At 41.7% G+C, this 62,826-nt stretch overlaps 2 protein-coding genes and 5 long non-coding RNA genes across 7 annotated transcripts in view; 3 read left to right on the top strand and 4 right to left on the bottom strand.

The window, feature by feature from the left end:
- Positions 1 to 6,543: 6,543 nt before the first annotated feature.
- Positions 6,544 to 7,160, bottom strand: LOC115541623 (uncharacterized). The gene is made up of 3 exons (XR_003976393.1): positions 6,990 to 7,160; positions 6,746 to 6,799; positions 6,544 to 6,657 (listed from the first exon to the last, which is right to left on the bottom strand). It is a non-coding gene; the product is annotated as an uncharacterized LOC115541623 (long non-coding RNA).
- A 3,321-nt stretch (positions 7,161 to 10,481) lies between these two features.
- On the bottom strand, positions 10,482 to 11,098 carry LOC115541622 (uncharacterized). Its single transcript, XR_003976391.1, has 3 exons — positions 10,928 to 11,098; positions 10,684 to 10,737; positions 10,482 to 10,595 (listed from the first exon to the last, which is right to left on the bottom strand). It is a non-coding gene; the product is annotated as an uncharacterized LOC115541622 (long non-coding RNA).
- Positions 11,099 to 16,308: 5,210 nt separating this feature from the next.
- LOC115541620 (uncharacterized) lies at positions 16,309 to 17,629 on the bottom strand. The gene is made up of 3 exons (XR_003976389.1): positions 16,755 to 17,629; positions 16,511 to 16,564; positions 16,309 to 16,422 (listed from the first exon to the last, which is right to left on the bottom strand). It is a non-coding gene; the product is annotated as an uncharacterized LOC115541620 (long non-coding RNA).
- A 1,015-nt stretch (positions 17,630 to 18,644) lies between these two features.
- LOC115541379 (uncharacterized) lies at positions 18,645 to 21,251 on the top strand. Its single transcript, XM_030353063.1, has 10 exons — positions 18,645 to 19,180; positions 19,274 to 19,367; positions 19,506 to 19,573; positions 19,678 to 19,905; positions 19,988 to 20,059; positions 20,191 to 20,325; positions 20,491 to 20,553; positions 20,700 to 20,873; positions 21,034 to 21,108; positions 21,246 to 21,251. The coding sequence occupies exons 1-10, from the start codon at positions 18,965 to 18,967 to the stop codon at positions 21,249 to 21,251; spliced, it is 1,131 nt and encodes a 376-aa protein (XP_030208923.1). The 5' UTR covers positions 18,645 to 18,964.
- Positions 21,252 to 21,322: 71 nt separating this feature from the next.
- Positions 21,323 to 22,159, top strand: LOC115541619 (uncharacterized). Its single transcript, XR_003976388.1, has 3 exons — positions 21,323 to 21,468; positions 21,813 to 21,878; positions 22,071 to 22,159. It is a non-coding gene; the product is annotated as an uncharacterized LOC115541619 (long non-coding RNA).
- Positions 22,160 to 33,739: 11,580 nt separating this feature from the next.
- Positions 33,740 to 34,356, bottom strand: LOC115541621 (uncharacterized). The gene is made up of 3 exons (XR_003976390.1): positions 34,186 to 34,356; positions 33,942 to 33,995; positions 33,740 to 33,853 (listed from the first exon to the last, which is right to left on the bottom strand). It is a non-coding gene; the product is annotated as an uncharacterized LOC115541621 (long non-coding RNA).
- An 18,252-nt stretch (positions 34,357 to 52,608) lies between these two features.
- The window catches only part of wbp1 (WW domain binding protein 1), a 17,310-nt gene continuing 7,092 nt past the window's right edge, over positions 52,609 to 62,826 (top strand). Inside the window, exons 1-3 of the mRNA XM_030353439.1 lie at positions 52,609 to 52,899; positions 53,603 to 53,705; positions 54,856 to 55,023. Of these exons, the coding sequence (XP_030209299.1) occupies positions 52,837 to 52,899; positions 53,603 to 53,705; positions 54,856 to 55,023 (334 nt within the window). The 5' untranslated portion in view covers positions 52,609 to 52,836. The remainder of the gene's footprint in view (positions 52,900 to 53,602; positions 53,706 to 54,855; positions 55,024 to 62,826) is intronic.

Raw genomic sequence — 62,826 nt, 5'->3', positions numbered from 1 at the left:
GTTTCTCAGTTTCGAACACATGCTTCGCGTTGTGCCGGCGAAATGCACACTTCTTGGACCCCTGCATAACTGCTTGCAGTTCTAGTTATACTTACCTCCCTAAAAGTGTGCCCACAGCCCAAACCGTAAATGGTGCCGACACGCCAATTGCATGACTAGATCCAGATCCGTGGGGACTACGCAGACGACAAAATCCAGACATGCCGGCCACTAGGTGGCGCTATACCAAGGAATACGCGTTTGGGGCTATAACTCCCACACCGAACCTCCCACAGTCAAAAACTTGTACGCACATATGCACTGGAGTCTGCTGCATCTTTTGGCATAGGCCACGCCCATTTGCGTCAATAATTTTTTTTCGCAAAATCGCAAAAACCGCAAAACTGTTTTTTCCCTACTCCTCCCACATTTCTTAACCAATCGACACCAAACTTTGCACACGGCATCTTCAGACGCACACGCAAAGAATGCTTGAACACTTTTTTGATCCGACCCTCGACGACGAAACGGTAGCGTTTTGAACATTGGTTTATTAGCTACGTTTTACGCCGAAACGCAAAAATTCAAAAAATACCAAAATTAGACATCGGATCAAGCCCAAATTTTAGACGCATGTCGGTGTTACCCTTAATGTCGTTCAATAAAAAAAACGGAATTTTTCGCCATTAGGGGGCGCAATAAACGAGGAAATTGTATATCTTCTAATTGGCCAGAGGAATGTTCTTCAAACTATAAGGGAACCATCAAGGGGCAAACCCGAGTCTATATAGCAAATATGGCCAAGAATTATTAATGTGGGCGGGAGTTATTTGGCAAAGGAAAATTGTCTTTGGAAAATGTCGCCACAGGGCGGCGCCAAAAAACGACGACATTGTCTATCTCCTATTTGGCCAATGGAATGTTCTGAAAACGAGTTTTAGGCTATAACTCCCACACCGAAGCTCCCACAGTCAAAACCTTTATATCCACAGGTTCAGGGTAGCGTTTTGAATACTTGCTTCGCGTTCTGCCGGCGAAACGCACATTTCTTGTCGCGTTGTGCCGGCGAAATGCACACTTCTTGGACCCCTGCATAACTGCTTGCAGTTCTAGTTATTATTCTTACCTCCCTAAAAGTGAGACCACAGCCCAAACCGTAAATGGTGCCGACACGCGAATTGCATGACTAGATCCAGATCTCTTCGGACTACGCAGACGACAAAATCCAGACACGCCGAACACTAGGTGGCGCTATACCAAGGGAAAACGCGTTTGGGGCTATAACTCCCACACCGAATCTCCCACATTGAAAAACTTGTACGCACATATTCACTGGAGTCTGCTGCATCTTTTGACATAGGCCACGCCCATTTGCGTCTAAAATTTTTTTTCGCAAAATCGCGAAAACCGCAAAACTGTTTTTTCCCAACTCCGCCCACATTTCTTGACCAATCGACACCAAACTTTGCACACGACATCTTCAGACGCACACGCAAAGGAATCGTGAGACAGTTTTTTGATCCGACCTTCGACAACGAAACGTTAGTGTTTTGAGTATTGGTTTATGAGCTAAATTAGACGTGGAAAATCAAAAATCCAAAGAAATCCAAAATTAGACATCGGAACGAGTCCAAATTTTACACACATGTTGGTGCTAACCTTAATGTCGTTCGATAAAAATTCCGGAATTTTTCGCCATTAGGGGGCACAATAAACGAGGAAGTTGTATATCTTTTAATTGGCCCAAGGAATGTTCTTCAAACCCGAGGGAAACCATCAAGGGGCAATCCCGAGTCTATATAGAAAATATGGCCAAGAAATATTAATGTGGGCGGGAGTTATTTGAAAAAGGAAAATTGTCTTTGGAAAATTTCGCCACAGGGCGGCGCCAAAAAACGACGACATTGTCTATCTCCTATTTGGCCAATGGAATGTTCTGAAAACGCGTTTCAGGCTATAACTCCCACACCGAAGCTCCCACAGTCAAAACCTTTAGATCCACATGTTGTTCACGGTAGCGTTTTGAATACTTGCTTCGCGTTGTGCCGGCGAAACGCACATTCCTTGTCGCGTTGTGCCGGCGAAATGCACACTTCTTGGACCCCTGCATAACTGCTTGCAGTTCTAGTTATTATTATTATTATACTACCTCCCCGTGAAAATGGAACCACAGCCCAAACCGTAAATGGTGCACACGCGCCAATTGCATGACTAGAACCAGGTACGGCACCGCTACTCAGATAACCAAATTCAGACACGCCGGCCACTAGGTGGCGCTATACCAAGGAAAGATGCGTTTGGGGCTATAACTCCCACACCGAACCTCCCACAGTCAAAATCTTGTAACCACATATTCACTGGAGTCTGCTGCATCTTTTGGCATAGGCCACGCCCATTTGCGTCCATAATTTTTTTTCGCAAAATCGCGAAAACCGCAAAACTGTTTTTTCCCTACTCCTCCCACATTTCTTGACCAATCGACACCAAACTTTGCACACGGCATCTTCAGACGCACACGCAAAGAAAGCTCGAACACTTTTTTGATCCGACCCTCGACGACGAAACGGTAGCGTTTTGAACATTGGTTTATTAGCTACGTTTTACGCCGAAACGCAAAAATTCTAAAAATACCAAAATTAGACATCGGATCAAGCCCAAATTTTAGACACATGTCGGTGTTACCCTTAATGGCGTTCAATAAAAAAAACGGAATTTTTCGCCATTAGAGGGCGCAATAAACGAGGAAATTGTATATCTTCTAATTGGCAAAAGGAATGTTCTTCAAACTCAAGGGAAACCATCAAGGGGCAAACCCGAGTCTATATAGAAAATATGGCCAAGAATTATTAATGTGGGCGGGAGTTTTTGGCAAAGGAAAATTGTCTTGGGAAAATTTCGCCGCAAGGCGGCGCCAAAAAACCACGACATTGTCTATCTCCTATTTGGCCAATGTTCTGAAAACGCGTTTTAGGCTATAACTCCCACACCGAAGCTCCCACAGTCAAAACCTTTATATCCACATGTTGTTCACGGTAGCGTTTTGAATACTTGCTTCGCGTTGTGCCGGCGAAACGCACATTTCTTGTCGCGTTGTGCCGGCGAAATGCACACTTCTTGGACCCCTGCATAACTGCTTGCAGTTCTAGTTATACTTCCTTCGTTAGAAGTGGTACTACAGCCCAAACCGTAAATGGTGCACACAAGCCAATTACATGACTAGATCCAGGTCCGTGAGGTGACGGCAGACGACAAAATCCAGACATGCCGGCCACTAGGTGGCGCTATACCAAGGAATACGCGTTTGGGGCTATAACTCCCACACCGAACCTCCCAGAGTCAAAAACTTGTACCCACATATTCACTGGAGTCTGCTGCATCTTTTGACATAGGCCACGCCCATTTGCGTCTACAATTTTTTTTCGCAAAATCGCGAAAACCGCAAAACTGTTTTTTCGCTACTCCTCCCACATTTCTTGACCAATCGACACCAAACTTTGCACACGGCATCTTCAGACGCACACGCAAAGAAATGATAGACAGTTTTTTGATCCGACCTTCGACGACGAAACGGTAGAGTTTTGAATATTTGTTTATTAGCTAAATTAGACGTGGAAAATTAAAAATCCAAAAAAATCCAAAATTAGACATCGAATCGAGTCCAAATTCTACACACATGTTGGTGCTAACCTTAATGACGTTCGATAAAAAATTCGAAAAAATTCGCCATTAGGGGGCGCAATAAACGAGGAAATTGTATATCTTCTAATTGGCCAAAGGAATGTTCTTCAAACTCAAGGGAAACCATCAAGGGGCACACCCGAGTCTATATAGAAAATATGGCCAAGAATTATTAATATGGGCGGGAGTTATTTGGCAAAGGAAAATTGTCTTTGGAAAATTTCGCCACAGGGCGGCGCCAAAAAACGACGACATTGTCTATCTCCTATTTGGCCAATGGAATGTTCTGGAAACGCGTTTTAGGCTATAACTCCCACACCGAAGCTCCCACAGTCAAAACCTTTATATCCACATGTTGTTCACGGTAGCGTTTTGAATACTTGCTTCGCGTTGTGCCGGCGAAATGCACATTTCTTGTCGCGTTGTGCCGGCGAAATGCACACTTCTTGGACCCCTGCATAACTGCTTGCAGTTCTAGTTAGGGGTCCAAGCCAACAGGTTGGATCCCTATTGTTTTTGTAAGGATTATTAGGGGTCCAAGCCAACAGGTTGGATCCCTATTGTTTTTGTAAGGATTTTTATTTTTAGGGGTCCAAGCCAACAGGTTGGATCCCTATTGTTTTTGTAAGGATTATTATTATTATACTATACGCCTTAGAAGTGGTACCACAGCCCAAACCGTAAATGGTGCCGACACGCCAATTGCATGACTAGATCCAGGTCCGGCACCGCTACTCAGATAACCAAATCCAGACACGCCGGCCACTAGGTGGCGCTATACCAAGGACAGACGCGTTTGGGGCTATAACTCCCACACCGAACCTCCCAGAGTCCAAAAACTTGTACACACAGATGCACTGGAGTCTGCTGCATCTTTTGGCCTAGGCCACGCCCATTTGCGTCTAGGAATATTTTTCGCTATATCGCGAAAACCGCAAAAATGTTTTTTCGCTACTCCTCCCACATTTCTCGACCAATTGACACAAAACTTTGCACACGACATCGTCAGACCTACACGAAAAGAATTCCTGCATTACTTTTTTGATCCGTCCTTCGATAACGAAACGGTAGCGTTTTGAATATTGGTTTATTAGCTAAATTAGACGTGGAATATCAAAAATCCAAAGAAATCAAAAATTAGACATCGGATCCAGTCCACATTTTACACACATGTTGGTGCTAACCTTAATGTCGTTCGATAAAAATTTCGGAAAATTTCGCCATTAGGGGGCGCAATAAACGAGGAAATTGTATATCTTCTACAAAATTTCGCCGCGAAAACGCTACACTGACTACTCGCTACTCCTACCACAGTCAAATCCTTTGTATCCACAGGTTCAGGGTAGCGTTTTGAACACATGCTTCGCTTTGTGCCGGCGAAACGCACATTTCTTGTCGCGTTGTGCCGGCGAAATGCACACTTCTTGGACCCCTGCATAACTGCTTGCAGTTCTAGTTAGGGGTCCAAGCCAACAGGTTGGATCCCTATTGTTTTTGTAAGGATTATTATTATTATTATTATTATTATTCCAGCACTAAAAGTGTGCCCACACCCCAAACCGTAAATGGTGCGGACACGCGAATTGCATGACTAGATCCAGGTCCGTGAACACTACGCAGACGACAAAATCCAGACACGCCGGCCACTAGGTGGCGCTATACCAAGGAATACGCGTTTGGGGCTATAACTCCCACACCGAACCTCCCACAGTCAAAAACTTGTACGCACATATTCACTGGAGTCTGCTGCATCTTTTGGCATAGGCCACGCCCATTTGCGTCTAGAATTTTTTTTCGCAAAATCGCGAAAACCGCAAAACTGTTTTTTACCTACTCCTCCCACATTTCTCGACCAATCAACACCAAACTTTGCACACGACATCTTCAGACGCACACGAAAAGAAAACCTCAAACACTTTTTGATCCGACCTTCGATTACGAAACGGTAGCATTTTGAATATTTGTTTATTAGCTACGTTTTACGTTGAAAATCAAAAATCCAGAAAAATACCACAATTAGACATCGGATCAAGTCCAAATTTTACACACATGTCGGTGCTACCCTTAATGGCGTTCAATAAAAATATCGGAATATTTTGCCATTAGGGGGCGCAATAAACGAGGAAATTGTATATCTTCTAATAGGCCCGAGGAATGTTCTTCAAACTATAAGGGAACCATCAAGGGGCTAACCCGAGTCTATATAAAAAATATGGCCAAGAATTATTAATGTGGGCGGGAGTTATTTGGCAAAGGAAAATTGTCTTTGGAAAATTTAGCCACAAGGGGGCGCAAATACACGATTTTGCACCATTCCAATACTTTCAGGGCACTAGTCATCATATCTTCCACTCCATGAAACACATGTTAATGCTCAGTAGTACACATATTCTTTAATGTATTTGCATTGTACTAATATGCATTCATTTTCAATGGGTATCAATGTGTCTGAAACAGGTGCATCCCAATTTTTTCAACATTAACATTAGTCATTAGATGGCCTTTAGAAAAATGTTTTGGGGGGGGAAGTGGCTGTGTGTGTCACTAATTCACAGATGGGATAAATGCAGTGACCAAATTCCATTCCTTGTATGTGTGAGCATACTTGGCAAAAAAAGCTGATTGTAATTCAATAGGCCCCTGTGGCACGGCCTATGCTTTTGTCCTTAATGGCATTTTTTCCCCCTTGCATTACTTTAAGTAGTTTTCAAACCAGTACTTTTATACTTTTACTTAAGTAAAAAGCTTGAGTTGATATTTCATTTATTTTTAAACGTTAGTATCTATAATTCTACTTGAGTAATGATTGTGAATACTTTTGACACCTCTGGATGTCAATTTGTGTAAATTAAGTGTAATAAATATGCATTCATTTTTATTACAATATGAAATGTTTTTCATTTTTTATTCACGCTTAACACATCACTCTTAACACATCACTCTATTTACACTCCATTTACATTGTCCTCTGTTTCCGTTTTCAGGGGCTTGGTAGTAGATCTGCAAAATGTAAAGAGCAAAGTCATTAATTAGTATTTTGGATTGATCTCTAACCAAATTAAATCACATAGCCATAATATAATTATACGGTCGTGCTGTCCAGGTTGTAATAATACGGTCGTGCTGTCCAGGTTGTCCAGTTCTAGATAGGAATTAAGACAAACGTTATTAATTAGTAATTTGGAATGATCTCTAACCAAATTAAATCACATAGCCATAATATAATTATGGCCGTTTATCAATATTAAGTATTTGGATTGATCTCTAACCAAATAAAATCACATAGCCATAATATAATTATGGCCGTTTATCAATATTAAGTATTGTCATACCTTGGGAGGCGTTCGTGCAGCGGAGGTCATCAAGTTCTAGATAGGAATGAGAGTCATGTTAATATTCCATTTGTAATCGTCATTTGGATTGGGATGCACATTTTGTAAGCTAGGTTAATAAATGAGTTGGTAAATATAGTCTAATGGGTACAATCATAAGACTTGAAATCTCCAACCAAATTAGGGGTCCAAGCCAACAGGTTGGATCCCTATTGTTTTTGTAAGGATTATTATTATTATACTATACGCCTTAGAAGTGGTACCACAGCCCAAACCGTAAATGGTGCCGACACGCCAATTGCATGACTAGATCCAGGTCCGGCACCGCTACTCAGATAACCAAATCCAGACACGCCGGCCACTAGGTGGCGCTATACCAAGGACAGACGCGTTTGGGGCTATAACTCCCACACCGAACCTCCCAGAGTCCAAAAACTTGTACACACAGATGCACTGGAGTCTGCTGCATCTTTTGGCCTAGGCCACGCCCATTTGCGTCTAGGAATATTTTTCGCTATATCGCGAAAACCGCAAAAATGTTTTTTCGCTACTCCTCCCACATTTCTCGACCAATTGACACAAAACTTTGCACACGACATCGTCAGACCTACACGAAAAGAATTCCTGCATTACTTTTTTGATCCGTCCTTCGATAACGAAACGGTAGCGTTTTGAATATTGGTTTATTAGCTAAATTAGACGTGGAATATCAAAAATCCAAAGAAATCAAAAATTAGACATCGGATCCAGTCCACATTTTACACACATGTTGGTGCTAACCTTAATGTCGTTCGATAAAAATTTCGGAAAATTTCGCCATTAGGGGGCGCAATAAACGAGGAAATTGTATATCTTCTACAAAATTTCGCCGCGAAAACGCTACACTGACTACTCGCTACTCCTACCACAGTCAAATCCTTTGTATCCACAGGTTCAGGGTAGCGTTTTGAACACATGCTTCGCTTTGTGCCGGCGAAACGCACATTTCTTGTCGCGTTGTGCCGGCGAAATGCACACTTCTTGGACCCCTGCATAACTGCTTGCAGTTCTAGTTATTATACTTCCCGCGCTAAAAGTGGGCCCACAGCCCAAACCGTAAATGGTGCGGACATGCCAATAGCATGACTAGATTCAGGTCCGGCACCGCTACTCAGATAACAAAATCCAGACACGCCGGTCACTAGGTGGCGCTATACCAAGGAATACGCGTTTGGGGCTATAACTCCCACACCGAACCTCCCACATTCAAAAACTTGTACCCACATATTCACTGGAGTCTGCTGCATCTTTTGGCATAGGCCACGCCCATTTGCGTCTAAATTTTTTTTTCGCAAAATCGCGAAAACCGCAAAACAGTTTTATCGCTACTCCTCCCACATTTCTCGACCAATTGACACAAAACTTTGCAAACGGCATCTTCAGACCTACACGAAAATAATTCCTGCATTACTTTTTTGATCCGACCTTCGATGACGAAAGGGTAGCGTTTTGAATATTGGTATATTAGCTAAATTAGACGTGGAAAATCCAAAATCCAAAAAAATCCAGAATTAGACATCGGATCGAGTCCAAATTTTTCACACATGTCGGTGCTACCCTTAATGGCGTTCAATAAAAATATCGGAAAATTACGCCCTAAGGGGGCGCAATAAACGAGGAAATTGTATATCTTGTAATTGGCCTGAGGAATGTTCTTCAAACTATAAGCGAACCATCAAGGGGCAAACCCGAGTCTATATAGAAAATATGGCCAAGAATTATTAATGTGGGCGGGAGTTATTTGGCAAAGGAAAATTGTCTTTGGAAAATTTCGCCACAGGGTGGCGCCAAAAAACGACGACATTGTCTATCTCCTATTTGGCCAATGTTCGGAAAACGCGTTTTAGGCTATAACTCCCACACCGAAGCTCCCACAGTCAAAGCCTTTATATCCACATGTTGTTCACGGTAGCGTTTTCAATACTTGCTTCGCGTTGTGCCGGCGAAACGCACATTTCTTGTCGCGTTGTGCCGGCGAAATGCACACTTCTTGGACCCCTGCATAACTGCTTGCAGTTCTAGTTAGGGGTCCAAGCCAACAGGTTGGATCCCTATTGTTTTTGTAAGGATTATTATTATTATTATTATTATTATTCCAGCACTAAAAGTGTGCCCACACCCCAAACCGTAAATGGTGCGGACACGCGAATTGCATGACTAGATCCAGGTCCGTGAACACTACGCAGACGACAAAATCCAGACACGCCGGCCACTAGGTGGCGCTATACCAAGGAATACGCGTTTGGGGCTATAACTCCCACACCGAACCTCCCACAGTCAAAAACTTGTACGCACATATTCACTGGAGTCTGCTGCATCTTTTGGCATAGGCCACGCCCATTTGCGTCTAGAATTTTTTTTTCGCAAAATCGCGAAAACCGCAAAACTGTTTTTTCCCTACTCCTCCCACATTTCTCGACCAATCAACACCAAACTTTGCACACGACATCTTCAGACGCACACGAAAAGAAAAACTCAAACACTTTTTGATCCGACCTTCGATTACGAAACGGTAGCATTTTGAATATTTGTTTATTAGCTACGTTTTACGTTGAAAATCAAAAATCCAGAAAAATACCACAATTAGACATCGGATCAAGTCCAAATTTTACACACATGTCGGTGCTACCCTTAATGGCGTTCAATAAAAATATCGGAATATTTTGCCATTAGGGGGCGCAATAAACGAGGAAATTGTATATCTTCTAATAGGCCCGAGGAATGTTCTTCAAACTATAAGGGAACCATCAAGGGGCTAACCCGAGTCTATATAAAAAATATGGCCAAGAATTATTAATGTGGGCGGGAGTTATTTGGCAAAGGAAAATTGTCTTTGGAAAATTTAGCCACAAGGGGGCGCAAATACACGATTTTGCACCATTCCAATACTTTCAGGGCACTAGTCATCATATCTTCCACTCCATGAAACACATGTTAATGCTCAGTAGTACACATATTCTTTAATGTATTTGCATTGTACTAATATGCATTCATTTTCAATGGGTATCAATGTGTCTGAAACAGGTGCATCCCAATTTTTTCAACATTAACATTAGTCATTAGATGGCCTTTAGAAAAATGTTTTGGGGGGGGAAGTGGCTGTGTGTGTCACTAATTCACAGATGGGATAAATGCAGTGACCAAATTCCATTCCTTGTATGTGTGAGCATACTTGGCAAAAAAAGCTGATTGTAATTCAATAGGCCCCTGTGGCACGGCCTATGCTTTTGTCCTTAATGGCATTTTTTCCCCCTTGCATTACTTTAAGTAGTTTTCAAACCAGTACTTTTATACTTTTACTTAAGTAAAAAGCTTGAGTTGATATTTCATTTATTTTTAAACGTTAGTATCTATAATTCTACTTGAGTAATGATTGTGAATACTTTTGACACCTCTGGATGTCAATTTGTGTAAATTAAGTGTAATAAATATGCATTCATTTTTATTACAATATGAAATGTTTTTCATTTTTTATTCACGCTTAACACATCACTCTTAACACATCACTCTATTTACACTCCATTTACATTGTCCTCTGTTTCCGTTTTCAGGGGCTTGGTAGTAGATCTGCAAAATGTAAAGAGCAAAGTCATTAATTAGTATTTTGGATTGATCTCTAACCAAATTAAATCACATAGCCATAATATAATTATACGGTCGTGCTGTCCAGGTTGTAATAATACGGTCGTGCTGTCCAGGTTGTCCAGTTCTAGATAGGAATTAAGACAAACGTTATTAATTAGTAATTTGGAATGATCTCTAACCAAATTAAATCACATAGCCATAATATAATTATGGCCGTTTATCAATATTAAGTATTTGGATTGATCTCTAACCAAATAAAATCACATAGCCATAATATAATTATGGCCGTTTATCAATATTAAGTATTGTCATACCTTGGGAGGCGTTCGTGCAGCGGAGGTCATCAAGTTCTAGATAGGAATGAGAGTCATGTTAATATTCCATTTGTAATCGTCATTTGGATTGGGATGCACATTTTGTAAGCTAGGTTAATAAATGAGTTGGTAAATATAGTCTAATGGGTACAATCATAAGACTTGAAATCTCCAACCAAATTAGGGGTCCAAGCCAACAGGTTGGATCCCTATTGTTTTTGTAAGGATTATTATTAGGGGTCCAAGCCAACAGGTTGGATCCCTATTGTTTTTGTAAGGATTATTCCTATTATTATTATTATTCTTACCCCCCTAAAAGTGGGCCCACACCCCAAACCGTAAATGGTGCCGACACGCAAATGGCATGACTAGGTCCAGATCTGTTCGGACTAAGCAGACGACAAAATCCAGACCTGCCGGCCACTAGGTGGCGCTATAACAAAAAAATCGCGTTTGGGGCTATAACTCCCACACCGAACCTCCCACATTCAAAACCTTGAACACACAGATTCACTGGAGTCTGATGCATCTTTTGGCATAGGCCACGCCCATTTGCGTCCATAATTTTTTTTCGCAATATCGCGAAAACCGCAAAACTGTTTTTTCCCTACTCCGCCCACATTTCTTGACCAATCGACACCAAACTTTGCACACGACATCGTCAGACGCACACGAAAAGAAAAACTATATACTTTTTTGATCCGACCTTCGACTACGAAACGGTAGCGTTTTGAATATTGCTTTATTAGCTACGTTTTACGTCGATACGCAAAAATTCAGAAAATACCAAAATTAGACATCGGATCAAGTCCAAATTTTAGACACATGTCGGTGCTACCCTTAATGGCGTTCGATAAAAAAATCGGAAAATTTTGCCATTAGGGGGCGCAATAAACGAGGAAATTGTATATCTTCTAATTGGCAAAAGGAATGTTCTTCAAACTATGAGGGAACCATCAAGGGGCAAACCCGAGTCTATATAAAAATTATGGTCAAGAATTATTGATGTGGGCGGGAGTTATTTGGAAAAGGAAAATTCTCTTTTGAAAATTTCGCCACAGGGCGGCGCCAAAAAACGACGACATTGTCTATCTCCTATTTGGCCAATGTTCTGAAAACGCGTTTTAGGCTATAACTCCCACACCGAAGCTCCCACAGTCAAAACCTTTATATCCACATGTTGTTCACGGTAGCGTTTTGAATACTTGCTTCGCATTGTGCCGGCGAAACGCACATTTCTCGTCGCGTTGTGCCGGCGAAATGCACACTTCTTGGACCCCTGCATAACTGCTTGCAGTTCTAGTTATTCTTATACTTCCTACCAAGAAAGTGGTACTACAGCCCAAACCGTAAATGGTGCACACACGCCAATTACATGACTAGATCCAGGTACGTGAAGACTATGCAGTCGACCAAATCCAGACATGCCGGCCACTAGGTGGCGCTATACCAGGGAATACGCGTTTGGGGCTATAACTCCCACACCGAACGTACCAGAGTCCAAAAACTTGTACACACAGATGCACTGGAGTCTGCTGCATCTTTTGGCATAGGCCACGCCCATTTGCGTCTAGAATTTTTTTTCGCAAAATCGCGAAAACCGCAAAACAGTTTTTTCGCTACTCCTCCAGCATTTCTTGACCAATCAACACCAAACTTGGCTCACGGCATCTTCAGACGCACACGCAAAGAAACCCTCTGACAGTTTTTTGATCCGACTTTCGACGACGAAACGGTAGCGTTTTGAATATTGGTTTATTAGCTAAATTTGACGTGGAAAATCAAAAATCAAAAAAAACCAAAATTAGACATCGGATCGAGTCCACATTTTACACACATGTCGGGGCTAGCCTTAATGTCGTTCGATAAAAAATTCGGAAAATTTCGCCATTAGGGGGCGCAATAAACGAGGAAATTGTATATCTTCTAAAAAATTTCGCCGCGAAAACGCTACACTGACTTCTCGCTACTCCTACCACAGTCAAATCCTTTGTATCCACAGGTTCAGGGTAGCGTTTTGAACACATGCTTCGCGTTGTGCCGGCGAAACGCACATTTCTTGTCGCGTTGTGCCGGCGAAATGCACACTTCTTGGACCCCTGCATAACTGCTTGCAGTTCTAGTTATTATACTATACGCCTTAGAAGTGGTACCACAGCCCAAACCGTAAATGGTGCCGACACGCCAATTGCATGACTAGATCCAGGTCCGGCACCGCTACTCAGATAACCAAATCCAGACACGCCGGCCACTAGGTGGCGCTATACCAAGGACAGACGCGTTTGGGGCTATAACTCCCACACCGAACCTCCCAGAGTCCAAAAACTTGTACACACAGATGCACTGGAGTCTGCTGCATCTTTTGGCCTAGGCCACGCCCATTTGCGTCTAGGAATATTTTTCGCTATATCGCGAAAACCGCAAAAATGTTTTTTCGCTACTCCTCCCACATTTCTCGACCAATTGACACAAAACTTTGCACACGACATCGTCAGACCTACACGAAAAGAATTCCTGCATTACTTTTTTGATCCGTCCTTCGATAACGAAACGGTAGCGTTTTGAATATTGGTTTATTAGCTAAATTAGACGTGGAATATCAAAAATCCAAAGAAATCAAAAATTAGACATCGGATCCAGTCCACATTTTACACACATGTTGGTGCTAACCTTAATGTCGTTCGATAAAAATTTCGGAAAATTTCGCCATTAGGGGGCGCAATAAACGAGGAAATTGTATATCTTCTACAAAATTTCGCCGCGAAAACGCTACACTGACTACTCGCTACTCCTACCACAGTCAAATCCTTTGTATCCACAGGTTCAGGGTAGCGTTTTGAACACATGCTTCGCTTTGTGCCGGCGAAACGCACATTTCTTGTCGCGTTGTGCCGGCGAAATGCACACTTCTTGGACCCCTGCATAACTGCTTGCAGTTCTAGTTATTATACTTCCCGCGCTAAAAGTGGGCCCACAGCCCAAACCGTAAATGGTGCGGACATGCCAATAGCATGACTAGATTCAGGTCCGGCACCGCTACTCAGATAACAAAATCCAGACACGCCGGTCACTAGGTGGCGCTATACCAAGGAATACGCGTTTGGGGCTATAACTCCCACACCGAACCTCCCACATTCAAAAACTTGTACCCACATATTCACTGGAGTCTGCTGCATCTTTTGGCATAGGCCACGCCCATTTGCGTCTAAATTTTTTTTTCGCAAAATCGCGAAAACCGCAAAACAGTTTTATCGCTACTCCTCCCACATTTCTCGACCAATTGACACAAAACTTTGCAAACGGCATCTTCAGACCTACACGAAAATAATTCCTGCATTACTTTTTTGATCCGACCTTCGATGACGAAAGGGTAGCGTTTTGAATATTGGTATATTAGCTAAATTAGACGTGGAAAATCCAAAATCCAAAAAAATCCAGAATTAGACATCGGATCGAGTCCAAATTTTTCACACATGTCGGTGCTACCCTTAATGGCGTTCAATAAAAATATCGGAAAATTACGCCCTAAGGGGGCGCAATAAACGAGGAAATTGTATATCTTGTAATTGGCCTGAGGAATGTTCTTCAAACTATAAGCGAACCATCAAGGGGCAAACCCGAGTCTATATAGAAAATATGGCCAAGAATTATTAATGTGGGCGGGAGTTATTTGGCAAAGGAAAATTGTCTTTGGAAAATTTCGCCACAGGGTGGCGCCAAAAAACGACGACATTGTCTATCTCCTATTTGGCCAATGTTCGGAAAACGCGTTTTAGGCTATAACTCCCACACCGAAGCTCCCACAGTCAAAGCCTTTATATCCACATGTTGTTCACGGTAGCGTTTTCAATACTTGCTTCGCGTTGTGCCGGCGAAACGCACATTTCTTGTCGCGTTGTGCCGGCGAAATGCACACTTCTTGGACCCCTGCATAACTGCTTGCAGTTCTAGTTAGGGGTCCAAGCCAACAGGTTGGATCCCTATTGTTTTTGTAAGGATTATTATTATTATTATTATTATTATTCCAGCACTAAAAGTGTGCCCACACCCCAAACCGTAAATGGTGCGGACACGCGAATTGCATGACTAGATCCAGGTCCGTGAACACTACGCAGACGACAAAATCCAGACACGCCGGCCACTAGGTGGCGCTATACCAAGGAATACGCGTTTGGGGCTATAACTCCCACACCGAACCTCCCACAGTCAAAAACTTGTACGCACATATTCACTGGAGTCTGCTGCATCTTTTGGCATAGGCCACGCCCATTTGCGTCTAGAATTTTTTTTCGCAAAATCGCGAAAACCGCAAAACTGTTTTTTACCTACTCCTCCCACATTTCTCGACCAATCAACACCAAACTTTGCACACGACATCTTCAGACGCACACGAAAAGAAAACCTCAAACACTTTTTGATCCGACCTTCGATTACGAAACGGTAGCATTTTGAATATTTGTTTATTAGCTACGTTTTACGTTGAAAATCAAAAATCCAGAAAAATACCACAATTAGACATCGGATCAAGTCCAAATTTTACACACATGTCGGTGCTACCCTTAATGGCGTTCAATAAAAATATCGGAATATTTTGCCATTAGGGGGCGCAATAAACGAGGAAATTGTATATCTTCTAATAGGCCCGAGGAATGTTCTTCAAACTATAAGGGAACCATCAAGGGGCTAACCCGAGTCTATATAAAAAATATGGCCAAGAATTATTAATGTGGGCGGGAGTTATTTGGCAAAGGAAAATTGTCTTTGGAAAATTTAGCCACAAGGGGGCGCAAATACACGATTTTGCACCATTCCAATACTTTCAGGGCACTAGTCATCATATCTTCCACTCCATGAAACACATGTTAATGCTCAGTAGTACACATATTCTTTAATGTATTTGCATTGTACTAATATGCATTCATTTTCAATGGGTATCAATGTGTCTGAAACAGGTGCATCCCAATTTTTTCAACATTAACATTAGTCATTAGATGGCCTTTAGAAAAATGTTTTGGGGGGGGAAGTGGCTGTGTGTGTCACTAATTCACAGATGGGATAAATGCAGTGACCAAATTCCATTCCTTGTATGTGTGAGCATACTTGGCAAAAAAAGCTGATTGTAATTCAATAGGCCCCTGTGGCACGGCCTATGCTTTTGTCCTTAATGGCATTTTTTCCCCCTTGCATTACTTTAAGTAGTTTTCAAACCAGTACTTTTATACTTTTACTTAAGTAAAAAGCTTGAGTTGATATTTCATTTATTTTTAAACGTTAGTATCTATAATTCTACTTGAGTAATGATTGTGAATACTTTTGACACCTCTGGATGTCAATTTGTGTAAATTAAGTGTAATAAATATGCATTCATTTTTATTACAATATGAAATGTTTTTCATTTTTTATTCACGCTTAACACATCACTCTTAACACATCACTCTATTTACACTCCATTTACATTGTCCTCTGTTTCCGTTTTCAGGGGCTTGGTAGTAGATCTGCAAAATGTAAAGAGCAAAGTCATTAATTAGTATTTTGGATTGATCTCTAACCAAATTAAATCACATAGCCATAATATAATTATACGGTCGTGCTGTCCAGGTTGTAATAATACGGTCGTGCTGTCCAGGTTGTCCAGTTCTAGATAGGAATTAAGACAAACGTTATTAATTAGTAATTTGGAATGATCTCTAACCAAATTAAATCACATAGCCATAATATAATTATGGCCGTTTATCAATATTAAGTATTTGGATTGATCTCTAACCAAATAAAATCACATAGCCATAATATAATTATGGCCGTTTATCAATATTAAGTATTGTCATACCTTGGGAGGCGTTCGTGCAGCGGAGGTCATCAAGTTCTAGATAGGAATGAGAGTCATGTTAATATTCCATTTGTAATCGTCATTTGGATTGGGATGCACATTTTGTAAGCTAGGTTAATAAATGAGTTGGTAAATATAGTCTAATGGGTACAATCATAAGACTTGAAATCTCCAACCAAATTAAAACACATAAGCATAATATAAAGAGAAACTCATCTACAACATCTGTAGAGGTGTGGGCGTGTCATACTCCCATGGTGCTTCGCGAGTTGCAATGACTATCGTCAGCGACGCACGGCTCGTCGTCTCACTCTGATCGGATTTTCTCTGCTTGAGACATCTTTGTTCAGATAGACCCTTTTGCTCTCCTTTCCACGGATTAATATTGTGAGCGGATTCTTTCGAGTACGTTCTGTCTTTCAACTTTGCGGTTCAACCAAAGAAGTTCGTTGTCAAGGTAAGTCCTTATGCAATGGATAATTATGTTTATTGTATTACGTTGGCATGGTTGCTTTGGCGGTTTGCTTTTGATGCAGTAATGGCAAGCAAAGGATTTGCGACAAAACATTAAAGCCCGTGGATCCTGTATATATATTATTTGGATGCCATACGGCGGCGTCTAGGCCGCCATTTTGCCACAGAAAAGCTTTGTGGTGGGATCTGTTGTAGCGGACTTAAGTCAGTGACGCTGTATGTATAATACAAAACACACTGAAGGCATGATATTTTGTCGCAAATCCTTTGCTATATAGTGTTCATTATTTAACTCTCGAAACGACAAAACGTGGGATCATCTGAAATGGATATTTATGTTTATTGCCATACGGCGGCGTCTAGGCCGCCATTTTGCGATCTGCACAAACGCTAATACTCCTTTCTCGCTGAAATCTTGACGGATTTACAAACAGTTTGGTTTCTTACAAACGCAGCTTTTCTCTTCGGCAGTGATGTTGATAGGTTTTTAATGTAGGGTTAGGGTTGTAGTTGTTTTGGTAGCGGCTAAATTTGCATGTCACGATACTACAGTGGATCACGTCTGCGCCGAGTAGATGCGCAGAGGGTTGAAACGGCGCTTGTCCGGTTTGGTTTCTTACAAACGCAGCTTTTCTCTTCGGCAGTGATGTTGATAGGTTTTCAATGTAGGGTTAGGGTTGTAGTTGTTTGGGTAGCGGCTAAATTAGCATGTCGCGATACTACAGGGGATCACGTCTGCGCCGAGTAGATGCGCAGAGGGTTGAAACGGCGGCGTCTAGGCCGCCAGCCATATTACCACAGAAAAGCTTTCTGGTGGACTCTGTCCATACAATGCAATGTGTTTTAAATGCTGAAATGTCGTGTTACATTCACTTTTTACACGCACACATCCGCCCAACAGTCTAAACTCTACCTCTGTCCACCATATGCAATGTGTTTTAAATGCTGTGCTTTAGCCCATATATTGATTTCACATGAACACCTTGTGCGTGTGTGTATTTATTGCACCCATCTGTTCTGTTTAATGTTCATTTCATATGAAAACACATGGTTATAATTACATAAATACATCTCTGTACAGGGTGGGGTTTTCATGCAGCCTTTCTTGATGTATATTTGTAAAGGGAAATCTTGTACCTATTTTGAAGCATTCTATTTTTCTTATTGTGAAATCATTAGATGCCTCGTGCCTCGCGCGCTTCGGCTGCAGCCAAGGTGAGGATGAGGACGATTCTTCCGATGGCAACGACTCTGGCTAGAGGCTTCCTCCCTGGTATGTAGTCGTAAAGATACAATAATGTTTTCAACTCATTTATATTCCTCAGAATTCTATTGCATGAATGTGTGATGTTTGACTTTTAGATCAACAGCTCGAGACAAGTTATTCATTTTAGTTTTGCGTGATGTTTGACTTTTAGATCAACAGCTCGAGACAAGTTATTCATTTTAGTTTTGCGTTGAATTTGTCTCTCTATTAGTGCGTGGCACTGGAGCTCGTCACCGTGTCAAGCCTTGGCCTGTCTCTGCCCTCACTGGGAAGTTCCATCGATTGGATCTCCCTCCTGAGTCTCCAGTTAAGCAGGTAAACTTGTCAAAGACCTTTCAGAAAATTATGTATAATTTAGCTGTGGAATATGTTTGGAGTGGAATGACAACTTTTTATTTGTCCTTATTTATAGTTTGTGCTGTTTGTGGGCGACTCGCATCTGCGTGCGTTGGTTGACCGTTACGTAAGGATGCCAGACGGTTGCCTTTCGTTTGGGTTCCTGTCTACGCCTGGGGCGTCTGCCGCTGAGCTCCGCACTGAGTTGCTGAACGCAGACATCCCCAGAACTCCCGACATCGTTTGCTTGCTGGCTCCAAGCAACAACCTCACGGCGACGCCCGGCATCGAAGCGGCTGGAGTTGCCTTCGATGGACTTCTGAGAGCTGCCCGCAGTCGATGGCCTAAGGTAGTTTTTGTGTTACAAAATAAAGTGTATTTTCAAGGCAGACTATTTAACAGAATTGTATAGTGTGTAATCCAAAACTTTTGTGCGGATCAGGTGTTTGTGCTCGATTTCCCTCCCCGGCTGGCGAGTGAATTGGCACCGCAACAATTCCTTCGAGAGGAGTTTCGTCGCGTTGCAGCAAAGAACGGTATGTAAAAATGATTAAGAGATAATGTCAGTATAGAATATCTTTGTAGGAAAGCTTTTAGTGTATCAACACCACCTCTTGGTACCACGTGTAAAATATGTGTATAGTGTATGGTTTAATATTTGTTTTCTTCTGCAGGTGTAGAGTACTGCGTCACAGCTGACCGCTTTCCGCTGGACTCGCGTGCCTTGTGGAGTCGTGATGGGGTAAGTCGTGTTATAACTTGGCACGTGAGAAATTCATGTAATGTCATTTTTATATGGCAAAAGCAGTTTATTTCAATAATAACCCGTGCTTCTCATTATAATAGATCCACCTGAGTGACGATCTGGGGATGCCGCTTCTCGCGAAGCTTCTGTGGCACTTCTCCTTTCGGCAGCTACAGTCACCTCTGCCTGTTACACCTCCGCCTGTGTCTCCTCCCAAGTCACCCCCGACTGTGAGACCCTTTGCTACCACCGTGGTTGTGAAGGGAGAGGTTTCACGTCCACGTCCCCTTGACCCCTTCAAGGAAACTGTCGTCGGACGTCGCGGAAAGGTAAAAGTTATACAATTTTGAAGAGCTTTAGTTTTAGTTAGGCCACATTTATTGAATACTAATTCCCCCTATGTGTTTATAGCGCAGCCAACCTGAGTCCTGGGATGCGCCTGAGGACTGGGATCAGTCTTCCGTGCGGATCCTTCCTCATGAGGTTTGTACATTGGTATGATAGCTGATAGGAAATTAAACCGTAATGATGCGTACATTTGTTGTTTCATTTAAATGCTATTCCTATAAGACAAGGCAAATGGTCAATGGCTCAATTCTGCTTTTTATTTCTAGGTTTGTGTGCCTCCTCTGGTCCTGAGGGAGTGCTTTGTCGTGCTAAACCCTATCCGGTTTAGCACTGACAAGTTGGCTGCAATGGATCGCATTGTTCCATCCAACCTTGACGTCCCCATGGGGAATCGCTCAAAGGTAATTTGTGTGATTTTAATAACTGTTGGTGAGTGCATACATATTAATAGCACCTGTAATCCTATATGACAAGCTTTACATTGTATGGTACAGATAGTTGCATTGATAATAAAAGTGTTATATTTCATTAACTGTTATCATTTCCGTTCTCTTCCATTATGATAGAAACGGAAGGTGGCACATGGAACCACGGCTGTGGTCTCCAAAGGAAAGAAGGCCCGCCTTGAGGTTGGTAATTTCTCAGTGAAATATGTACTTGTTTTTTGGTTGAAACACAGGAACAACTATTTTCTGATTTCGCCTTTAACACAAGAGATAGCCCAACATTCTCTGTGTAGGTATTGTTTTGCCAATGATTTACAATTATTTTCCAGGCACTTCAAACTCCAGCAAGGATTGCCAAACCTTCGAAGCTGGTACCTCCCCCTCGACCTGTTCCAGAAGCTGCTGTACCAGCTACTCTGGAGGGCGTACCTCCTCCTCGACCTGTTCCAGAAGCTGCTGTGCCAGCCACTCTGGAGGGCAGCGTCTTTGTGCATTCGAGCAAGGTAATTTGCATACAACATGTAATGATTAAACACATTCAGTGAATAGAGTGCGGTTCTCTATTCTTTTGATATTTTCTCTAAGTTCCCTTTAAGAAAGTGTAATTTTGGGTTTCCATTTCTCAATTGTAATGTACATATAATTCTTACTATGTCTTTGCAGTTTGCTCAACCGGAGGGGGATGACAAGACTCTGTGTGTTGATGAGTGGCCGTTTCTTCAAACAGAGTTTTTTGAGGTAAAGGTTTGGGGGAAAAAGAGAGCATCTTGTAATCATTTAATATTTGGGTTTTGTTGTTAAATTTGTATGTAGCCCCACAAAATACAGGCGTGCACAACACTATGTTTGTTACTGTTTTAAATAAACTACATTAGCAGTAAGTTCTTTGAACTGCCCACTTTTCAATTTTCATACAATTGTATCTCATGATAATTTTGCTCCCTTACCTCATTGTAGAAGGTGAACCAGCCAACTGCTCGGGTTGTCTCTGGACAGAGAAAACAAGAGGAGCCAACACCTTGGGGACCAAAAGTTGTGATGGCCCAGGCTGATAAACCAACAGCCAATGAGACCAGCTTCTTGGGATGTTCAACCAAGGTAATGACAACAATATAAAAAATGATTTGCAAATAAGCAATCAATCTGTTCCAGGATCAGTATCTACAAACATTTACATTTTTACTTCATAATTACAATCAACATAGTTTAACTGTTTTTAATATGTTCTTGGTAATATCTACACACTATGAATTGGAAATGTCAAGGTTTGCTGATGAACTTGTTGTGCTCATTTTAATTATTTAAACTGAACTGAAATAAAAGTTCTTTGTCCTTAATTCTGTTCACCACAATACACCTAATGTCCCCTTTTCTATGTCTTATGAGTTTGCATGTAGGGGTAAACCAATTTTTTTTAACATTCGTAATGTTTGTGATTGCAGATGACACACATTGAGGACCATGAGCCGTTTGAACCAGCACCTGAGGTCACTGCGAGCAGTCAGCAGGTATGTAATTACTAGTGGAAAGATTGTATACCAACGGGAAAAGCCACCCATTTTGTTTTGATGTGTTTATTCTTTTAAAACATTGATATGGTGTAAGTGTGCAGTTCTGACTAATTTGCCTATACTATGTACATTTTCAAATTACTTACTGGGAACCAACATGCTTTTAAAAACACTGAATTGTCATTTCAGCAGAGCCCGCCTGAGGACAATGGCCAGCTTGAAGATCCTCATGTAACACTTGGCAATCAGAAGGTACTTATTTTTAACATGTTATTCCCTGTTCCTTGTGAGTTTTCCTGCCAATTATTAGATCTTGGAAATTAGTTAAAGGAATGTTAATTTCATGTACAATTCCGTTTTCCCATTATACACAGCCATGAACTACAGCTGATTGATTCCTAGCCTTTTTTATGAATTCCTTGTTAATTTCGATATAAACTATTGGTTACACTCCTTTTTGATTGAACTACTGTTGTGTTTTTAGGCACCCTGTGTTTTTGCACCTGCCAGAGCTGCTACATCAAGTCATGTGACTTATGACAACCCTGGGTGTCTTCAAGGATCGTTTGACCAGAGCAGCCACATATTCGGGGAAAATGCAGGTAAGCAGTGTGCTACAAATGGCATAGCGGCGATTATGACCCACACCACCCATAGCGTTCTCAAATGGAAAAAAAAGAACATTCATCATATTCTAAAACAAGGTAATGGCTTGTACACATCTATGCTAGAAAATAAGGAAATCAGTGCAGCCAAAACCAGTGGGCATATTTTCATTTCCGAGTTACCCAGACACTGCAAATTAAACAATAAATTATTTAGTTTGGAATATTTTGATACACTCACTGGAAGTCTTGATCAAAAGCATGATTATGACGCTTCTTTGCAAAACATAGCCATGCCTTTAGATGAGGCTATTCAGAAGACACTGCTGCAGACAGACACATGCTTGCTCAACATCCAAGGAAGTGTCTGTGCCGTTTTCAAGGTCGAAACTGCTTTTGCAGTTTTCGATCCTCATTCTCGTAGTACTTGGGGTTCGGTTGCACCGGATGGAACCAGCATAGTAGCGCACTATGCTACTGTGTATGAGTTATATGACCATATTGAGAACCTTGTCAATTCCTTATATCAAAATCATCCACATGCTTTTGATATCCCAAACAAGGTGTTTGAAGTCACTGGTGTGAAAGCTGTTGAGGTAAACTCACCATTTACTGCTTTAACTGCACAGCCTGAAGCCAGCACTTCGGCACATGACGGTACTTTGGACACTGACAGTGACTCTGATCTCTGTGTCCTTTCTGTAACAGATAGAAATTCCCTTGCAGTAAACACGTCTTTTTCCCTTGAAACTGTGCAGCCTGTGGCAAACACTTCTACATGTGACACAACTGTAAACATTGACAGTGATCCTCCAATTCACACAGAGGGTGCATCAGATGTCTGTTTAATTTCTGTAACAGATAGCCCCAATATAATATTTACTGGATTGACATTAAGGGAAAAAAACAGGATCTGCATCAAACTGAATATCGTACCAAGCCTCGATCCAAATATTCTTGTACAGAACTTCGATATGGCACAGCCTGAGCCATGCCAAACAACATCCATTGAAGGTGACGGTAATTGTTTCTTTCGTTCTCTTTCGTCTGTATTGAGTGGTTGCGAGTCACATCACAAGGCCTTTCGAAAGGCTGTAGTGAATCACATCTCAAATAATCCACTTAATTACATTACTTGTCTAAGACGGCAATTTGATTCTGTGGAGCAATATCTCCAGGACTCAAAAATGAATTATGTTGGATCTTGGGCAACAGAGTTGGAAATACAAGCTTCTGCAGATTTTCTCTGTGTTGATATTTACACATACACTCAACAAAAATGGATTACGTTTACAGCGAACATTGAGCCAATTTCAAGAAAAGCTATATATCTGAATCATTGCAACGAATGCCATTATGAACCAATTGCATGTGTTAAAGGAAAAACCTCTCATACATGCTTTAGTTTAACTTGCTTCTGTGAAATATCGCACAAAATGTCCAATGCAGACCTTGTTTCACCACGCAAAAAATGGAGTGATAAAGTACAAAAAAAACGAAAAGCACAACAAAGATATAATTGTGATGAACAGTATCAAGCAAAATTAAAAAACCGCAGTATTGAAAAATATGCCACTAATGAAACGTTCAAAGGACAAGTAAAAAAAAGCAGTATTGAAAAATATGCTAATAATGAAACGTACAAAGAACAAGTAAAAAACCGTAGTATTGAAAAATATGCTAATAATGAAACGTACAAAGAACAAGTAAAAAACCGCAGTATTGAAAAATATGCTAATAATGAAACGTACAAAGAACAAGTACAAAACCGCAGTATTGAAAAATATGCTAATAATGAAACGTACAAAGAACAAGTAAAAAACCGCAGTATTGAAAAATATGCTAATAATGAAACGTTCAAACAAGAAGTAATAAACAGCAGTATCGAAAAATATGCTAATAATCCTGCCCATCGTAACCAGGTGAAACAAAGAACTGTAATCAAATACAGAGAAGATCCGGCTTGTAAGCCCTCTTTAATTGAAAGAAACTGTCAAAAGAGACTTAATCTAACCCTCTTAAAACACAATATAGACTTTGTAATTGAGCTCTTTCAAGAAGAGGTCAAACATGGTCCAGAGCATGTTTGTTGTTCATGTCACAGATTATTGTTCCGAAAGCAAGTTAGATTATGTGACATAACTTCATATGAATCCAAGGCTTCAACTGTGTCGGCAATTGCAAAACAATGCATTACCACAAAATATCTCCATCAATGCGATAACGCATGTTTATCGCCGTGCACACTAAAACAGACAGTTGCTGGGAAATTGTGGATATGTTTCAGTTGTAACTCCAAGATACTCAGTGGTAAGGTTCCCCAGGAGAGCGCTGTGAACAATATGGCATTGGATCCAATTCCTGACGAATTAGGCACACTGAACTCATTAGAACAACACCTGTGCGCATTGAATATTCCCTTTATGCGACTTGTGGCATTGCCACGAGGTTCTCAGAATTCTGTCCATGGGCCGGTGACTTGCGTTCCATCAAACAGCGATGTAGTCACTTCGGTTCTCCCAAGGCTAGAAAATCAAGATTTAATGATCCGAATAAAACTGAAAAGAAAACTTACTTATAAGGGGCATTATCAGTATCAATATGTGCACACTCAAAAAATCCAAAATGCGATAGCATGTTTAAAGGACATGAATAAATGGTATAAGGACATAGACTTTAACGCAGAATGGGAAAATCCCTTGCCAGAAGATGCATGCTCTGTTTTGAAAGAATGCAACCCAGTTAATGACACTCCATCTGCACCTGAAAGCAGTGACATTACAACTCAATCAGACCAGGTGTCAGATGATGAAGAAGCTGACCACATATATGAAACTCAAACACACGGGTTACTCTTGGACACATGTTTGCAACCAATAGATATCGCACAAGAAATATTTGATCAGCATTTCGAAAGTGTTTTATCAATAGCTCCAGCTGAAGGCAACAGTCCTGTTAGGCTGCTGACAGATAAGGGCAATGAAGCAAAATGTTTCCCAACTCTTTTCCCCAAAGGGACAGGTACATTCCATGATGCACGGCCCCACAGGCTCACTCTCAGTAGATACATCAACACACGAATCCTAAATGCTGATGGGAGGTTTAGCAGCAACTTGGACTACATTTTCTATGCTCAATATTTATCTGAGGTCTATCAGGTTGTTTCCAAGGTGTCCATAGCACTGAGAAAAGGTTACCATGCAGGGGAATCATTGGCTATAACTTCCGCCATGCTTTCAAACAAAGACTATGTACAAAATGTCTTAAAAACCGATCTCGGTTACAAGTTCCTTCAACCGATCCGAGGGACTCCAGTTTTTTGGCAAGGTGTACAGAAAAATCTATTTGCTATGGTTCGTCAGCTTGGTGTCCCTACTTGGTTCTGTTCATTTTCATGTGCTGATTTACGCTGGACTGAACTCATCGATGTTTTCATGAGACTACAGAAAATACAGGGAAATGTCAACGACCTGGACTGGTCACAGAGGTGCAATTTACTCAAAACTAATCCGGTTACCGCGGCAAGAATGTTCCAACACAGGTTTCAGACTTTCCTAAATGACGTCATCAAGTCACCAGCTAACCCCATTGGTAAAGTTATCGAGACATTTTTTAGAGTTGAATTCCAGCAACGCGGCTCACCCCATACACATTGTCTGTTCTGGGTAGAAAATGCACCGAAAATAGGCAAAAACACAGATCAAGAAGTCACACAATTTATTGATAAATACATCAGTTGTGAACTCCCGCCAGCAACCGACGCATTGCATGAAGTTGTTTCCAGCGTTCAAAAACACAGCTCCAAGCACTCAAAGAGTTGTAGGAAAAAAGGCACAACATGCAGATTTAACTTTCCACGTCCTCCAAGCAACCACACCTTTCTTTGTAGAAGTAAAACAGACGAGAACCAGGAGGTAACAGACGCTGATCCGATAGACGTCTCTATATTAGAAATGCGAAAAGAAAAAGAGGTGGCTAAAAGTGTCATGACAAGGGTCAAACATGCTCTTTCAAGTCCAGAACTAACCTTTGACACTGTGGATCAGCTATTTGCTTCCATTAACATCACCCAGGAAATGTTTGAAAATGCCTACCGATTGACAACCAATAAAAACGCGGTTGTACACAAACGCAACCCATCAGATGTTTACGTTAATCAATACAACAAAGACCTTTTGCGTTGCTGGGATGCCAACATGGACATACAATATGTCTGCGATGCTTTTGCTTGTGTAGTATACATAATATCCTACATCTCAAAAGCAGAACAAGACATGGGCTTATTGTTACAACATACTCAAAATGAAATGAAAAAACATGGAAATTTAGATGCAAAACAAACACTCAATAAGTTGGGAAGTGTCTTTCTCCACAATCGCGAGGTCTCAGCTCAAGAAAGTGTTTATCGAGTTACAAACATGCATCTCAACGAAAGCTCAAGACTGGTCACATTTATCCCTACTGGTGAAAATACTGTCAGAATGAGTTTTCCTCTCAGTGTCATTCAAAGCAAAGCAGAACAGGGTGACACATCAACAGACTCAATATGGATGACGAGCATAACGGACCGCTACAAAAACCGCCCCCAGGGCGCAATTTTCCATGATATTTGTATAGCCACATTTGTTTCAAAATACAGAGTTCTGTACGGGAAAGAGCAGCACAGCAAGGGCTCTGTTAAACTGGAAAAAAACACTGGCTTCGTTAAGATGAGAACTAGGGGATCTGATGCTGTTGTTAGATACGCTCGTTTCTCACAAACCAAATATCCAGAAAAGCACTACCAAAGTTTGCTACAATTGTTTTTGCCTCATTATTCAACAGATGAGATAAAACCTCCACCGTACAACAGTTATGAGCAGTTTTACAGGACCGGTTCAATCACTAACAGCAGCAATACAACGCAAAGTGTTAAGGAAGTTGTAGATTTGAACAGATCCCTGTTTGAAGTAGATGCAGATGAGCTCGACAGATGCCAAGAGGTTGCAGGGCACCACGGGGCTCACGACGAGGCATGGGCAGACCTTTGTCCTGAATCTGAGTTGGAGCGATTAGAATGTCAGGAGGAGATGACTAACAACAACGACACAAATCAAAATGAAAGAGAAGCCATACCGGACTTACAGTCAGACACAATCGCGACACTGTCTAAAGAATTTCCCACACACTCGATACAAAGAGCTGAAGGTCTGTCCATTATGCGCACGTTAAACGAACAACAAACTCAAATTTTTTACAAAATCCGCGCATGGTGCCTTGACAAAGTCAATGGCAAAAACCCTGACCCGTTTCGCGTATTCATTTCAGGGGGAGCAGGCACGGGAAAGTCCCACCTGATTAAAGCTGTGTACTACGAGTCATGCAGACTCTTTGCAAGAATGTCCATTAATCCAGACGACACTCATGTTTTGCTAGCTGCTCCTACAGGAGTAGCAGCATATAATATCAACGGAAGCACAATACACAGCACCTTTGCTATTACTACATCTGCCAAACTGCCATATCAACCTCTAGGAGATGAAAGAATCAATTCGTTAAGAGCCACCATGAAAGACTTACAAATACTCATTTTGGACGAGGTGAGTATGGTTGATCATAAAATCCTGACGTATGTCCATGGCAGACTACGACAAATAAAGCAACAAGGAGATTATGCATTGTTTGGGAATGTATCAATCATGGCAGTTGGTGACTTCTTCCAGCTCGGCCCTGTAATGGGAACACATCTTTACCGCGAGCAATTGGTGACCGATGTGTGGAACAATCATTTCACTCACATTGAGTTGACTAAGATAATGCGACAAAAAAACAAAGAGTTTGCTGAAACCTTGAATCGTCTTAGGAAACACAGAAAAGGTGACGATCTTTATGAGCGAGATGAAATCTTACTAAGACAACGCGAGACAGACGAGGGGGAACTGACACAGGACCTTCACATTTTCTCAACAAATACTGCAGTGGCAGTCCATAACATCACCATGTTAAACAAGACATGTACGGATATAGTGCAAATTCAAGCTCAAGATACTCAGAGAGACCCTAACACAGGAAATGTAACGAAAAAACGTAGTCCACAAACTTTTGATAAACAGACATGCTTAAGCAGAACGTTAATCGTTGGTCCATCAGCTCGCGTTATGCTCATCAAAAATATAGATCTGTCCGACGGATTGGTCAATGGTGTATTCGGTACCGTTTGCAAAATAACATTTCAAGGAAACATTCAGTTTCCCAAAACCATTTTGGTTAACTTTGACAATGACAAAATCGGCAGGAAACTGAGGAGTAGGTCTCTATGCTTGGAGCCACAATTTCAACAAGCAACACCCATAGATGCTGTGGAAGACAAAGCAATGACTGGTGGATCTAGACGCCAATTCCCGTTACGCCTAGCATGGGCCTGTACCATACACAAAGTTCAAGGATTAACTTTAGAAAGAGCTGTAGTGTCCCTCAAAGATATATTTGCAGCTGGCCAAGCATATGTAGCATTAAGCCGAGTAACGTGTGAGGAAAACCTTAGCATTCAACACTACACAGCCAAAGCCTTCTATTCAAAACGAGACATCGACATTGCCCTGCAAAAAATGGAACCATTCATTGCAACTCCCCCAGCAGAAATTACTTCAACCCTCAAAATATGCCTACACAACATTCAAGGTCTATGTCAACACATGGAAGACCTTAAACATGACCAGAGAATCTTGAGTGCTGACATCATTTGCGTGACAGAAACATGGCTGGAACAAAGCACATCAGTCAGTTCCATTGAAATGCCTGGTTGGACTTTTAATCACAAACTCCGGTCCCAATCCTACCATAACATGACCCAATTCCAAGACTTGGTAAACAAACGGCACGGTGGTGTGGGCTACTATCACAAAGACCACATCACTTGTAACATTATACACATGCCATGCAGTGACTTGGAAGCCATCATGTTTAATGTTCAGCCTTTGAATTACAATTACATGGTGCTGTACAAACCGCCATCATATCAACTCGCCTTATTCAAACACAATCTCGCTTTGGCAATGCAACACTTTAACCAACTTTCAGGAGGAAAGGTAATTATGGGTGACTTCAACGACAATGCCCTCGTTTCTAAATCTACAGAAAATTTCATGCGACAGCAAGGTTACACCCAGATTGTCTCTTTGCCAACCACAGAAAACGACACAACAATTGATCACGTATACATTCGTGACATTAATCCCACTGATATCAAAGTGCGAATTCTGTCCACGTACTACTCCGATCATGAGTGCCTCTGTTTAGATTTCCTTCTGTAACTGGTTAGCTCGTTTGGCTCGCAGGTTTTAGCACTACCCAATAATTTAAATGTTTTGTCTGTCTTTTCTATTTTTTCAAATAAATAATAAATATTAAATATATATTTTTAATTTTCTATTTTTTCTAATAAATAATGAATTTTCTCCCCATTTTTTTTAATGGATTTGCCCCACTAAACAAAGCCATAGATATGGGGGTTTTTTTTAGCACTACCCAATGTTTTAAATGTTTTGTCTTTGTCTTTTCTATTTTTTCAAATAAATATTAAATATTAAATATTCTATTTTTTTTTTTCTTTTTTTTTTTTTTCTAATAAATAATGCATTTTCTCCCCATTTTTTGGTTATGGATTTGCCCCTCGAAACAAAGCCATAGTTAAGGTTTTCTTTCTTTAGCACTACCCAATGTTTTAAATGTTATGTCTTCGTCTCTTCTATTTTTTCTAATAAATAATAAATATTATCCATTTTTTACTTTGGGATTTTTACTTTAAATTTTCTCCCCATTTTTTTTTAATTTTTTTTTTTATTTGCCCCTCTAATAAAAGCCATAGATATTTTGTCCCTCTTCAGCATTTTTTCCCTATTCATCTACAACTTACAATTTACAATAAGGGTACATTGATAAACTATTTGTTAATGCTTAGTTAATAACTCATAGCTAACTAACCATTTCTAAATGCTTGCGTAATGCTTGATAAACATTAACTAAGTCAAACTAACTGTTATCCTTAGTTAATGCTAATCTAAGCATCAGCCAAGTGAAACTAACTAATGCTTAGTTAATACTTATCTTAGCATTAACTAAGCATTACAGTTAGTTTTACTTAGTTAATGCTAAGATAAGTATTAACTAAGTACAACTAACTGTTATGCTTAGTTAATGCAATAGTAAGTATAGTTAACTAAGTCTACTTAATGCCTAACCAATCATTACTCAACATTAAATAGTGTTAAATGCGCATTAACAAACCATTGATAACATTACGTAAGTATTAATCCACAGATATATGATGTACCCTCATTGTAGTATGTTAGCCATGGATTTAGGTTACCTTTTTATTCAATCTTTAAAATACCATTTGGATTGTTTGATTTTTTCAAAAAAATGTGCCTCTCAAAACCCAACCCCTCGTCCACGTCGTGAGAGGCGGAAACAGTGTGTCTGTATTCCAGGTCCATCCAAGACACTGTCTGAATGGACCTGGAAACATGCTGGCCAACGGGGCTCTGGTAAAGCAAACCAATCGAAACGGTAGCGGACAAGACGATTGGAGCTATAACTCCCACACCGAACCTCCCACAGTCGAAACCTTTGTATCCACAGGTTGTTCACGGTAGCGTTTTGAATACTTGCTTCGCGTTGTGCCGGCGAAACGCACATTTCTTGTCGCGTTGTGCCGGCAAAATGCACATATCTTGGACCCCTGCATAACTGCTTGCAGTTCTAGTTATTAGGGGTCCAAGCCAACAGGTTGGATCCCTATTGTTTTTGTAAGGATTATTCCTATTATTATTATTCTTACCCCCCTAAAAGTGGGCCCACACCCCAAACCGTAAATTGTGCCGACACGCAAATTGCATGACTAGGTCCAGATCTGTTCGGACTAAGCAGACGACAAAATCCAGACCTGCCGGCCACTAGGTGGCGCTATAACAAGAAAATCGCGTTTGGGGCTATAACTCCCACACCGAACCTCCCACATTCAAAACCTTGAACACACAGATTCACTGGAGTCTGATGCATCTTTTGGCATAGGCCACGCCCATTTGCGTCTATAATTTTTTTTCGCAAAATCGCGAAAACCGCAAAACTGTTTTTTCCCTACTCCGCCCACATTTCTTGACCAATCGACACCAAACTTTGCACACGACATCGTCAGACGCACACGAAAAGAAAAACTATATACTTTTTTGATCCGACCTTCGACTACGAAACGGTAGCGTTTTGAATATTGCTTTATTAGCTACGTTTTACGTCGATACGCAAAAATTCAGAAAATACCAAAATTAGACATCGGATCAAGTCCAAATTTTAGACACATGTCGGTGCTACCCTTAATGGCGTTCGATAAAAAATTCGGAAATTTTCGCCATAAGGGGGCGGAATAAACGAGGAATTTGTATATCTTCTAATTGGCCAAAGGAATGTTCTTCAAACTCAAGGGAAACCATCAAGGGGCAATCCCGAGCCTATATAGAAAATATGGCCAAGAATTATTAATGTGGGCGGGAGTTATTTGGCAAAGGATAATTCTCTTTGGAAAATTTCGCAACAAGGCGGCGCCAAAAAACGACGACAATGTCTATCTCCTATTTGGCCATGGAATGTTCTGAAAACGCGTTTTAGGCTAGAACTCCCACACCGAAGCTCCCACAGTCAAAACCTTTATATCCACATGTTGTTCACGGTAGCGTTTTGAATACTTGCTTCGCGTTGTGCCGGCGAAATGCACATTTCTTGTCGCGTTGTGCCGGCGAAATGCACACTTCTTGGACCCCTGCATAACTGCTTGCAGTTCTAGTTATTATTAGGGGTCCAAGCCAACAGGTTGGATCCCTATTGTTTTTGTAAGGATTATTATTATTATTATTATTATTATTCCAGCACTAAAAGTGTGCCCACACCCCAAACCGTAAATGGTGCGGACACGCGAATTGCATGACTAGATCCAGGTCCGTGAACACTACGCAGACGACAAAATCCAGACACGCCGGCCACTAGGTGGCGCTATACCAAGGAATACGCGTTTGGGGCTATAACTCCCACACCGAACCTCCCACAGTCAAAAACTTGTACGCACATATTCACTGGAGTCTGCTGCATCTTTTGGCATAGGCCACGCCCATTTGCGTCTAGAATTTTTTTTCGCAAAATCGCGAAAACCGCAAAACTGTTTTTTACCTACTCCTCCCACATTTCTCGACCAATCAACACCAAACTTTGCACACGACATCTTCAGACGCACACGAAAAGAAAACCTCAAACACTTTTTGATCCGACCTTCGATTACGAAACGGTAGCATTTTGAATATTTGTTTATTAGCTACGTTTTACGTTGAAAATCAAAAATCCAGAAAAATACCACAATTAGACATCGGATCAAGTCCAAATTTTACACACATGTCGGTGCTACCCTTAATGGCGTTCAATAAAAATATCGGAATATTTTGCCATTAGGGGGCGCAATAAACGAGGAAATTGTATATCTTCTAATAGGCCCGAGGAATGTTCTTCAAACTATAAGGGAACCATCAAGGGGCTAACCCGAGTCTATATAAAAAATATGGCCAAGAATTATTAATGTGGGCGGGAGTTATTTGGCAAAGGAAAATTGTCTTTGGAAAATTTAGCCACAAGGGGGCGCAAATACACGATTTTGCACCATTCCAATACTTTCAGGGCACTAGTCATCATATCTTCCACTCCATGAAACACATGTTAATGCTCAGTAGTACACATATTCTTTAATGTATTTGCATTGTACTAATATGCATTCATTTTCAATGGGTATCAATGTGTCTGAAACAGGTGCATCCCAATTTTTTCAACATTAACATTAGTCATTAGATGGCCTTTAGAAAAATGTTTTGGGGGGGGAAGTGGCTGTGTGTGTCACTAATTCACAGATGGGATAAATGCAGTGACCAAATTCCATTCCTTGTATGTGTGAGCATACTTGGCAAAAAAAGCTGATTGTAATTCAATAGGCCCCTGTGGCACGGCCTATGCTTTTGTCCTTAATGGCATTTTTTCCCCCTTGCATTACTTTAAGTAGTTTTCAAACCAGTACTTTTATACTTTTACTTAAGTAAAAAGCTTGAGTTGATATTTCATTTATTTTTAAACGTTAGTATCTATAATTCTACTTGAGTAATGATTGTGAATACTTTTGACACCTCTGGATGTCAATTTGTGTAAATTAAGTGTAATAAATATGCATTCATTTTTATTACAATATGAAATGTTTTTCATTTTTTATTCACGCTTAACACATCACTCTTAACACATCACTCTATTTACACTCCATTTACATTGTCCTCTGTTTCCGTTTTCAGGGGCTTGGTAGTAGATCTGCAAAATGTAAAGAGCAAAGTCATTAATTAGTATTTTGGATTGATCTCTAACCAAATTAAATCACATAGCCATAATATAATTATACGGTCGTGCTGTCCAGGTTGTAATAATACGGTCGTGCTGTCCAGGTTGTCCAGTTCTAGATAGGAATTAAGACAAACGTTATTAATTAGTAATTTGGAATGATCTCTAACCAAATTAAATCACATAGCCATAATATAATTATGGCCGTTTATCAATATTAAGTATTTGGATTGATCTCTAACCAAATAAAATCACATAGCCATAATATAATTATGGCCGTTTATCAATATTAAGTATTGTCATACCTTGGGAGGCGTTCGTGCAGCGGAGGTCATCAAGTTCTAGATAGGAATGAGAGTCATGTTAATATTCCATTTGTAATCGTCATTTGGATTGGGATGCACATTTTGTAAGCTAGGTTAATAAATGAGTTGGTAAATATAGTCTAATGGGTACAATCATAAGACTTGAAATCTCCAACCAAATTAGGGGTCCAAGCCAACAGGTTGGATCCCTATTGTTTTTGTAAGGATTATTATTATTATACTATACGCCTTAGAAGTGGTACCACAGCCCAAACCGTAAATGGTGCCGACACGCCAATTGCATGACTAGATCCAGGTCCGGCACCGCTACTCAGATAACCAAATCCAGACACGCCGGCCACTAGGTGGCGCTATACCAAGGACAGACGCGTTTGGGGCTATAACTCCCACACCGAACCTCCCAGAGTCCAAAAACTTGTACACACAGATGCACTGGAGTCTGCTGCATCTTTTGGCCTAGGCCACGCCCATTTGCGTCTAGGAATATTTTTCGCTATATCGCGAAAACCGCAAAAATGTTTTTTCGCTACTCCTCCCACATTTCTCGACCAATTGACACAAAACTTTGCACACGACATCGTCAGACCTACACGAAAAGAATTCCTGCATTACTTTTTTGATCCGTCCTTCGATAACGAAACGGTAGCGTTTTGAATATTGGTTTATTAGCTAAATTAGACGTGGAATATCAAAAATCCAAAGAAATCAAAAATTAGACATCGGATCCAGTCCACATTTTACACACATGTTGGTGCTAACCTTAATGTCGTTCGATAAAAATTTCGGAAAATTTCGCCATTAGGGGGCGCAATAAACGAGGAAATTGTATATCTTCTACAAAATTTCGCCGCGAAAACGCTACACTGACTACTCGCTACTCCTACCACAGTCAAATCCTTTGTATCCACAGGTTCAGGGTAGCGTTTTGAACACATGCTTCGCTTTGTGCCGGCGAAACGCACATTTCTTGTCGCGTTGTGCCGGCGAAATGCACACTTCTTGGACCCCTGCATAACTGCTTGCAGTTCTAGTTATTATTATTCTTCCCATCTAGAAGTGGGCCCACAGCCCAAACCGTAAATGGTGCCGACACGCCAACTGCATGACTAGATCCAGGTCCGTGAACACTACGCAGACGACAAAATCCAGACCTGCCGGCCACTAGGTGGCGCTATACCAAGGAATACGCGTTTGGGGCTATAACTCCCACACCGAACCTCCCACAGTCAAAAAATTGTTCCCACATATTCACTGGAGTCTGCTGCATCTTTTGGCATAGGCCACGCCCATTTGCGTCTATAATTTTTTTTCGCAAAATCGCGAAAACCGCTAAACTGTTTTTTCGCTACTCCTCCCACATTCCTTGACCAATCAACACCAAACTTTGCACACGACATCTTCAGACGCACACGAAAAGAAAAACTCAAACACTTTTTTGATCCGACCTTCGACGACGAAACTGTAGCGTTTTGAATATTTGTTTATAAGCTAAATTAGACGTGGAATATCAAAAATCCCAAAAATACCAAAATTAGACATCGGATCAAGTCCAAATTTTTGAGACATGTCGATGCTCCACTTAATGGCGTTCGATAAAAAATTCAGAAATTTTCGCCATAAGGGGGCGCAATAAACGAGGAAATTGTGTATCTTCTCATTTGCCAGAGGAATGTTCTTCAAACTCAAGGGAAACCATCAAGGGGCAATCCCTAGTCTATATAGACAATATGGCCAAGAAATATTAATGTGGGCGGGAGTTATTTGGAAAAGGAAAATTGTCTTTGGAAAAATTCGCCACAAGGGGGTGCAAAAAAACGACGACATTGTCTATCTCCTATTTGGCCAATGGAATGTTCTGAAAACGCGTTTCAGGCTATAACTCCCACACCGAAGCTCCCACAGTCAAAACCTTTATATCCACATGTTGTTCACGGTAGCGTTTTGAATACTTGCTTCGCGTTGTGCCGGCGAAACGCACATTTCTTGTCGCGTTGTGCCGGCGAAATGCACACTTCTTGGACCCCTGCATAACTGCTTGCAGTTCTAGTTATTATTATTCCAGCACTAAAAGTGTGCCCACACCCCAAACTGTAAATGGTGCGGACACGCGAATTGCATGACTAGATCCAGGTCTGTGATGTGTACGCAGACGACAAAATCCAGACATGCCGGCCACTAGGTGGCGCTATACCAAGGAATACGCGTTTGGGGCTATAACTCCCACACCGAACCTTCCACAGTCAAAAACTTGTACCCACATATTCACTGGAGTCTGTTGCATCTTTTGACATAGGCCACGCCCATTTGCGTCCATAATTTTTTTTCGCAAAATCGCGAAAACCGCAAAACTGTTTTTGCCCTACTTCTCCCACATTTCTTGACCAATCGACACCAAACTTTGCACACGACATCGTCAGACGAACACGAAAAGAAAAACTCAAACACTTTTTGATCCGACCTTCGACTACGAAACGGTAGCGTTTTGAATATTTGTTTATTAGCTACGTTTTACGTCGATACGCAAAAATTCAGAAAATACCAAAATTAGACATCGGATCAAGTCCAAATTTTAGACACATGTCGGTGCTACCCTTAATGGCGTTCAATAAAGAATTCGGAATATTTCGCCATTAGTGGGCGCAATAAACGAGGAAATTGTATATCTTCTAATTGGCCAAAGGAATGTTCTTCAAACTCAAGGGGAACCATCAAGGGGCAAACCCGAATCTATATAGAAAATATGGCCAAGAATTATTAATGTGGGCGGGAGTTTTTGGCAAAGGAAAATTGTCTTGGGAAAATTTCACCAACAGGGCGGCGCCAAAAAACGACGACATTGTCTATCTCCTTTTTGGCCAATGGAATGTTCTGAAAACGCGTTTTAGGCTATAACTCCGACACCGAAGCTCCCACAGTCAAAACCTTTATATCCACATGTTGTTCACGGTAACATTTTGAATACTTGCTCCGCGTTGTGCCGGCGAAATGCACATTTCTTGTCGCGTTGTGCCGGCGAAATGCACACTTCTTGGACCCCTGCATAACTGCTTGCAGTTCTAGTTATTAGGGGTCCAAGCCAACAGGTTGGATCCCTATTGTTTTTGTAAGGATTTTTCTTCCTATTATTTTTATACTTACCCCCCTAAAAGTGGTACCACAGCCCAAACCGTAAATGGTGCACACACGCCAATTACATGACCAGATCCAAATCTCTTCGGACTACGCAGACGACCAAATCCAGACATGCCGGCCACTAGGTGGCGCTATACCAAGGAATACGCGTTTGGGGCTATAACTCCCACACCGAACCTTCCACAGTCAAAAACTTGTACCCACATATTCACTGGAGTCTGCTGCATCTTTTGACATAGGCCACGCCCATTTGCGTCTATAATTTTTTTTCGCAAAATCGCGAAAACCACAAAACTGTTTTTTCCCTACTCCTCCCACATTTCTTGACCAATCGACACCAAACTTTGCACACGACATCGTCAGACGAACACGAAAAGAAAAACTCAAACACTTTTTGATCCGACCTTCGACTACGAAACGGTAGCGTTTTGAATATTTGTTTATTAGCTACGTTTTACGTCGATACGCAAAAATTCAGAAAATACCAAAATTAGACATCGGATCAAGTCCAAATTTTAGACACATATCGGTGCTACCCTTAATGGCGTTCAATAAAGAATTCGGAATATTTCGCCATTAGGGGGCGCAATAAACGAGGAAATTGTATATCTTCTAATTGGCCAAAGGAATGTTCTTCAAACTCAAGGGAAACCATCAAGGGGCAAACCCGAATCTATATAGAAAATATGGCCAAGAATTATTAATGTGGGCGGGAGTTATTTGGCAAAGGAAAATTGTCTTTGGAAAATTAAAAATTTCGCCACAGGGCGGCGCCAAAAAACAACGACATTGTCTATCTCCTATTTGGCCAATGGAATGTTCTGAAAACGCGTTTTGGGCTATAACTCCCACACCGAAGCTCCCACAGTCAAAACCTTTGTATCCACATGTTGTTCACGGTAGCGTTTTGAATACTTGCTCCGCGTTGTGCCGGCGAAATGCACATTTCTTGTCGCGTTGTGCCGGCGAAATGCACACTTCTTGGACCCCTGCATAACTGCTTGCAGTTCTAGTTAGGGGTCCAAGCCAACAGGTTGGATCCCTATTGTTTTTGTAAGGATTCTTCTTTTTATACTTCCCGCGCTAAAAGTGGGCCCACAGCCCAAACCGTAAATGGTGCACACGCGCCAATTACATGACTAGAACCAGGTCCGGCACCGCTACTCAGATAACCAAATCCAGACATGCCGGCCACTAGGTGGCGCTATACCAAGGAGAAACACGTTTGGGGCAATAGCTCCCACACCGAACCTCCCAGAGTCCAAAAACTTGTACACACAGATGCACTGGAGTCTGCTGCATCTTTTGGCCTAGGCCACGCCCATTTGCGTCAAGAAATTTTTTTCGCAAAATCGCGAAAACCGCAAAACTGTTTTTTCCCTACTCCTCCCACATTTCTTGACCAATCGACACCAAACTTTGCACACGACATCTTCAGACGCACACGCAAAGAATGCACGAAACACTTTTTTGATGCGACCTTTGACGACGAAACGGTAGCGTTTTGAATATTGGTTTATTAGCTAAATTAGACGTGGAATATCAAAAATCCAAAGAAATCCAAAATTAGACATCGGATCGAGTCCAAATTTTACACACATGTTGGTGTTAACCTTAACGTCGTTCGAGAAAAAAATCAGAAAAATTCGCCATTATGGGGCGCAATAAACGAGGAAATTGTATATCGTCTACAAAATTTCGCCGCGAAAACGCTACACTGACTTCTTGCTACTCCTACCACAGTCAAATCCTTTGTATCCACAGGTTCAGGGTAGCGTTTTGAACACTTGCTCCGCGTTGTGCCGGCGAAACGCACATTTCTTGTCGCGTTGTGCCGGCGAAATGCACACTTCTTGGACCCCTGCATAACTGCTTGCAGTTCTAGTTATTATACTTACCCCCCTAAAAGTGGTACCACAGCCCAAACCGTAAATGGTGCCCACACGCCGATTACATGACTAGATCCAGATCTCTTCGGACTACGCAGACGACAAAATCCAGACACGCCGGTCCCTAGGTGGCGCTATACCAAGGAATACGCGTTTGGGGCTATAACTCCCACATCGAACCTCCCACAGTCCAAAAACTTGTACACACAGATGCACTGGAGTCTGCTGCATCTTTTGGCATAGGCCACGCCCATTTGCGTCTAGAATTTTTTTTCGCAAAATCGCGAAAACCGCAAAACTGTTTTTTCGCTACTCCTCCCACATTTCTCGACAAATTGACACAAAACTTTGCACACGGCATCTTCAGACCTACACGAAAATAATTGCTGGATTACTTTTTTGATCCGACCTTCGACGACGAAACGGTATCGTTTTTAATATTTGTTTATTAGCTAAATTAGACGTGAAAAATCCAAAATCCAAAAAAATCCAAAATTACACATCGGATCGAGTCCAAATTTAACACACATGTTAGCGCCACCCTTAACGACGTTCGAATAAAAATTCGGAAAATTACGCCCTAAGGGGGCGCTATAAACGAGGAAATTGTATATCTTCTAATTGGCCAAAGGAATGTTCTTCAAACTCAAGGGAAACCATCAAGGGGCAAACCCGAGTCTATATAGAAAATATGGCCAAGAATTATTAATGTGGGCGGGAGTTATTTGGCAAAGGAAAATTGTCTTTGGAAAACTTCGTCACAGGGCGGCGCCAAAAAACCACCACATTGTCTATCTCCTAGTTGGCCAAGGGAATGTTCTGAAAACGCGTTTTAGGCTATAACTCCCACACCGAAGCTCCCACAGTCAAAACCTTTATATCCACATGTTGTTCACGGTAGCGTTTTGAATACTTGCTTCGCGTTGTGCCGGCAAAATGCACATTTCTTGTCGCTTTGTGCCGGCGAAATGCACACTTCTTGGACCCCTGCATAACTGCTTGCAGTTCTAGTTAGGGGTCCAAGCCAACAGGTTGGATCCCTATTGTTTTCGTAAGGATTTTTCCTATTATTAGGGGTCCAAGCCAACAGGTTGGATCCCTATTGTTTTTGTAAGGATTTTTAGGGGTCCAAGCCAACAGGTTGGATCCCTATTGTTTTTGTAAGGATTTTTATTATTATTATTATTTCCCTCTAGAAGTGGGCCCACAGCCCAAACCGTAAATGGTGCCGACACGCCAATTGCATGACTAGATCCAGGTCCGTGAACATTACGCAGACCACAAAAATACAGACACGCCGGCCACTAGGTGGCGCTATACCAAGGGAAAACGCGTTTGGGGCTATAACTCCCACACCGAACCTCCCACAGTCCAAAAACTTGTACACACATATTCACTGGAGTCTGCTGCAACTTTTGGCATAGGCCACGCCCATTTGCGTCCATAATTTTTTTTCGCAAAATCGCGAAAACCACAAAACTGTATTTTCGCTACTCCTCCCACATTTCTTGACCAATCGACACCAAACTTTGCACACGGCATCTTCAGACGCACACGCATAGAAATGATAGACACTTTTTTGATCGGACCTTCGACGACGAAACGGTAGCGTTTTTAATATTTGTTTATTAGCTAAATTAGACGTGAAAAATCCAAAATCCAAAAAAATCCAAAATTAGACATCGGATCGAGTCCAAATTCTACACACATGTTGGTGCTAACCTTAATGACGTTCGATAAAAATTTCGGGAAATTTCGCCATTAGGGGGCGCAATAAACGAGGAAATTGTATATCTTCTAATTGGCCAAAGGAATGTTCTTCAAACTCAAGGGAAACCATCAAGGGGCAAACCCGAGTCTATATAGAAAATATGGCCAAGAATTATTAATGTGGGCGGGAGTTATTTGGCAAAGGAAAATTGTCTTTGGAAAATTTCGCCACAGGGCGGCGCCAAAAAACGACGACATTGTCTATCTCCTATTTGGCCAATGTTCTGAAAACGCGTTTTAGGCTATAACTCCCACACCGAAGCTCCCACAGTCAAAACCTTTATATCCACATGTTGTTCACGGTAGCGTTTTGAATACTTGCTTCGCGTTGTGCCGGCGAAATGCACATTTCTTGTCGCGTTGTGCCGGCGAAATGCACACTTCTTGGACCCCTGCATAACTGCTTGCAGTTCTAGTTATACTTCCCCCCGTACTTGTGGGACCACAGCCCAAACCGTAAATGGTGCGGACATGCCAATAGCATGACTGGATCCAGGTCCGGCACCGCTACTCAGATAACAAAATCCAGACACGCCGGTCACTAGGTGGCGCTATACCAAGGAATACGCGTTTGGAGCTATAACTCCCACACCGAACCTCCCAGAGTCCAAAAACTTGTACACACAGATGCACTGGAGTCTGCTGCATCTTTTGGCCTAGGCCACGCCCATTTGCGTCTAGAATTTTTTTTCGCAAAATCGCGAAAACCGCCAAACAGTTTTTTCCCTACTCCTCCCACATTTCTTGACCAATCGACACCAAACTTTGCACACAAGATCTTCAGACGCACACGCATAGAATTGATAGACACTTTTTTGATCGGACCTTCGACGACGAAACGGTAACGTTTTGAATATTGGTTTATGAGCTAAATTAGACGTGGAAAATCAAAAATCCAAAGAAATCCAAAATTAGACATCGGAACGAGTCCAAATTTTACAGACATGTTGGTGCTAACCTTAATGACTTTCGATAAAAATTTCGGAAGATTTCGCCATTAGGGGGCGCAATAAACGAGGAAATTGTATATCTTCTAATTGGCCAAAGGAATGTTCTTCAAACTCAAGGGAAACCATCAAGGGGCAAACCCGAGTCTATATAGAAAATATGGCCAAGAATTATTGATATGGGCGGGAGTTATTTGGCAAAGGAAAATTGTCTTTGGAAAATTTCGCCACAGGGCGGCGCCAAAAAACGACGACATTGTCTATCTCCTATTTGGCCAATGGAATGTTCTGAAAACGCGTTTCAGGCTATAACTCCCACACCGAAGCTCCCACAGACAAAACCCTTATATCCACATGTTGTTCACGGTAGCGTTTTGAATACTTGCTTCGCGTTGTGCCGGCGAAATGCACATTTCTTATAGCGTTGTGCCGGCGAAATGCACACTTCTTGGACCCCTGCATAACTGCTTGCAGTTCTAGTTATTAGGGGTCCAAGCCAACAGGTTGGATCCCTATTGTTTTTGTAAAGATTTTTCTTTTTAGGGGTCCAAGCCAACAGGTTGGATCCCTATTGTTTTTGTAAGGATTTTTATTATTATTATTATTCCCAACTAGAAGTGGTACCACAGCCCAGACCGTGAATGGTGCCGACACGCCAATTGCATGAATAGATCCAGGTCCCTGAAGACTATGCAGACGACAAAATCCAGGCATGCCGGCCACTAGGTGGCGCTATACCAAGGAATACGCGTTTGGGGCTATAACTCCCACACCGAACCTCCCACAGTCAAAAACTTGTACGCACATATTCACTGGAGTCTGCTGCATCTTTTGGCATAGGCCACGCCCATTTGCGTCTAGAATTTTTTTTCGTAAAATCGCGAAAACCGCAAAACAGTTTTTTCCCTACTCCTCCCACATTTCTTGACCAATCGACACCAAACTTTGCACACGGCATCTTCAGACGCACACGCAAAGAATGCTGGAACACTTTTTTGATCCGACCTTCGACGACGAAACGGTAGCGTTTTGAATATTGGTTTATGAGCTAAATTAGACGTGGAAAATCAAAAATCCAAAGAAATCCAAAATTAGACATCGGAACGAGTCCAAATTTTACACACATGTTGGTGCTAACCTTAATGTCGTACGATAAAAAATTCGGAAAATGTCGCCATTAGGGGGCGCCATAAACGTTGAAATTGTATATCTTCTAATTGGCCAAAGGAATGTTCTTCAAACTATGAGGGAACCATCAAGGGGCAAACCCGAGTCTATATAAAAATTATGGTCAAGAATTATTAATGTGGGCGGGAGTTATTTGGAAAAGGAAAATTGTCTTTGCAAAATTTCGCCACAAGAGGGCGCAAAAAAACGACGGAATAATACATCTCCTAATCGCCAATGGAATGTTCTGAAAACGCGTTTTGGGCTATAACTCCCACACCGAACCTCCCACAGTCAAAACCTTTATATCCACATGTTGTTCACGGTAGCGTTTTGAATACTTGCTTCGCGTTCTGCCGGTGAAACGCACATTTCTTGTCGCGTTGTGCCGGCGAAATGCACACTTCTTGGACCCCTGCATAACTGCTTGCAGTTCTAGTTATTATTAGGGGTCCAAGCCAACAGGTTGGATCCCTATTGTTTTTGTAAGGATTATTATTAGGGGTCCAAGCCAACAGGTTGGATCCCTATTGTTTTTGTAAGGATTATTATTATTATTCCGACGTGCTAATCCTAAAAGTGTGCCCACAGCCCAAACCGTAAATGGTGCCGACACGCCAATTGCATGACTAGATCCAGGTCCCTGAGTTCTAAGGAGACGACAAAATCCAGACACGCCGAACACTAGGTGGCGCTATACCAAGGGAAAACGCGTTTGGGGCTATAACTCCCACACCGAACCTCCCACAGTCAAAAACTTGTACCCACATATTCACTGGAGTCTGCTGCATCTTTTGGCATAGGCCACGCCCATTTGCGTCTAGAATTTTTTTTCGCAAAATCGCGAAAACCACAAAACTGTTTTTTCGCTACTCCTCCCACATTTCTTGACCAATTGACACCAAACTTTGCACACGGCATCTTCAGACGCACACGCAAAGAATGCACGAAACACTTTTTTGATGCGACCTTTGACGACGAAACGGTAGCATTTTGAATATTGGTTTATGAGCTAAATTAGACGTGGAAAATCAATAATCCAAAGAAATCCAAAATTAGACATCGGAACGAGTCCAAATTTTACACACATGTTGGTGCTAACCTTTACGGCGTTCGATAAAAAATTCGGAAAATTACGCCCTCAGGGGGCGCAATAAACGAGGAAATTGTATATCTTCTAATTGGCCAAAGGAATGTTCTTCAAACTCAAGGGAAACCATCAAGGGGCAAACCCGAGCCTATATAGAAAATATGGCCAAGAATTATTAATGTGGGCGGGAGTTATTTGGCAAAGGATAATTCTCTTTGGAAAATTTCGCCACAGGGCGGCGCCAAAAAACGACGACATTGTCTATCTCCTATTTGGCCATGGAATGTTCTGAAAACGCGTTTTAGGCTATAACTCCCACACCGAAGCTCCCACAGTCAAAACCTTTATATCCACATGTTGTTCACGGTAGCGTTTTGAATACTTGCTTCGCGTTGTGCCGGCGAAACGCACATTTCTTGTCGCGTTGTGCCGGCGAAATGCACACTTCTTGGAACCCTGCATAACTGCTTGCAGTTCTAGTTCTTATACTTCCTACCAAGAAAGTGGTACTACAGCCCAAACCGTAAATGGTGCACACACGCCAATTACATGACTAGATCCAGGTACGTGAAGACTATGCAGACGACCAAATCCAGACATGCCGGCCACTAGGTGGCGCTATACCAGGGAATACGCGTTTGGGGCTATAACTCCCACACCGAACGTCCCAGAGTCCAAAAACTTGTACACACAGATGCACTGGAGTCTGCTGCATCTTTTGGCATAGGCCACGCCCATTTGCGTCTGGAATTTTTTTTCGCAAAATCGCGAAAACCGCAAAACTCTTTTTTCGCTACTCCTCCAGCATTTCTCGACCAATCAACACCAAACTTTGCTCACGGCATCTTCAGACGCACACGCAAAGAAACCCTCAGACAGTTTTTTGATCCGACTTTCGACGACGAAACGGTAGCGTTTTGAATATTGGTTTATTAGCGATATTTGACGTGGAAAATCAAAAATCCAAAAAAAACAAAATTAGACATCGGATCGAGTCCACATTTTACACACATGTCGGGGCTAGCCTTAATGTCGTTCGATAAAAAATTCGGAAAATTTCGCCATTAGGGGGCGCAATAAACGAGGAAATTGTATATCTTCTAAAAAATTTCGCTTTCTCGCTACTCCTACCACAGTCAAATCCTTTGTATCCACAGGTTCAGGGTAGCGTTTTGAACACATGCTTCGCGTTGTGCCGGCGAAACGCACATTTCTTGTTGCGTTGTGCCGGCGAAATGCACACTTCTTGGACCCCTGCATAACTGCTTGCAGTTCTAGTTATACTTCCTTCCGTAAAAGTTGGCCCACACCCCAAACCGTAAATGGTACCGACACGCGAATTGCATGACTAGATCCAGGTCTGTGATGTGTACGCAGACGACAAAATCCAGCCACGCCGGTCACTAGGTGGCGCTATACCAAGGAATACGCGTTTGCGGGTATAACTCCCACACCGAACCTCCCACAGTCAAAAACTTGTACGCACATATTCACTGGAGTCTGCTGCATCTTTTGGCATAGGCCACGCCCATTTGCGTCCATAATTTTTTTTCGCAAAATCGCGAAAAACGCAAAACTGTTTTTTCCCTACTCCTCCCACATTTCTTGACCAATCGACACCAAACTTTGCACACGGCATCTTCAGACGCACACGCAAAGATGCATTGATCACTTTTTGGATCCGACCCTCGACGACAAAACGGTAGCGTTTTGAATATTGGTTTATGAGCTAAATTAGACGTGGAAAATTAAAAATCCAAAAAAATCCAAAATTAGACATCGGATCGAGTCCAAATTGTACACACATGTTGGTGCTAACCTTAATGTCGTTCGATAAAAAATTCGGAAAATTTCGCCATTAGGGGGCGCAATAAACGAGGAAATTGTATATCTTCTGCGAGATTTCGCCGCGAAAACGCTACACTGACTTCTCGCTACTCCTACCACAGTCAAATCCTTTGTATCCACAGGTTCAGGGTAGCGTTTTGAACACATGCTTTGCGTTGTGCCGGCGAAACGCACATTTCTTGTCGCGTTGTGCCGGCGAAATGCACACTTCTTGGACCCCTGCATAACTGCTTGCAGTTCTAGTTATACTTACCCCCCTAAAAGTGGTACCACAGCCCAAACCGTAAATGGTGCCCACACGCCGATTACATGACTAGATCCAGATCTCTTCGGACTACGCAGACGACAAAATCCAGACACGCCGGTCCCTAGGTGGCGCTATACCAAGGAATACGCGTTTGGGGCTATAACTCCCACATCGAACCTCCCACAGTCCAAAAACTTGTACACACAGATGCACATCTTTTGGCATAGGCCACGCCCATTTGCGTCTAGAAATTTTTTTCGCAAAATCGCGAAAACCGCAAAACTGTTTTTTCGCTACTCCTCCCACATTTCTCGACCAATTGACACAAAACTTTGCACACGGCATCTTCAGACCTACACGAAAATAATTGCTGCATTACTTTTTTGATCCGACCTTCGACGACGAAACGGTATCGTTTTTAATATTTGTTTATTAGCTAAATTAGACGTGAAAAATCCAAAATCCAAAAAAATCCAAAATTACACATCGGATCGAGTCCAAATTTAACACACATGTTAGCGCCACCCTTAACGACGTTCGAATAAAAATTCGGAAAATTACGCCCTAAGGGGGCGCTATAAACGAGGAAATTGTATATCTTCTAATTGGCCAAAGGAATGTTCTTCAAACTCAAGGGAAACCATCAAGGGGCAAACCCGAGTCTATATAGAAAATATGGCCAAGAATTATTAATATGGGCGGGAGTTATTTGGCAAAGGAAAATTGTCTTTGGAAAATTTCGCCACAGGGCGGCGCCAAAAAACGACGACATTGTCTATCTCCTATTTGGCCAATGGAATGTTCTGAAAACGCGTTTTAGGCTATAACTCCCACACCGAAGCTCCCACAGTCAAAACCTTTATATCCACATGTTGTTCACGGTAGCGTTTTGAATACTTGCTTCGCGTTGTGCTGGCGAAATGCACATTTCTTGTCGCGTTGTGCCGGCGAAATGCACACTTCTTGGACCCCTGCATAACTGCTTGCAGTTCTAGTTTTAACTTGTCATTTCAAATCTCTTTTTTAGTATAGACACATATTATTTCCACTCGTACACAATTATATTAGCTAAGTCAAATAAACCAAAGACAGAAGCGGGAGAACGTATTTCCGTCTGGTCCATGATACTGCGCGGAATTTTCCTTAAATGTGGGCTGGCTTAAACGTTTAAGCCCGCCCACATTTAGCTCCTCCGCTCGAAAGCGGGAGAACGTATGATACTGCGCGGAATTTTCCTTAAATGTGGGCGGAGTTAAACGTTTAAGCCCGCCCACATTTAGCTCCTCCTCGATCTGCGAGCTGCAGTCAGGGGTTACTCGTTGTACGAGAGAGACAAAGGAGTGAGGCTGCTGGTTCACACTGTTGCACATTTGTTTTTTTTGCTTGGAAGATCGGAAAATAAACCTGCAGAAATCTAAATTCACGACTGGACAGTTGACTCTTTCCCCTGTACTGCGTAAGATTCGTCCCCCCTGGTGCCTCATTGGCTATTTTGATTACGTTGCTGTTTGATTGTTGTTGTTTGATTTCTTAATTTTCAAGTTATTGTTTTATTGAGGACAAATCACCACTACAATATGTATTGTATGTACAGTGTTAGAGGGTCATTTTGTGTCATTTTGGTTGGTGGTGAGCCCCAGGATTTTGTAAATGTAAAAAGTGTGCCGTGGCTCAAAAAAGGTTGAAAATCACTGGTCTAGATGTCCACCTGCCCGTCTCTTACAAACGTTTCTGTCTGAGCTGTTAATCACATAAGTCTGTAAACACAAATAAAGCATGAAGTGAAACTTACAGATTGAGAAAATAAACTCATATTTAAGGATATCCCGAATATCCAGATCAACAATCTGGATATTCTAATGAGCACCCTAAATAAAGAAAAAAAGTTTTGGTGAAACATGGCAGCACACTGCTTGAATAAGCGTTTAGGAACCAGGAAGTACCATAGTCAGTAGCAGATTAGAGGACCTCCCACTCCTCCACATCCTTCTCCAGTAGGGCCAAATATTCTGCTGCCACTGATGTCCCAAACGTTGAACTTTAAGCCAGAGGACAACATGCTCTAAAGGGCTTTTTATGGTTCCACGTTCCCGCAGCGCAAGGGGGTTAAGGACCCGTTACGTCCTCGCGTACCCTCCTTGCGTTCACCGCAAGGTCCGGACGTGCGCCTCCCAAAAATCGTAACCTTCCGTTGATGCGACGCAGCAGCAAGGGCTGTGATTGGTCCGCTTACTAAAACCCGACGCAGAACCATAAACGTTCACGACTGTGTTGAAGCGTCTGCGTGGTCATTACGTTGTGGGAACATGGAACCATAAAAAGCACTTTAGTCTTGAACCCTAACCCTGAGGGGAGACTAGCCTTGGGAGACCCTCCCCATCTCAGAGTCATATTATGTTACTCTCCACAGATCAGTCTAGCCTCAATCCCTTTTCAAAAAAATGTGACCAATCAGTGCTGAGTGGAGGAGGCCCTTTCCGTTCATCACGAATAAAGTCAGCAGAATTTTTCACAACAATATCATCCGAAATAGTTCTGAGATGAAGTCTTATTATGAAGGCTTTTCTCAGACTAGAACATGTTTTTGCTCTGCTTCAACAGTTCAAAGAGCGAGGAGAGCATGAAAATCCCTCTCATTGGCCAGATAAAAAAACAAAAACGTATTTGGAATCTGTTTCAGCTCACTGATATTCCTTGCAAAACGCTACGGGAATATCAGGATGGTCTCAAGGGGCAAAGATAAGACACAATTCTGGATAAGTAACACATGATCTCAGAGGAGGATGAATTACAGTTTTGAGGAGATGTCAGTGAAATGCTAATCTCTTGTGGTTTGTATGATGGTTAAACCGTAGTTTCTGTGCTCGGGGTATAACATAGTAGCCCACCTACCACCACATCCAATTGTATGTGTGTGGGGTAGTGTGTCTAGGGGAGTATAGTAGGTTGTGTGTGTGTGTGTGTGTGTGTGTGTGTGTGTGTGTGTGTGTGTGTGTGTGTGTGTGTGTGTGTGTGTGTGTGTGTGTGGTCCTGTGTAGGGGTGATAAGGCTTTATGCCCTCAGCCCTGAGTGGTCTTCCTTGTACTGTCCAGCCCGAGCAATAGTAGTAATAACTACACCTCCTGTTCAGGAGTATTCTTCTGCTTGCGGAGAATACCTACCAGTCCCTAGCTTATTTCGGGGGGACAGTACCCACAAAAAAACCGCACAAACACACACGCGCGCACATACACACAAACACATCTGTACTTGCAAACAAACACACGTCCACACACACACACACACACACACACACACACACACACACACACACACACACACACACACACACACACACACACACACACACACACACACATACACGCATACGCACAAACACACATATATATAAACACAGACACACACACATACACACATTTATGCACACACATGTATGCTTGCAGACATATACACAGACAAAGGTTTTTTGGACACACACACACACACCCACACCCACACCCACACACATACAAACACACACAACACACTTAATCACACACACAGGGTTAGAAAGAAACGCCCTGAAGGCAGCCAGTTGTGGTTAAAAAACAGAAACACACACACACACACACACACACACACACACACACACACACACACACACACACACACACACACACACACACACACACACAGGGTTAGAAAGAAACGCAGTAGAAGGAAAAGCAGGTTGATACGTGACACAAGCATACTCAATGTCGCCCACCAAATGTGGGCCAGAAAAGCGTCCAGAATGGATCTCTGAGGTCAGCACACCGACACATGTCGTTACAGCAACGTACCAGAGCTCTAGACACAAGCCCTATCATTTTAGCCTTAAACTAACCCATCAGGTACCAGGTAAGCCTGGGCATTGATGTCAGCAGATTGATCTGGAGAGGGAGTGTTCATTGGAGTAGTTAGGACATAACAGCACACCCATCAGAGCACAGATTTAGCAGCCAGGCATGCTGCCATGGCCTATATATATAGAGCCAATGGTGGACTTGGGTCATCCCAGCTTAGCCTTGTGCTGGGCTAATGCTACAGTGGTGTGAGAGGGAAGCTTTGGTTAATGCCACGCAGCATTACACAAGGACCAGAGAAACATTGTTGCTAGGCCGGAATGCAGAGCAATTCCATTCCATTACATTGTGTTTCATGCATTTAGAGAATGGTCAACAATATACTTGGATTATTTATTACACGGCTCTTCTTAATGCCGTGGAACGCTCCGTTCACTTGCATAGGCCCTTCACAACCCTTCAGGCGGTGAATTATATTTGATCATTAATTCACAGTTGCTAAGCATATAATGAGTGCTGTCAAGGAAAGTCGATTTTTTGCTGTCTTTCGTAACACTCCGCAAGAAGTCCGGTAATTTATCAATCCCAACATACTCGGTTGCTAAGCGATGTCAACGTCTTTGGCGTACTATTTCGCTGCTGACACTACGAATGCTGGTAACAAATAAATTGTAAAAAGACACACCGTGTGAATTTTTTATTTTTTTTGGCAAGTGAAATAAGCGGGATAATGAACGTCGCCGGTCATTATCGAAAATAAGGCTGAAACTTATTTTCCCGATAATGACCACCGTTCTACACATTATCCCTTACATAAGCTAGTTATTCAAATTAACTTAATCACTGGAGGTAATCAGAAAAATAACAAGAAGTTGGCTCCCAATGTTAAAGACACCAAAGTCAAAATTCACAGTAGGCCCGTAGCCTAAACGACGACGCTGAAGTTGGCATCCGATTCGCAGCATCCGATTCGGAAGCTGGTCCACTTTAAATCGGTCCTGATTGAAAACCACTACACCTAGACTCTTCAAATCTGGACTACATTTTCACAGTGAGGCTATACATTATATAAAACATAGTTACAGATTTGTGAAACCTTTTTTCTATTTGTGAAAATGCAATACAGGCTCATTTTAATGCTTTTTAGGGGTCCAGACTGCATTAGAACGGGTCCTGATTGAAAACCACTACACCTAGACTCTTCAAATCTGGACTAAATGATCACAGTGAGGCTATACATTATGTAAAACATAGTTTCAGATTTGTGAAACCTTTACCCTATTTGTGAAAATGCAATAAAGGCACATTTTAATGCTTTTTAGGGGTCCAGACCGCATTAGAACGGATCCTGATTAAAAACCACTACACCTAGACTCTACAAATCTGGACTAAATTATCACAGTGAGGCTATACATGATGTAAAACATATTTTCAGATATGTGAAACCTTTACCCTATTTGTGAAAATGCAATACAGGCTCATTTAGGGGTCCAGACCGCATTGCATTTTCACAAATAGGGTAAAGGTTTCAAAAATCGGAAACTATGTTTTACATAATGTATAGCCTCACTGTGATAATGTAGTCCAGATTTGAAGAGTATAGGAGTAGTGGTTTTCAATCAGGACCGATTTGAAGATTCTAAGTGGTTTTCAAGCCGAATCGGATGCTGCGAATCGGATGCCAACTTCAGCGTCATCCATAAACGTTGGTTTCATCATCAAAACAATTGATTACCAACCATTGAATTCCCCATTTCGCTGACAACAATCATAATCACTGTGTCGGAGCCCCGATCCCTTGGGTCATTCCCCTCCAAGGAACAGCTGTGAGCGCTACCATGGCAACCCTGACGTCAACGTCAACGCCTCAACCCAGACTCGACTCCGAAGTACACTTTTCATGTCGACGGAATTATGGGATTTCTTTTTTTTGTCGTTGTAAGACACACAATCACAAACTCAATGACAGCGAATGTAACCAAGGCATATTATATGCCTTGGTTACATTCGCTGTCATTGAATTTTTGATTGTGTGTAAAAAAAATAAATAGATATAGGCCTATATTATGTGCCCGGTTATTTTTAAATTAAAAATATATCCGGGCACACAATATATATATATTTTTTGTCAATAATAAAATCGATACCAGAGTGATTTCATGACAAAGTCGTCATTCATTCGTGAACTGAGGCAACCCAGTTGATCGTAGGTTGGGGAGGTTGTTCAGTCACCTAAACTGGGACCATTCAAATACGTTGGCTATTTATGTATTGTATTAAATAAATAAATGACAATTGGCCAAGCCATAGCGTATAGCCCATTACTTGTTGATCATTAATTCGATCACTAATATTTTATACACGCCTCAAGGCCTGTATCGTTTCGTTAGCAATACTCACTTGTGCTAATGCATTCTTTATTCTGATTGTGAATGACTTTAACTTTAACCTGCATTAACCTCATTGTTCCAGAGGCCAGTTGAGTACTCCAAAGCGCCCTCTAGCGGGCTACCGTTACCGACTATGCTCATCTCCGGCAGCACAAAACAATCTCTCAAAGACTTTGAGCAAAACATGTCTTGTACGTAACGGTTCGGGATCTAAAGGCGGCTTCTCGCTTCCAGCGTGACAAGAAGCATTGTCTTTGTTTTTCTTCACAAGTTGCCTTCCACTGCTGTATGATTCCCGTCGTGTCAGCGGCAGAAGAGCCAGAGAGATGTCTCAGAAAGCACTGGGATCCCTTGTAGCTCTTCTGTGTGCCGGGGCCTGTCTGGTTCAGGTAAGCCGGAGCTCGCTCTCATTGGGCGGTAGGAGCTTTTACTGTGGGCCGTGGTTCGCAGCTGGAAACAGGCCTTCTATTGTGCGTTTTGTCTCCACCTCAAAGGGTACCAGGTTCGCTTTCTAAACTTATTGGGACATAAGACCCGACAGTGGCGTCCGTAAAAATGTCATATATATATATTGTAAGACGAAATGCAATACATTGTCACACAATGTTAACTTTTGATTCACCGTGTCAGTACCTACCAGAGATGCTGTTCCTACTGATAACCGGCAATGTGTCGTTATGACTTGTTGGTTATTTAGCCGAACAAGGCCAACCTTATGATGGAAACATTACTTTTTTTGTAGATTTTTTAACTCAATTGGGTTTGTATTTACCGTGTAATCTTTCAGTTATAACACAATTTTTCACATTTTGGCCTCGTGCATAGTCAAGCAATAAACTCCACCATACATGTTCCTGTCCTATCGTTTGGAATCTGTTGTGTTCTATTCTATTGTAATGTATACAATGTGTAAGCAAAAAACGAATTCAAACCAAGGCTTGCATTGGATCAGCGATGCAAGATGTGATCAGCAAGTAATTTATTTGTTTGTATTCTGATGATATTAACTATTACAACTGTGTGTGTGTGTGTGTGTGTGTGTGTGTGTGTGTGTGTGTGTGTGTGTGTGTGTGTGTGTGTGTGTGTTTGTAGGGAAAGGAGTTCTGTTTTGGTGTAAACAATGAGCAATACCGCTGCGAGATGGGCTACTGTTGCGGTGAAACCAAGTGTTGCACCTACTACTACGAGCTGTGGTGTAAGTCATGTAAACGTTACATTAAGTTACACAGACACGCAGACACGCTCTACGTTCTTTGAGGCGCGTCTGAACTGAGGTCACCATTCACTGGAAAAGGAATTCCCATTTGGAAAGAGAACGTCAGGGATGAATTATAACTGCATAATGAGACAATTTAATTGTAACGTGATAGCAGCAGAGGGATGTGCACAACTCAAATAATCTAGAGAACCTTTGAATCAGTGTTCGAGCTTCTCAAGCTTTCTTTTATTTGACTATGGAAAATAAACATTTGCATAACCCATACATCTTTATTCTTTTCAAATCTATTTTTGTATATCATATTACCTGCAATGTGTGACTTGAATTGGTAATTGATGGTCTTAAGATCAATATCTATCAAAAATTATGATAAGGGTCTGATAGAAGTTCTGAAAAATGTTTATGCTTTCATCTAAAACAATTTTCAGAAAATGTATATGCAGGATAGGCAGAATTGTAGAAGCTAAAAACAAAACAAAACCAAAAACACCCTCTTGCCAACATGTCTTAGAAAGGTTGGAAAATCAACATAGCAATTTAGGGCAAGATGATTGCCTAGTGGCATCCCTGGCAGTGTCCCTGCACATAGCTCCTCATAGCATAGTAAAGGTATGTTTTGAGTTGGACGCTATTTTCAGCTAACTAAACTAACTCACAATCTTATGTAATCTGAAATCAGAGAAGGCCAAAGTGATTCCCCAAAGGGATATTTGAGTATTAAAGCTACGTAAGAGACGGAGGGTCAACAGAACATAGATGGTAACCAAGATGACAACATAAAATAATTAATACAAACAATTTAGGCAGCTACTCTTGCCATCTTTTTCAAAGACACGTGGTACTTAAGCAAAACTAGAGAATCAGTTCTATGGCAAAGTTAGCTTTCAAATTGAAGGAATTTATTTTGGTGTATTGGCACAGAAACAGGAAAAATAGTTGAACCATGAGTCCCATCCAAACCTTGTTTACACTTGGTTATTTTTTCCACTGCACATTATGCATGTATACATGTTAACATGCAACAAGTAACCCCCAATCTAAACCTGTCTCTTTAAACCTGTCTCTCCCTCTCTCCCCCTCCCTCTTCTTTCTCCCTCTCCCTCCTTCCTTCCCTCCCTCCCCGCAGGGTTCTGGTTGGTGTGGACTCTGATCATCATGCTGAGCTGCTGCTGTGCGTACCGCCACCGCAGGGTGAAGATGCGTCTGCAGCAGGAGCAGCGGCAGAGGGAGATCAGCCTCATGGCGTATCAGGGGGCGTCCAGCTCCTTCATCTCCCCGCCGCCCCCCAGCCTGAGTGAGTCAGAGAGAACTACATAATAGAACTATATGTCAATATATAGAACTATATATTGAACAATATATATAGAACTATATATATATAATTATACAACGGGGGGCCTAAATCCAGCGATCTGATTGGTTCATAACTGTTGTATAATGAGCGTATACATAATGCTATGATGCCCGATCATTTTGTGAAAGTTTGGATATCACTCCGCGCCTGGAAGTAGAAACAGTTACAAAGCAAAACATATGTTGGATGATGGAGAGGGTGTAAATCTTGTTACTCCGGGAGTGAGCAAGGCGATGGAGAGTCTAACGAAAGCTTAGGCACACGGCGAGTGAACTGCTCCATAGGATAAATTGCCTGCGAACCGCTCTAGCCGAGCCTTCTCTCGGAGGGACGCTAAAGTGTGTTGCATAGCGACCGTCGTACATTTGGAAGACAGCCAGGAGGGACTACTTTTTTGTATTCTTTAATAAAACGGCTACTTTGACTTTCTTGGTTTCTTTTTAAATGTAGTGTGTCTATGACTTTCGTTTTGCCATAATAGTAACCGTTGTATAAAAGCAATAGATCACTTCAGTCAGTGGTATGTGCTCATTATACCACTGTGAAGGGGGTCGCCGGCCCTCCGCTGCGCATCGGGGCCGGACAACGCCCCTTAACAGTGGTATAATGAGCACATACCACAGCCTGTCGTGATCTATTGCTTAAATATAACTATATGTATAGAACTATATTGAACAATACATATATTCTATATATATAGAACTATATATAGAACTACTTATAGTACCACAAGAACTGTATAGATGGAACTATATGTATAGAACTATATGGAACAATATATAGAACTATATATATATACAGTATATATAACTATATGTGGAACTGTAGAACTGTATATATAGAACTATATATATAGAACTATACATACAACTATATATATTGAACTCTATATATAGAACTCTATAGAATTATATATATATATATGTATATAAAACTAGAAAACACATTTCACGCAGAAAATGCAGTGAGTGCTGTAGTGAAAAGTGAGGTTGAAATATATTTTAGTAACGCCAGTTTAAGACATAAAGAAAGGTAAAATGGCTTAAATCAAGTGAAGGGATTTGAACAGTCTAAATGGCGTAAACAATGTAAACATGCACACCATTTAATCAAATGCAGTGAAAAGCTAAACAAATAAAGTGATAAAGTATGAATACATTTGAGATAAAATGTAGAATAGCTGAGCTGTTCTGATAGTGTGTGTGGGTGCGTGGAAAGTAAGTTATTCACCATATTCTTTCATATCTAGTTGATCGAAATAAGCTCACAAAATAATGAGGCTTATATCTTTGGACTCCTTGGAGCTTTTCATTCTTTCAGCTTTCATCTGACACATCGTTTGTGTAGATAGCAGGATGTTATAAAGATTGTTTTCAAGCATTGTGTTTAGCATTTAGCCAGGAGTAAACCTAGATATGTAGCAATCCCCTAGCATCTAGTTTAGCCATATAAACGGGGGTCCCGGCACACGAACGGCTGATATATAACAATCATATTTCCAATTGCTTAATAATTTTAGCGCCAATTAAACAAGAAATACCTTGATCGTTTAAACTGAGCATTGTGTCTCTAGGTTCAATATTGCCATTGTTGTGCTCCGCGTCGTCCGCAGTGGTTGGCTTTGTGATAGCCATGCTTTCGGCGATCACGTGATCCACTCTAGCCCAAGCTAGAGCATGTGACGTCACACTCTCTAGCCTCAATGGAAGACAACTGAAAATATGCAAAGCGGGTATGAAATTAAACTGATTCTGAAAAATGTATAAATTATATCGAAAGTCTGTTTTGATTTAATTGAAGATACAAGTGTGTTGATTTGTAAAATGTTTGAAAGAAGGTTAATGGTTGAAATGGACCAAGTTACGAAGTCTGAAGCAGTTGAAGTGGAGGGCGGCTTTGCCATCCTCCACTTCAATTTGAATGGAATCCTGCGATTCCAAGCTAATCTGAACATTGGAAAATTGGAATGGGCTCCAATTGGTAGAAGGAGTACGGTCCAAAAATTTGTAAAGAATAAGAAAGAAAGAAAGAAAGAAAGAATGAATAAAACCTAAGCAGAACAATAGTTGAGGGCTGCATGCAGCACTCTATATATATATATATACATATATATTAGGGGTGTAACGATGCCATATTTGTACCGAACCATCACGGTACAGGCACTTCAGTGCGGTTACAGAGGTGGACCGCGGTGCGTAAATGTGCCGTACATAGCGTTAATATGGCGAATGTAAAGGCTTGTTTTGCGATGCAGAATTTAAAACTTGAAGTCGGAGTACCCCCCGGACCGACTACTCCGACTCCGTAACTACTGAGACCCCTCAGAAGCTCTCTGTCGGGATGTCGGATACGCAACGCAATTCGCCGCCCGATCGATCTTATATGTTGACTACAAATCATGTAAGCAGTGTTGTAAATAAACTTCCAAAGCTTTTCAAATCATATTTGGTGTTTTATTGGACCTTAAGGTGCAGTAAACAATGTACAAAGTAATTAAGGTGCAAAGTCAAACCGGAGAAGTGATTCCGGAAATTATTTTGCTAGAGGACCAATCACAGCCCTTGTCGTCTCCGTTGCGTCAACCAATAGGTCCATGGCGTTGACGGATTGTTAAAAAATATGGAATGGTGTTTTCACTGCTGCTGATCTACGGCCATTCTCCGTTTTTGAAAAACAAGCAGTTTTTTTTAATTTCACCCTTAACTATGAACCGTCCCGTCCTGTACCGTACCGTGACTTCAAAACCGTGGTACGTACCGAACCGTGAGTTTTGTATACCGTTATATCCCTAATATATATATGTATGTAAGGATGGGCACGCGTAGTAAATTCCAAACTCGAGTGATCGGAGGAATTCCCCGCGGATCAATCGAGTACTCGTTTAAAACTAATCTTTTTTTAGAAATCAACGCAGCTGCAGCAGGAATAGTCCTGATGATGAACAGCAATATTACCAATCAAACATGTAATGCTCATTCTCAATCAAAACAGTCAGAGTTATCAGAGTATTCATTATTTATTTTTTCAAACGTTCAAAACAAATTTTCCTTACAAAAATAAATGTGCGTCTCACAATTTAAATCACGTCGAAAAAAGGCCTGTAACGGTTAAAAAAAAAAAAAGAAACATGTAGCCTAACCATTGCAAATAATTTAAAGCTGCAAATAAAACGGCAGCTAATGAACTACAAAAATACTCAGCGTTGTGATCTTCTATACACGTCCGGGATTACAGCTGTGTCTTGCGGGGGTGAAAATAGCCGACACACTTGGTTGCTGCGGGTCTGCTTTCCTGAACTCACCGTTGTGTTTCAGGACAGAGCATATGTTGCCGCATAGTACTTGTAGTACTCTTGTGGCTCAATTTAGCTTGGCATATTTTACATTTCACCTCAATCACCTTCATCTCCTATTTCTGTAAAGTATTTTTCAATACTTCGCTGCGCTTTGCTCTAAATGCCATCTCTTAACCTTTTTATTCTGGCGTTGTGCACACGGCACGCGGCACACAGAAATTTGATACATTTAATTTGCTTTGTGCACGCGCCAGAAAATGTATACATTTTCTTCAGAAAACTTCAGAAAACTCGAGTTTGCCTGTCCACCAACCGAGTTCATTTGTAACGAGGAGTACTCGAGAAATCGATTCCTCACGCCCATCCCTAGTATGTATATGTGTTAGGGATGGGCACGAGTAGTAAATTCCAAACTCGAGTGATCGAAGGAATTCCTCGAGTATCAATCGAGTACTCGTTTAGTCGAATCTATTTTTAGAATGCAACGCATCTGCAGCAGGAATAGGCCTAATGATGAACGGCAATATTACCAACCAAACAAGTAATGCTTATTCTCAATCAAAACAGTCAGAGTTATCAGAGTATTCATTATTTATTTTTGCAAACGTTCAAAACACATTTTCCTTACAAAAATAAATATGCGTCTCACAATTTAAATCGCGTCGAACCAAGGCCTGTAACGGTTTAAAAAAAAACAAAAACAAAACAAGTAGCCTAACCATTGCAAATAATTTAAAGCTGCAAATAAAATGGCAGCAAATGGACTATGGAAATACTCAGCGTTGTGATCTTCTCTACACGGCCGGGATTACAGCTCATCTTGCGGCGGTGAAAATAGCCGACACACTTGGTTGCTGCGGGTCTGCTTTCCCGAACTCAACTCACCGTTGTGTTTCAGGAGCATATGTTGCCGCATAGTACTTGTAATACTCTGGTAGCTCGATTTCGCTTGGCATATTTTACATTTCACCTTATGATCTCCTATTTCAATTCTTCACTGCGCTTTGCTTTAACCGCCATCTCTTAACTTTTTGAATTCTGGCGTGCCTGTACACGGCACGGCACGCGCCGCACAGAAATGTGATACATTTCATTTGCTTTGTGCCTGGATATCGATCCTCAGGCTTGCCTCGTTACAGGGAGGAAGTCCATGTAAGGCTTGGGGGTGGAGCCAGCAGGTTGTCAGATACGCCACTCCCGCGGCCCCGTCTCTTGCCGCCTCTCTGTCTGCGTTGTCTCCGTCTTTGCCGAGACAAACCTGCTGGGGGCCAGGACGGGAAGCTGCAGCGCCTGTAACCCTGCCGACATGGCTGGCTGTCAGCGCTCCCACCAGCCATGTTGCCTCCACCAGTTGTCGCACCAACGCTTCCATGCTCTCTCTCTCTCTCTCTCTCTCTCTCTCTCTCTCTCTCTCTCTCTCTCTGGGTAACGATCCTCAAGCTTGCCTTGTTAGAGGGAGGAAGTCCATGTAAAGCTTGGGGGTCAGATCAGAGCTTAGATCGGGCCCAGAAAGCCCGACCCGAGCCCGTGCACGTTCTTTCCGAGCCCGGCCCGGCCAGGCCTGACACATTAACTGTAATTATGAGCCCGAGCCCGATTTCTACCCGACATTTCTTTTAATACATGGGCTGTTATATCTGACGTTCACAAATATAATTTGGCTAAATATACATAGGCCTATAATATTTCTGTTGATGGCATCGATTTCTCCTCAGATTAAGCCTGCCACACACATAAAGATTTTATAAATCTCAACCGATTTTTTATCTGTGGAGACCCCACACATTAACATTAACATTAACAGTTTTGATCGTATTGTGTGTGGTGTCCTGCGATATTCCAAACACAGCACACCACACACATAAAGATTTGTCTTCAGACGCACTAGAATCTTGTCCCTCAAGCAAGAAATCTCGCGTGAACAAACGTGATCTGACGTAGTACTCTGACTACCCTGTGGGGGCAGTCGCACCAAAAATAGTCATTGAACTAACTACAAGAAGAAGTGAAGAAGAGCGAGTGTAAACCGGTGTAAACTCATGGAGGACCAGCTGGATACCGACTGCATGATGGTGGTTTTGGGATTAATCCTAACTGAAAAATCCCAAAGCAAATATTGTACAAACACTCGTGTGTTTTCCAATGTTCGACAAGTTTATCCTCCATATCGGAGGTCCATCTAACTTTAACTGTCTTCGCCATATTGGTGGTATTCAGGGATATCGTAGCCATGGAGATAGCTCGTTATAATTCCGTGTTCAGTCAGCTCGCTCTTTATTGGTTAAATTCAATATTACGTCACGTTGGAGACTCCCGATTGTCGGCTTCCCCCCCACACAAGACGATTTGACACCACAACGTTCTCCGCCGATAATCGTAAATATTGAACATGTTTAATACTTACGATTATCGGCGCCGACTGATTTCGGAGCCGATTGTCGGCCGAATTTCACTCTTAACACACCACACACTACAAGAGAATCTTATAAAATAATCTTAAGAGCTTAAGATAATCGGGCGATGTCTGTCCGTGATCGGAAGGGGGAAAATCGGGGCGAAATCAGCCCGATTATCTTTATGTGTGTGGCAGGCTTTAGGCCAATAAAGCAGTGATTAAAAAAACACCCAAAAAAAACACAAACGCCCAGCCCGACCCAGCCCAAAGATAGTGGTGGGATTTAGATACACCACCTTCCTCCCTGCTGTCTGCCACAATAAACCGAACTATATATATAAATAAATAACTATATTGAACTATTTATAGAACTATATATATAACTATCTGTAGAACTTTGTTAAAATATATAGAACTATATATATATATTAGTGGTGGGCATAGATTATTTTTCTTAATCTAGATTAATTCTAAAATTTATCTAGATTAAAATGGCAATCGGCAAAAAATCTGTTTGTTTACCTTGACAGCGGTCAATTATACTTGGCAATGGTGAATTAGCAAATATAATTCACCGCCGGAAGTTGTGAAGTGCCCATGTAAGTGAACGGAGCATAAACAAAAATAATTGACAGCTGTATGTTGGGAAGGCCCATGCAAGTGAATGGAGCAGTCTACAGCATTGAGAAGAGCCGTGTAATAATCCATAATTACGTAAGGTTTAGAAGTTAAATATTTGAAAGTTGTAGAATAAAGTAATATAATTTATATTGGAGTTAATTTGCTAGGAATGTATTTACAATGTTTAGTCAGTTAATCATTTACATATTTATGTTTCACAATTATTACTTACATATTTACATGTTCATATTAACACAGTCAGGATATTCTGTAGAATCTGCCTCTCTGATTCCCTCACGTTTACCTCAGTCTAAATTCTAGCTTCTGATTGGTTAGTTCAGTCCCGTGATGGGTCCGAACAAGGAAGTGTTGTGGTTGTTGTGAGTTGAAAAGTAAAGTAAAGTACCGCTTGAGAAAGTAATCTGACCGTCTCCCTGCTGTTTATTCTCATAAAGAGTGATCCACCACCACATATCGAACCCTCACGTTACAATAATTAAACTCGAGTTTTGTTTTAAGTGGTGGGTACAAAATGATTCCTGACGAAAACTGGTGGGGGCGCGTCCAGCCTAAAGGCCGATTTAGGGTCGTTTTAGACGCAGAGACGTAAGCACGTAATTTACACAAGGGACTTGTTTTAGACAAGTTTTGATTTACGGTTCCTTTAAGGTTCCTTAAAGATTGCGCGTGTTGCAAGGGGATTCTCCGCCAGAACAGTAGGGGGATCAACGAACGAATCTGTGGGCGTGGAAGTGTAAATCGCTGGCTTGTTTATATTTATAATTATCATAATTCGTTCTTGTGTTTTCTTCTTCTCCTTCTTCAAAATTCTTCATTCGCTTCTGTCACAGCCTTTTAAAAATGGCGCTATTATGCTGTAAAACCGGAAATGTGAGACTCCTGAAAGGATGTGGTTAGCTGGCCAATCACAGTCTTTGCGAGCTGCGTAGGGCCGTAGTGTTTTAGTCGCATAGTCAGGAATTTTGGCCGACGCACTTAAGCACGTAAGCACGTATCTTACGTGCTTACGCGTTACGTCTAAAACAGAGCATATATCGGCCTTAAGTGACGCCTATGCCCAGCTCCCAACCCAACTTTGAAAATAGATTAACGGCGATATTTTTTTTATCGCCTGATAAAAGTTTTGCGTTAACGCAGACGTTAACGCCGATAACGGCCCACCACTAATATATATATATAAAAAAACTAGCTATAAAGCTATAAACATGTGTGCAACTATATCAACAGCTATAACTAGTAACTCGCCAGGCCGGGCCATCCCCAATCAAATCTGAAAGCGATATTTATAGCAGCATACTGCTGCGGTGGTGGTATATCAAAACACACATCTCAAGTTTGGAAGTATGCATTCGTTTATGTAGAAATTAGTGCTGTCAAGCGATTACAATATTTAATCGTGATTAATCGCATT

Source organism: Gadus morhua, chromosome 4 (genome assembly GCF_902167405.1).
Source record: "Gadus morhua chromosome 4, gadMor3.0, whole genome shotgun sequence".
Lineage (NCBI taxonomy): Eukaryota > Metazoa > Chordata > Actinopteri > Gadiformes > Gadidae > Gadus > Gadus morhua.
The sequence above is the reverse complement of the archived record's forward strand: the minus strand, read 5'-3'. Positions and strand labels throughout refer to the sequence as shown.

Excerpts from the sequence above, each read along its gene's own strand:
- LOC115541379 (XM_030353063.1), top strand. The coding sequence starts at position 18,965 with ATGCCAGACGGTTGCCTTTCGTTTGGGTTCCTGTCTACGCCTGGGGCG. Across the intron at positions 20,060-20,190 it reads TGCGGATCCTTCCTCATGAG|GTTTGTGTGCCTCCTCTGGT; the intron begins GTTTGTACATTG and ends TTTTATTTCTAG. Across the intron at positions 20,874-21,033 it reads TCTTTGTGCATTCGAGCAAG|TTTGCTCAACCGGAGGGGGA; the intron begins GTAATTTGCATA and ends ATGTCTTTGCAG.